The sequence below is a fragment of the Scyliorhinus torazame genome, chromosome 1 (assembly GCF_047496885.1).
Source record: "Scyliorhinus torazame isolate Kashiwa2021f chromosome 1, sScyTor2.1, whole genome shotgun sequence".
Classification (NCBI taxonomy): Eukaryota; Metazoa; Chordata; class Chondrichthyes; order Carcharhiniformes; family Scyliorhinidae; genus Scyliorhinus; species Scyliorhinus torazame.
This window is the reverse complement of record NC_092707.1, coordinates 424,180,063-424,247,929: the sequence shown is the minus strand read 5'-3', so window position 1 is coordinate 424,247,929 and position 67,867 is coordinate 424,180,063. Positions and strand designations below refer to the sequence as shown.

Sequence of the window (67,867 nt, the reverse complement as noted above, 5' to 3'; positions counted from 1 at the left end):
GTCTCCTCCCCGCGTCTCCTCCCCGCGTCTCCTCCCCCGCGTCTCCTCCCCGCGTCTCCTCCCCCGCGTCTCCTCCCCGCGTCACCTCCCGGCGTCTCCTCCCCCCGTCTCCTCCCCGCGTCTTCACCACCCCCGCGTCTCCTCCCCGCGTCTCCTCCCCGCGTCTCCTCCCCCGCGTCTCCTCCCCGCGTCTCCTCCCCCGCGTCTCCTCCCCGCGTCACCTCCCGGCGTCTCCTCCCCCCGTCTCCTCCCCGCGTCTTCACCACCCCCGCGTCTCCTCCCCGCGTCTCCTCCCCGCGTCTCCTCCCCCGCGTCTCCTCCCCGCGTCTCCTCCCCGCGTCTCCTCCCCGCGTCTCCTCCCCGCGTCTCCTCCCCGCGCCTCCTCCCCGCGTCTCCTCCCCGCGTCTCCTCCCCCGCGTCTCCCCCCGCGTCTCCTCCACGCGTCTCCTCCTCGCGTCTCCTCCCCGCGTCTCCTCCCCGCGTCTCCTCCCCGCGTCTCCTCCCCCGCGTCTCCTCCCCCGCGTCTCCTCCCCCGCGTCTCCTCCCCGCGTCTCCTCCCCGCGTCTCCTCCCCGCGTCTCCTCCCCGCGCCTCCTCCCCTCCCCGCGTCTCCTGCCCGCGTCTCCTCCCCGCGTCTCCTCCCCGCGTCTCCTCCCCGCGTCTCCTCCCCGCGTCTCCTCCCCGCGTCTCCTCCCCCGCGTCTCCTCCCCGCGTCTCCTCCTCGCGTCTCCTCCCCGCGTCTCCTCCCCGCGTCTCCTCCCCGCGCCTCCTCCCCTCCCCGCGTCTCCTGCCCGCGTCTCCTCCCCGCGTCTCCTCCCCGCGTCTCCTCCCCGCGTCTCCTCCCCGCGTCTCCTCCCCGCGTCTCCTCCCCCGCGTCTCCTCCCCGCGTCTCCTCCTCGCGTCTCCTCCCCGCGTGTCCTCCCCGCGTGTCCTCCCCGCGTGTCCCCCCCGCGTCTCCTCCCCGCGTCTCCTCCCCGCGTCTCCTCCCCGCGTCTCCTCCCCGCGTCTCCTCCCCCGCGTCTCCTCCCCGCGTCTCCTCCCCGCGTCTCCTCCCCGCGTCTCCTCCCCGCGTCTCCTCCCCGCGTCTCCTCCCCCGCGTCTCCTCCCCGCGTCTCCTCCCCGCGTCTCCTCCCCGCGTCTCCTCCCCGCGTCTCCTCCCCGCGTCTCCTCCCCGCGTCTCCTCCCCGCGTCTCCTCCCCGCGTCTCCCCCCCGCGTCTCCCCCCCGCGTCTCCTCCCCGCGTCTCCTCCCCGCGTCTCCTCCCCGCGTCTCCTCCCCGCGTCTCCTCCCCCGCGTCTCCTCCCCCGCGTCCCCTCCCCGCGTCCCCTCCCCGCGTCTCCTCCCCGCGTCTCCTCCCCGCGTCTCCTCCCCGCGTCTCCTCCCCGCGTCTCCTCCCCGCGTCCCCTCTCCGCGTCCCCTCCCCTGCGTCTCCTCCCCGCGTCCCCTCCCCTCCCCGCGTCTCCTCCCCGCGTCTCCTCCCCGCGTCTCCTCCCCTCCCCGCGTCCCCTCCCCGCGTCCCCTCCCCGCGTCTCCTCCCCGCGTCTCCTCCCCGCGTCACCTCCCCGCGTCTCCTCCCCGCGTCTCCTCCCCGCGTCTCCTCCCCGCGTCTCCTCCCCGCGTCTCCTCCCCCGCGTCTCCTCCCCGCGTCACCTCCCCGCGTCTCCCCCCCGCGTCTCCTCCGCGCGTCTCCTCCCCACGTCTCCTCCCCGCGTCTCCTCCCCGCGCCTCCTCCCCGCGTCTCCTCCCGCGCGTCTCCCCCCGCGCGTCTCCCCCCGCGTCTCCTCCCCGCGTCTCCTCCCCGCGTCTCCTCCCCGCGTCTCCTCCCCCGCGTCTCCTCCCCGCGTCTCCTCCCCCGCGTCTCCTCCCCGCGTCACCTCCCGGCGTCTCCTCCCCCCGTCTCCTCCCCGCGTCTTCACCACCCCCGCGTCTCCTCCCCGCGTCTCCTCCCCGCGTCTCCTCCCCCGCGTCTCCTCCCCGCGTCTCCTCCCCCGCGTCTCCTCCCCGCGTCACCTCCCGGCGTCTCCTCCCCCCGTCTCCTCCCCGCGTCTTCACCACCCCCGCGTCTCCTCCCCGCGTCTCCTCCCCGCGTCTCCTCCCCCGCGTCTCCTCCCCGCGTCTCCTCCCCGCGTCTCCTCCCCGCGTCTCCTCCCCGCGTCTCCTCCCCGCGTCTCCTCCCCGCGCCTCCTCCCCGCGTCTCCTCCCCCGCGTCTCCTCCCCGCGTCTCCTCCCCGCGTCTCCTCCCCCGCGTCTCCTCCCCGCGTCCCCTCCCCGCGTCTCCTCCCCGCGTCTCCTCCCCGCGTGTCCTCCCCGCGTGTCCTCCCCGCGTGTCCTCCCCGCGTGTCCCCCCCGCGTCTCCTCCCCGCGTCTCCTCCCCGCGTCTCCTCCCCGCGTCTCCTCCCCGCGTCTCCTCCCCCGCGTCTCCTCCCCGCGTCTCCTCCCCGCGTCTCCTCCCCGCGTCTCCTCCCCGCGTCTCCTCCCCGCGTCTCCTCCCCCGCGTCTCCTCCCCGCGTCTCCTCCCCGCGTCTCCTCCCCGCGTCTCCTCCCCGCGTCTCCTCCCCGCGTCTCCTCCCCGCGTCTCCTCCCCGCGTCTCCTCCCCGCGTCTCCCCCCCGCGTCTCCCCCCCGCGTCTCCTCCCCGCGTCTCCTCCCCGCGTCTCCTCCCCGCGTCTCCTCCCCGCGTCTCCTCCCCCGCGTCTCCTCCCCCGCGTCCCCTCCCCGCGTCCCCTCCCCGCGTCTCCTCCCCGCGTCTCCTCCCCGCGTCTCCTCCCCGCGTCTCCTCCCCGCGTCTCCTCCCCGCGTCCCCTCTCCGCGTCCCCTCCCCTGCGTCTCCTCCCCGCGTCCCCTCCCCTCCCCGCGTCTCCTCCCCGCGTCTCCTCCCCGCGTCTCCTCCCCTCCCCGCGTCCCCTCCCCGCGTCCCCTCCCCGCGTCTCCTCCCCGCGTCTCCTCCCCGCGTCACCTCCCCGCGTCTCCTCCCCGCGTCTCCTCCCCGCGTCTCCTCCCCGCGTCTCCTCCCCGCGTCTCCTCCCCCGCGTCTCCTCCCCGCGTCACCTCCCCGCGTCTCCCCCCCGCGTCTCCTCCGCGCGTCTCCTCCCCACGTCTCCTCCCCGCGTCTCCTCCCCGCGCCTCCTCCCCGCGTCTCCTCCCGCGCGTCTCCCCCCGCGCGTCTCCCCCCGCGTCTCCTCCCCGCGTCTCCTCCCCGCGTCTCCTCCCCGCGTCTCCTCCCCCGCGTCTCCTCCCCGCGTCTCCTCCCCCGCGTCTCCTCCCCGCGTCACCTCCCGGCGTCTCCTCCCCCCGTCTCCTCCCCGCGTCTTCACCACCCCCGCGTCTCCTCCCCGCGTCTCCTCCCCGCGTCTCCTCCCCCGCGTCTCCTCCCCGCGTCTCCTCCCCCGCGTCTCCTCCCCGCGTCACCTCCCGGCGTCTCCTCCCCCCGTCTCCTCCCCGCGTCTTCACCACCCCCGCGTCTCCTCCCCGCGTCTCCTCCCCGCGTCTCCTCCCCGCGTCTCCTCCCCCGCGTCTCCCCCCGCGTCTCCTCCACGCGTCTCCTCCTCGCGTCTCCTCCCCGCGTCTCCTCCCCGCGTCTCCTCCCCGCGTCTCCTCCCCGCGTCTCCTCCCCCGCGTCTCCTCCCCGCGTCTCCTCCCCGCGCCTCCTCCCCGCGTCTCCTCCCCGCGCCTCCTCCCCTCCCCGCGTCTCCTGCCCGCGTCTCCTCCCCGCGTCTCCTCCCCGCGTCTCCTCCCCGCGTCTCCTCCCCGCGTCTCCTCCCCGCGTCTCCTCCCCCGCGTCTCCTCCCCGCGTCTCCTCCTCGCGTCTCCTCCCCGCGTCTCCTCCCCGCGTGTCCTCCCCGCGTCTCCTCCCCGCGTCTCCTCCCCCGCGTCTCCTCCCCTCCCCGCGTCACGTCCCCTCCCCGCGTCTCCTCCCCGCGTCTCCTCCCCGCGTGTCCTCCCCGCGTGTCCTCCCCGCGTGTCCTCCCCGCGTGTCCCCCCCGCGTCTCCTCCCCGCGTCTCCTCCCCGCGTCTCCTCCCCGCGTCTCCTCCCCGCGTCTCCTCCCCCGCGTCTCCTCCCCGCGTCTCCTCCCCGCGTCTCCTCCCCGCGTCTCCTCCCCGCGTCTCCTCCCCCGCGTCTCCTCCCCGCGTCTCCTCCCCGCGTCTCCTCCCCGCGTCTCCTCCCCGCGTCTCCTCCCCGCGTCTCCTCCCCGCGTCTCCTCCCCGCGTCTCCTCCCCGCGTCTCCCCCCCGCGTCTCCCCCCCGCGTCTCCTCCCCGCGTCTCCTCCCCGCGTCTCCTCCCCGCGTCTCCTCCCCGCGTCTCCTCCCCCGCGTCTCCTCCCCCGCGTCCCCTCCCCGCGTCCCCTCCCCGCGTCTCCTCCCCGCGTCTCCTCCCCGCGTCTCCTCCCCGCGTCTCCTCCCCGCGTCTCCTCCCCGCGTCCCCTCTCCGCGTCCCCTCCCCTGCGTCTCCTCCCCGCGTCCCCTCCCCTCCCCGCGTCTCCTCCCCGCGTCTCCTCCCCGCGTCTCCTCCCCTCCCCGCGTCTCCTCCCCGCGTCTCCCCCCCGCGTCTCCCCCCGCGTCACCTCCCCCGCGTCACCTCCCCCGCGTCCCCTCCCCCGCGTCTCCTCCCCGCGTCTCCTCCCCGCGTCTCCTCCCCCGCGTCCCCTCCCCGCGTCTCCTCCCCCGCGTCTCTTCCCCGCGTCTCCTCCCCCGCGTCTCCTCCCCCGCGTCCCCTCCCCGCGTCTCCTCTCCGCGTCTCCTCCCCGCGTCTCCTCCCCGCGTCTCCTCCCCGCGTCTCCTCCCCGCGTCTCCCCCCCGCGTCTCCACCCCGCGTCTCCCCCCCGCGTCTCCTCCCCCGCGTCTCCTCCCCTCCCCGCGTCTCCTCCCCGCGTCTCCTCCCCCGCGTCTCCTCCCCTCCCCGCGTCTCCTCCCCGCGTGTCCTCCCCGCGTCTCCTCCCGCGTCTCCTCCCCGCGTGTCCTCCCCGCGTCTCCTCCCCGCGTCTCCTCCCCGCGTCTCCTACCCGCGTCTCCTCCCCGCGTCACCTCCCCGCGTCTCCTCCCCGCGTCTCCTCCCCGCGTCACCTCCCCGCGTCTCCTCCCCGCGTCTCCTCCCCGCGTCTCCTCCCCGCGTCTCCTCCCCGCGTCTCCTCCCCAGCGTCTCCTCCCCGCGTCACCTCCCCGCGTCTCCCCCCCGCGTCTCCTCCGCGCGTCTCCTCCCCACGTCTCCTCCCCGCGTCTCCTCCCCGCGCCTCCTCCCCGCGTCTCCTCCCGCGCGTCTCCCCCCGCGCGTCTCCCCCCCGCGTCTCCACCCCGCGTCTCCCCCACGCGTCTCCTCCCCCGCGTCTCCTCCCCTCCCCGCGTCTCCTCCCCGCGTCTCCTCCCCCGCGTCTCCTCCCCTCCCCGCGTCTCCTCCCCGCGTGTCCTCCCCGCGTCTCCTCCCGCGTCTCCTCCCCGCGTGTCCTCCCCGCGTCTCCTCCCCGCGTCTCCTCCCCGCGTCTCCTCCCCGCGTCTCCTCCCCGCGTCTCCTCCCCGCGTCTCCTCCCCCGCGTCTCCTCCCCGCGTCACCTCCCCGCGTCTCCTCCGCGCGTCTCCTCCCCACGTCTCCTCCCCGCGTCTCCTCCCCGCGCCTCCTCCCCGCGTCTCCTCCCGCGCGTCTCCCCCCGCGCGTCTCCCCCCGCGTCTCCTCCCCGCGTCTCCTCCCCGCGTCTCCTCCCCGCGTCTCCTCCCCCGCGTCTCCTCCCCGCGTCACCTCCCGGCGTCTCCTCCCCCCGTCTCCTCCCCGCGTCTTCACCACCCCCGCGTCTCCTCCCCGCGTCTCCTCCCCGCGTCTTCTCCCCCGCGTCTCCTCCCCGCGTCTCCTCCCCCGCGTCTCCTCCCCGCGTCACCTCCCCGCGTCTCCTCCCCCCCGTCTCCTCCCCCCCGTCTTCACCACCCCCGCGTCACCTCCCCGCGTCTCCCCCCCGCGTCTCCTCCCCGCGTCTCCTCCCCGCGCCTCCTCCCCGCGTCTCCTCCCCGCGTCTCCTCCCCCGCGTCTCCCCCCGCGTCTCCTCCCCGCGTCTCCTCCCCGCGTCTCCTCCCCCCCGTCTCCTCCCCGCGTCTCCTCCCCGCGTCTCCTCCCCCGCGTCTCCTCCCCGCGTCACCTCCCCGCGTCTCCCCCCCGCGTCTCCTCCGCGCGTCTCCTCCCCACGTCTCCTCCCCGCGTCTCCTCCCCGCGCCTCCTCCCCGCGTCTCCTCCCGCGCGTCTCCCCCCGCGCGTCTCCCCCCGCGTCTCCTCCCCGCGTCTCCTCCCCGCGTCTCCTCCCCGCGTCTCCTCCCCGCGTCTCCTCGCCCGCGTCTCCTCCCCGCGTCACCTCCCCGCGTCTCCCCCCCGCGTCTCCTCCGCGCGTCTCCTCCCCACGTCTCCTCCCCGCGTCTCCTCCCCGCGCCTCCTCCCCGCGTCTCCTCCCGCGCGTCTCCCCCCGCGCGTCTCCCCCCGCGTCTCCTCCCCGCGTCTCCTCCCCCGCGTCTCCTCCCCGCGTCTCCTCCCCCGCGTCTCCTCCCCGCGTCACCTCCCGGCGTCTCCTCCCCCCGTCTCCTCCCCGCGTCTTCACCACCCCCGCGTCTCCTCCCCGCGTCTCCTCCCCGCGTCTTCTCCCCCGCGTCTCCTCCCCGCGTCTCCTCCCCCGCGTCTCCTCCCCGCGTCACCTCCCCGCGTCTCCTCCCCCCCGTCTCCTCCCCCCCGTCTTCACCACCCCCGCGTCACCTCCCCGCGTCTCCCCCCCGCGTCTCCTCACCGCGTCTCCTCCCCGCGCCTCCTCCCCGCGTCTCCCCCCCGCGTCTCCTCCCCGCGTCTCCTCCCCGCGCCTCCTCCCCGCGTCTCCTCCCCGCGTCTCCTCCCCCGCGTCTCCCCCCGCGTCTCCTCCCCGCGTCTCCTCCCCGCGTCTCCTCCCCGCGTCTCCTCCCCCGCGTCTCCTCCCCGCGTCTCCTCCCCCGCGTCTCCTCCCCGCGTCACCTCCCCGCGTCTCCTCCCCCCCGTCTCCTCCCTGCGTCTCCTCCCCTCCCCGCGTCTCCTCCCCGCGGCTCCTCCCCGCGTGTCCTCCCCGCGTGTCCTCCCCGCGTGTCCCCCCCGCGTCTCCTCCCCGCGTCTCCTCCCCGCGTCTCCTCCCCGCGTCTCCTCCCCCGCGTCTCCTCCCCGCGTCTCCTCCCCGCGTCTCCTCCCCGCGTCTCCTCCCCGCGTCTCCTCCCCCGCGTCTCCTCCCCGCGTCTCCTCCCCGCGTCTCCTCCCCGCGTCTCCTCCCCGCGTCTCCTCCCCGCGTCCCCTCCCCGCGTCCCCTCCCCGCGTCTCCTCCCCGCGTCTCCTCCCCGCGTCTCCTCCCCGCGTCTCCTCCCCGCGTCTCCTCCCCGCGTCTCCTCCTCGCGTCCCCTCTCCGCGTCCCCTCCCCTGCGTCTCCTCCCCGCGTCCCCTCCCCTCCCCGCGTCTCCTCCCCGCGTCTCCTCCCCGCGTCTCCTCCCCTCCCCGCGTCTCCTCCCCGCGTCTCCCCCCCGCGTCTCCCCCCCGCGTCACCTCCCCCGCGTCCCCTCCCCCGCGTCTCCTCCCCGCGTCTCCTCCCCGCGTCTCCTCCCCCGCGTCCCCTCCCCGCGTCTCCTCCCCCGCGTCTCTTCCCTGCGTCTCCTCCCCGCGTCTCCTCCCCCGCGTCTCCTCCCCCGCGTCCCCTCCCCGCGTCTCCTCTCCGCGTCTCCTCCCCGCGTCTCCTCCCCGCGTCTCCTCCCCGCGTCTCCTCCCCGCGTCTCCCCCCCGCGTCTCCACCCCGCGTCTCCCCCACGCGTCTCCTCCCCCGCGTCTCCTCCCCTCCCCGCGTCTCCTCCCCGCGTCTCCTCCCCCGCGTCTCCTCCCCTCCCCGCGTCTCCTCCCCGCGTGTCCTCCCCGCGTCTCCTCCCGCGTCTCCTCCCCGCGTCTCCTCCCCGCGTCACCTCCCCGCGTCTCCTCCCCGCGTCTCCTCCCCGCGTCTCCTCCCCGCGTCTCCTCCCCGCGCCTCCTCCCGCGCGTCTCCTCCCCGCGTCACCTCCCCGCGTCTCCTCCTCCCCGCGCCTCCTCCCGCGCGTCTCCCCCCGCGCGTCTCCCCCCGCGTCTCCTCCCCGCGTCTCCTCCCCGCGTGTCCTCCCCGCGTGTCCCCCCCGCGTCTCCTCCCCGCGTCTCCTCCCCGCGTCTCCTCCCCGCGTCTCCTCCCCCGCGTCTCCTCCCCGCGTCTCCTCCCCGCGTCTCCTCCCCGCGTCTCCTCCCCGCGTCTCCTCCCCGCGTCTCCTCCCCCGCGTCTCCTCTCCGCGTCTCCTCCCCGCGTCTCCTCCCCGCGTCTCCTCCCCCGCGTCTCCTCCCCGCGTCACCTCCCCGCGTCTCCTCCCCCCCGTCTCCTCCCCGCGTCTTCTCCCCTCCCCGCGTCTCCTCCCCGCGTCTCCTCCCCGCGTGTCCTCCCCGCGTGTCCTCCCCGCGTGTCCTCCCCGCGTGTCCCCCCCGCGTCTCCTCCCCCCCGTCTCCTCCCCCCCGTCTTCACCACCCCCGCGTCACCTCCCCGCGTCTCCCCCCCGCGTCTCCTCCCCGCGTCTCCTCCCCGCGCCTCCTCCCCGCGTCTCCTCCCCGCGTCTCCTCCCCCGCGTCTCCCCCCGCGTCTCCTCCCCGCGTCTCCTCCCCGCGTCTCCTCCCCGCGTCTCCTCCCCCGCGTCTCCTCCCCTCCCCGCGTCTCCTCCCCGCGTGTCCTCCCCGCGTCTCCTCCCGCGTCTCCTCCCCGCGTGTCCTCCCCGCGTCTCCTCCCCGCGTCTCCTCCCCGCGTCTCCTACCCGCGTCTCCTCCCCGCGTCACCTCACCGCATCTCCTCCCCGCGTCACCTCCCCGCGTCTCCTCCCCGCGTCTCCTCCCCGCGTCACCTCCCCGCGTCTCCTCCCCGCGTCTCCTCCCCGCGTCTCCTCCCCGCGTCTCCTCCCCGCGTCTCCTCCCCCGCGTCTCCTCCCCGCGTCACCTCCCCGCGTCTCCCCCCCGCGTCTCCTCCGCGTGTCTCCTCCCCACGTCTCCTCCCCGCGTCTCCTCCCCCGCGTCTCCTCCCCCGCGTCTCCTCCCGCGCGTCTCCCCCCGCGCGTCTCCCCCCGCGTCTCCTCCCTGCGTCTCCTCCCCGCGTCTGCTCCCCGCGTCTCCTCCCCCGCGTCTCCTCCCCGCGTCTCCTCCCCCGCGTCTCCTCCCCCCGTCTCCTCCCCGCGTCTTCACCACCCCCGCGTCTCCTCCCCGCGTCTCCTCCCCGCGCCTTTCCCCCGCGTCTCCTCCCCGCGTCTCCTCCCCCGCGTCTCCTCCCCGCGTCACCTCCCCGCGTCTCCTCCCCCCCGTCTCCTCCCCCCCCGTCTTCACCACCCCCGCGTCACCTCCCCGCGTCTCCCCCCCGCGTCTCCTCCCCTCGTCTCCTCCCCGCGCCTCCTCCCCGCGTCTCCTCCCCGCGTCTCCTCCCCCGCGTCTCCCCCCGCGTCTCCTCCCCGCGTCTCCTCCCCGCGTCTCCTCCCCGCGTCTCCTCCCCCGCGTCTCCTCCCCGCGTCTCCTCCCCCGCGTCTCCTCCCCGCGTCACCTCCCCGCGTCTCCTCCCCCCCCGTCTCCTCCCCGCGTCTCCTCCCCTCCCCACGTCTCCTCCCCGCGTCTCCTCCCCGCGTGTCCTCCCCGCGTGTACTCCCCGCGTGTCCCCCCCGCGTCTCCTCCCCGCGTCTCCTCCCCGCGTCTCCTCCCCGCGTCTCCTCCCCCGCGTCTCCTCCCCCGCGTCTCCTCCCCGCGTCTCCTCCCCGCGTCTCCTCCCCGCGTCTCCTCCCCGCGTCTCCTCCCCCGCGTCTCCTCTCCGCGTCTCCTCCCCGCGTCTCCTCCCCGCGTCTCCTCCCCGCGTCTCCTCCCCGCGTCCCCTCCCCGCGTCCCCTCCCCGCGTCTCCTCCCCGCGTCTCCTCCCCGCGTCTCCTCCCCGCGTCTCCTCCCCGCGTCTCCTCCCCGCGTCTCCTCCCCGCGTCCCCTCTCCGCGTCCCCTCCCCTGCGTCTCCTCCCCGCGTCCCCTCCCCTCCCCGCGTCTCCTCCCCGCGTCTCCTCCCCGCGTCTCCTCCCCTCCCCGCGTCTCCTCCCCGCGTCTCCCCCCCGCGTCTCCCCCCCGCGTCACCTCCCCCGCGTCCCCTCCCCCGCGTCTCCTCCCCGCGTCTCCTCCCCGCGTCTCCTCCCCCGCGTCCCCTCCCCGCGTCTCCTCCCCCGCGTCTCTTCCCTGCGTCTCCTCCCCGCGTCTCCTCCCCCGCGTCTCCTCCCCCGCGTCCCCTCCCCGCGTCTCCTCTCCGCGTCTCCTCCCCGCGTCTCCTCCCCGCGTCTCCTCCCCGCGTCTCCTCCCCGCGTCTCCTCCCCGCGTCTCCTCCCCGCGTCTCCCCCCCGCGTCTCCACCCCGCGTCTCCCCCACGCGTCTCCTCCCCCGCGTCTCCTCCCCTCCCCGCGTCTCCTCCCCGCGTCTCCTCCCCTCCCCGCGTCTCCTCCCCGCGTGTCCTCCCCGCGTCTCCTCCCGCGTCTCCTCCCCGCGTGTCCTCCCCGCGTCTCCTCCCCGCGTCTCCTCCCCGCGTCTCCTACCCGCGTCTCCTCCCCGCGTCACCTCCCCGCGTCTCCTCCCCGCGTCTCCTCCCCGCGTCTCCTCCCCGCGTCTCCTCCCCGCGTCTCCTCCCCGCGTCTCCTCCCCGCGCCTCCTCCCCGCGTCTCCTCCCGCGCGTCTCCCCCCGCGCGTCTCCCCCCGCGTCTCCTCCCCGCGTCTCCTCCCCGCGTCTCCTCCCCGCGTCTCCTCCCCCGCGTCTCCTCCCCGCGTCTCCTCCCCCGCGTCTCCTCCCCGCGTCACCTCCCGGCGTCTCCTCCCCCCGTCTCCTCCCCGCGTCTTCACCACCCCCGCGTCTCCTCCCCGCGTCTCCTCCCCGCGTCTCCTCCCCCGCGTCTCCTCCCCGCGTCTCCTCCCCCGCGTCTCCTCCCCGCGTCACCTCCCCGCGTCTCCTCCCCCCCGTCTCCTCCCCCCCGTCTTCACCACCCCCGCGTCACCTCCCCGCGTCTCCCCCCCGCGTCTCCTCCCCGCGTCTCCTCCCCGCGCCTCCTCCCCGCGTCTCCTCCCCGCGTCTCCTCCCCCGCGTCTCCACCCGCGTCTCCTCCCCGCGTCTCCTCCCCCGCGTCTCCTCCCCGCGTCTCCTCCCCCGCGTCTCCTCCCCGCGTCACCTCCCCGCGTCTCCTCCCCCCCGTCTCCTCCCCGCGTCTTCTCCCCTCCCCGCGTCTCCTCCCCGCGTCTCCTCCCCGCGTGTCCTCCCCGCGTGTCCTCCCCGCGTGTCCTCCCCGCGTGTCCCCCCCGCGTCTCCTCCCCGCGTCTCCTCCCCGCGTCTCCTCCCCGCGTCTCCTCCCAGCGTCTCCTCCCCCGCGTCTCCTCCCCGCGTCTCCTCCCCGCGTCTCCTCCCCGCGTCTCCTCCCCGCGTCTCCTCCCCCGCGTCTCCTCCCCGCGTCTCCTCCCCGCGTCTCCTCCCCGCGTCTCCTCCCCGCGTCTCCTCCCCGCGTCTCCTCCCCGCGTCTCCTCCCCGCGTCTCCCCCCCGCGTCTCCCCCCGCGTCTCCTCCCCGCGTCTCCTCCCCGCGTCTCCTCCCCGCGTCTCCTCCCCGCGTCTCCTCCCCCGCGTCTCCTCCCCCGCGTCTCCTCCCCCGCGTCCCCTCCCCGCGTCCCCTCCCCGCGTCTCCTCCCCGCGTCTCCTCCCCGCGTCTCCTCCCCGCGTCCCCTCCCCCGCGTCTCCTCCCCGCGTCTCCTCCCCGCGTCTCCTCCCCCGCGTCCCCTCCCCGCGTCTCCTCCCCCGCGTCTCTTCCCTGCGTCTCCTCCCCGCGTCTCCTCCCCCGCGTCTCCTCCCCCGCGTCCCCTCCCCGCGTCTCCTCTCCGCGTCTCCTCCCCGCGTCTCCTCCCCGCGTCTCCTCCCCGCGTCTCCTCCCCGCGTCTCCTCCCCGCGTCTCCCCCCCGCGTCTCCACCCCGCGTCTCCCCCACGCGTCTCCTCCCCCGCGTCTCCTCCCCTCCCCGCGTCTCCTCCCCGCGTCTCCTCCCCCGCGTCTCCTCCCCTCCCCGCGTCTCCTCCCCGCGTGTCCTCCCCGCGTCTCCTCCCGCGTCTCCTCCCCGCGTGTCCTCGCCGCGTCTCCTCCCCGCGTCTCCTCCCCGCGTCTCCTACCCGCGTCTCCTCCCCGCGTCACCTCCCCGCGTCTCCTCCCCGCGTCTCCTCCCCGCGTCTCCTCCCCGCGTCTCCTCCCCGCGTCTCCTCCCCGCGTCTCCTCCCCCGCGTCTCCTCCCCGCGTCACCTCCCCGCGTCTCCCCCCCGCGTCTCCTCCGCGCGTCTCCTCCCCACGTCTCCTCCCCGCGTCTCCTCCCCGCGCCTCCTCCCCGCGTCTCCTCCCGCGCGTCTCCCCCCGCGCGTCTCCCCCCGCGTCTCCTCCCCGCGTCTCCTCCCGGCGTCTCCTCCCCGCGTCTCCTCCCCCGCGTCTCCTCCCCGCGTCTCCTCCCCCGCGTCTCCTCCCCGCGTCACCTCCCGGCGTCTCCTCCCCCGTCTCCTCCCCGCGTCTTCACCACCCCCGCGTCTCCTCCCCGCGTCTCCTCCCCGCGTCTCCTCCCCCGCGTCTCCTCCCCGCGTCTCCTCCCCCGCGTCTCCTCCCCGCGTCACCTCCCCGCGTCTCCTCCCCCCCGTCTCCTCCCCCCCGTCTTCACCACCCCCGCGTCACCTCCCCGCGTCTCCCCCCCGCGTCTCCTCCCCGCGTCTCCTCCCCGCGCCTCCTCCCCGCGTCTCCTCCCCGCGTCTCCTCCCCCGCGTCTCCCCCCGCGTCTCCTCCCCGCGTCTCCTCCCCCGCGTCTCCTCCCCGCGTCTCCTCCCCCGCGTCTCCTCCCCGCGTCACCTCCCCGCGTCTCCTCCCCCCCCGTCTCCTCCCCGCGTCTTCTCCCCTCCCCGCGTCTCCTCCCCGCGTCTCCTCCCCGCGTGTCCTCCCCGCGTGTCCTCCCCGCGTGTCCTCCCCGCGTGTCCCCCCCGCGTCTCCTCCCCGCGTCTCCTCCCCGCGTCTCCTCCCCGCGTCTCCTCCCAGCGTCTCCTCCCCCGCGTCTCCTCCCCGCGTCTCCTCCCCGCGTCTCCTCCCCGCGTCTCCTCCCCGCGTCTCCTCCCCGCGTCTCCTCCCCCGCGTCTCCTCCCCGCGTCTCCTCCCCGCGTCTCCTCCCCGCGTCTCCTCCCCGCGTCTCCTCCCCGCGTCTTCTCCCCGCGTCTCCTCCCCGCGTCTCCCCCCCGCGTCTCCCCCCGCGTCTCCCCCCCGCGTCTCCTCCCCGCGTCTCCTCCCCGCGTCTCCTCCCCGCGTCTCCTCCCCCGCGTCTCCTCCCCCGCGTCTCCTCCCCCGCGTCCCCTCCCCGCGTCCCCTCCCCGCGTCTCCTCCCCGCGTCTCCTCCCCGCGTCTCCTCCCCGCGTCTCCTCCCCGCGTCTCCTCCCCGCGTCCCCTCTCCGCGTCCCCTTCCCTGCGTCTCCTCCCCGCGTCCCCTCCCCTCCCCGCGTCTCCTCCCCGCGTCTCCTCCCCGCGTCTCCTCCCCTCCCCGCGTCTCCTCCCCGCATCTCCCCCCCGCGTCTCCCCCCCGCGTCACCTCCCCCGCGTCCCCTCCCCCGCGTCTCCTCCCCGCGTCTCCTCCCCGCGTCTCCTCCCCCGCGTCCCCTCCCCGCGTCTCCTCCCCCGCGTCTCTTCCCTGCGTCTCCTCCCCGCGTCTCCTCCCCCGCGTCTCCTCCCCCGCGTCCCCTCCCCGCGTCTCCTCTCCGCGCCTCCTCCCCGCGTCTCCTCCCCGCGTCTCCTCCCCGCGTCTCCTCCCCTCGTCTCCTCCCCGCGTCTCCTCCCCGCGTCTCCCCCCCGCGTCTCCACCCCGCGTCTCCCCCCCGCGTCTCCTCCCCCGCGTCTCCTCCCCTCCCCGCGTCTCCTCCCCGCGTCTCCTCCCCCGCGTCTCCTCCCCTCCCCGCGTCTCCTCCCCGCGTGTCCTCCCCGCGTCTCCTCCCGCGTCTCCTCCCCGCGTGTCCTCCCCGCGTCTCCTCCCCACGTCTCCTCCCCGCGTCTTCTACCCGCGTCTCCTCCCCGCGTCACCTCCCCGCGTCTCCTCCCCGCGTCTCCTCCCCGCGTCACCTCCCCGCGTCTCCTCCCCGCGTCTCCTCCCCGCGTCTCCTCCCCGCGTCTCCTCCCCGCGTCTCCTCCCCCGCGTCTCCTCCCCGCGTCACCTCCCCGCGTCTCCCCCCCGCGTCTCCTCCGCGCGTCTCCTCCCCGCGTCTCCTCCCCGCGCCTCCTCCCCGCGTCTCCTCCCGCGCGTCTCCCCCCGCGCGTCTCCCCCCGCGCGTCTCCCCCCGCGTCTCCTCCCCGCGTCTCCTCCCCGTGTCTCCTCCCCGCGTCTCCTCCCCCGCGTCTCCTCCCCGCGTCTCCTCCCCGCGTCACCTCCCGGCGTCTCCTCCCCCCGTCTCCTCCCCGCGTCTTCACCACCCCCGCGTCTCCTCCCCGCGTCTCCTCCCCGCGTCTCCTCCCCCGCGTCTCCTCCCCGCGTCTCCTCCCCCGCGTCTCCTCCCCGCGTCTTCTCCACCCCCGCGTCTCCTCCCCGCGTCTCCTCCCCGCGTCTCCTCCCCCGCGTCTCCTCCCCGCGTCTCCTCCCCCGCGTCTCCTCCCCGCGTCACCTCCCCGCGTCTCCTCCCCCCCGTCTCCTCCCCCCCGTCTTCACCACCCCCGCGTCACCTCCCCGCGTCTCCCCCCCGCGTCTCCTCCCCGCGTCTCCTCCCCGCGCCTCCTCCCCGCGTCTCCTCCCCGCGTCTCCTCCCCCGCGTCTCCCCCCGCGTCTCCTCCCCGCGTCTCCTCCCCGCGTCTCCTCCCCGCGTCTCCTCCCCCGCGTCTCCTCCCCGCGTCTCCTCCCCCGCGTCTCCTCCCCGCGTCACCTCCCCGCGTCTCCTCCCCCCCGTCTCCTCCCCCCCGTCTTCACCACCCCCGCGTCACCTCCCCGCGTCTCCTCCCCCCGTCTCCTCCCCCCCGTCTTCACCACCCCCGCGTCACCTCCCCGCGTCTCCCCCCCGCGTCTCCTCCCCGCGTCTCCTCCCCGCGCCTCCTCCCCGCGTCTCCTCCCCGCGTCTCCTCCCCCGCGTCTCCCCCCGCGTCTCCTCCCCGCGTCTTCACCACCCCCGCGTCTCCTCCCCGCGTCTCCTCCCCGCGTCTCCTCCCCCGCGTCTCCTCCCCGCGTCTCCTCCCCCGCGTCTCCTCCCCGCGTCACCTCCCCGCGTCTCCTCCCCCCCGTCTCCTCCCCCCCGTCTTCACCACCCCCGCGTCACCTCCCCGCGTCTCCCCCCCGCGTCTCCTCCCCGCGTCTCCTCCCCGCGCCTCCTCCCCGCGTCTCCTCCCCGCGTCTCCTCCCCCGCGTCTCCCCCCGCGTCTCCTCCCCGCGTCTCCTCCCCGCGTCTCCTCCCCGCGTCTCCTCCCCCGTGTCTCCTCCCCGCGTCTCCTCCCCGCGTCTCCTCCCCGCGTCTCCTCCCCGCGTCTCCTCCCCCGCGTCTCCTCCCCGCGTCACCTCCCCGCGTCTCCCCCCCGCGTCTCCTCCGCGCGTCTCCTCCCCGCGTCTCCTCCCCGCGCCTCCTCCCCGCGTCTCCTCCCGCGCGTCTCCCCCCGCGTCTCCTCCCCGCGTCTCCTCCCCGCGTCTCCTCCCCGTGTCTCCTCCCCGCGTCTCCTCCCCCGCGTCTCCTCCCCGCGTCTCCTCCCCCGCGTCTCCTCCCCGCGTCACCTCCCGGCGTCTCCTCCCCCCGTCTCCTCCCCGCGTCTTCACCACCCCCGCGTCTCCTCCCCGCGTCTCCTCCCCGCGTCTCCTCCCCCGCGTCTCCTCCCCGCGTCTCCTCCCCCGCGTCTCCTCCCCGCGTCTTCACCACCCCCGCGTCTCCTCCCCGCGTCTCCTCCCCGCGTCTCCTCCCCCGCGTCTCCTCCCCGCGTCTCCTCCCCCGCGTCTCCTCCCCGCGTCACCTCCCCGCGTCTCCTCCCCCCCGTCTCCTCCCCCCCGTCTTCACCACCCCCGCGTCACCTCCCCGCGTCTCCCCCCCGCGTCTCCTCCCCGCGTCTCCTCCCCGCGCCTCCTCCCCGCGTCTCCTCCCCGCGTCTCCTCCCCGCGTCTCCCCCCGCGTCTCCTCCCCGCGTCTCCTCCCCGCGTCTCCTCCCCGCGTCTCCTCCCCCGTGTCTCCTCCCCGCGTCTCCTCCCCCCCCGTCTCCTCCCCGCGTCTTCACCACCCCCGCGTCTGCTCCCCGCGTCTCCTCCCCGCGTCACCTCCCCGCGTCTCCTCCCCGCGTCACCTCCCCGCGTCTCCTCCCCGCGTCTCCTCCCCCGCGTCTCCTCCCCGCGTCTCCCCCTCGCGTCTCCTCCCCGCGTCTCCTCCCCGCGTCTCCTCCCCTCCCCGCGTCTCCTCCCCGCGTCTCCTCCCCTCCCCGCGTCTCCTCCCCGCGTCTCCTCCCCGCGTCTCCTCCCCGCGTCTCCTCCCCGCGTCTCCTCCCCGCGTCTCCCCCCGCGTCTCCTCCCCGCGTCTCCCCCCCGCGTCTCCTCCCCCCGTCTCCTCCCCGCGTCTCCTCCCCCGCGTCTCCTCCCCGCGTCTCCCCCTCGCGTCTCCTCCCCGCGTCTCCTCCCCGCGTCTCCTCCCCTCCCCGCGTCTCCTCCCCGCGTCTCCTCCCCTCCCCGCGTCTCCACCCCGCGTCTCCTCCCGCGCGTCTCCCCCCGCGTCTCCTCCCCGCGTCTCCTCAACCGCGTCTCCTCCCCGTGTCTCCTCCCCGCGTCTCCTCCCCCGCGTCTCCTCCCCGCGTCTCCTCCCCCGCGTCTCCTCCCCGCGTCACCTCCCGGCGTCTCCTCCCCCCGTCTCCTCCCCGCGTCTTCACCACCCCCGCGTCTCCTCCCCGCGTCTCCTCCCCGCGTCTCCTCCCCCGCGTCTCCTCCCCGCGTCTCCTCCCCCGCGTCTCCTCCCCGCGTCTTCACCACCCCCGCGTCTCCTCCCCGCGTCTCCTCCCCGCGTCTCCTCCCCCGCGTCTCCTCCCCGCGTCTCCTCCCCCGCGTCTCCTCCCCGCGCCACCTCCCCGCGTCTCCTCCCCCCCGTCTCCTCCCCCCCGTCTTCACCACCCCCGCGTCACCTCCCCGCGTCTCCCCCCCGCGTCTCCTCCCCGCGTCTCCTCCCCGCGCCTCCTCCCCGCGTCTCCTCCCCGCGTCTCCTCCCCGCGTCTCCCCCCGCGTCTCCTCCCCGCGTCTCCTCCCCGCGTCTCCTCCCCGCGTCTCCTCCCCCGTGTCTCCTCCCCGCGTCTCCTCCCCCCCCGTCTCCTCCCCGCGTCTTCACCACCCCCGCGTCTCCTCCCCGCGTCTCCTCCCCGCGTCACCTCCCCGCGTCTCCTCCCCGCGTCACCTCCCCGCGTCTCCTCCCCGCGTCTCCTCCCCCGCGTCTCCTCCCCGCGTCTCCCCCTCGCGTCTCCTCCCCGCGTCTCCTCCCCGCGTCTCCTCCCCTCCCCGCGTCTCCTCCCCGCGTCTCCTCCCCTCCCCGCGTCTCCTCCCCGCGTCTCCTCCCCGCGTCTCCTCCCCGCGTCTCCTCCCCGCGTCTCCTCCCCGCGTCTCCCCCCGCGTCTCCTCCCCGCGTCTCCCCCCCGCGTCTCCTCCCCCCGTCTCCTCCCCGCGTCTCCTCCCCGCGTCTCCTCCCCGCGTCTCCTCCCCGCGTCTCCCCCCGCGTCTCCTCCCCGCGTCTCCTCCCCGCGTCTCCTCCCCGCGTCTCCTCCCCCGCGTCTCCTCCCCCGCGTCTCCTCCCCGCGTCTCCTCCCCGCGTCTCCTCCCCGCGTCTCCTCCCCCGCGTCTCCTCCCCGCGTCTCCCCCCGCGTCTCCTCCCCGCGTCTCCTCCCCGCGTCTCCTCCCCGCGTCTCCTCCCCCGCGTCTCCTCCCCCGCGTCTCCTCCCCCGCGTCTCCTCCCCCGCGTCTCCTCCCCGCGTCTCCCCCCGCGTCTCCTCCCCGCGTCTCCTCCCCGCGTCTCCTCCCCCGCGTCTCCTCCCCCGCGTCTCCTCCCCGCGTTTCCTCCCCGCGTCTCCTCCCCCGCGTCACCTCCCCCGCGTCTCCTCCCCCACGTCTCCTCCCCGCGTCTCCTCCCCGCGTCTCCTCCCCGCGTCTCCTCCCCGCGTCTCCTCCCCGCGTCTCCTCCCCGGGTCTCCTCCCCGCGCCTCCTCCCCGCGTCTCCTCCCCCGCGTCTCCTCCCCGCGTCTCCTCCCCGCGTCTCCTCCCCGCGTCTCCTCCCCGCGTCTCCTCCCCCGCGTCTCCTCCCCGCGTCTCCTCCCCCGCGTCTCCTCCCCGCGTCACCTCCCGGCGTCTCCTCCCCCCGTCTCCTCCCCGCGTCTTCACCACCCCCGCGTCTCCTCCCCGCGTCTCCTCCCCGCGTCTTCTCCCCCGCGTCTCCTCCCCGCGTCTCCTCCCCCGCGTCTCCTCCCCGCGTCACCTCCCCGCGTCTCCTCCCCCCCGTCTCCTCCCCCCCGTCTTCACCACCCCCGCGTCACCTCCCCGCGTCTCCCCCCCGCGTCTCCTCCCCGCGTCTCCTCCCCGCGCCTCCTCCCCGCGTCTCCTCCCCGCGTCTCCTCCCCCGCGTCTCCCCCCGCGTCTCCTCCCCGCGTCTCCTCCCCGCGTCTCCTCCCCCGCGTCTCCTCCCCGCGTCACCTCCCCGCGTCTCCTCCCCCCCGTCTCCTCCCCGCGTCTCCTCCCCGCGTCTCCTCCCCCGCGTCTCCTCCCCGCGTCACCTCCCCGCGTCTCCCCCCCGCGTCTCCTCCGCGCGTCTCCTCCCCACGTCTCCTCCCCGCGTCTCCTCCCCGCGCCTCCTCCCCGCGTCTCCTCCCGCGCGTCTCCCCCCGCGCGTCTCCCCCCGCGTCTCCTCCCCGCGTCTCCTCCCCGCGTCTCCTCCCCGCGTCTCCTCCCCGCGTCTCCTCCCCCGCGTCTCCTCCCCGCGTCACCTCCCCGCGTCTCCCCCCCGCGTCTCCTCCGCGCGTCTCCTCCCCACGTCTCCTCCCCGCGTCTCCTCCCCGCGCCTCCTCCCCGCGTCTCCTCCCGCGCGTCTCCCCCCGCGCGTCTCCCCCCGCGTCTCCTCCCCGCGTCTCCTCCCCCGCGTCTCCTCCCCGCGTCTCCTCCCCCGCGTCTCCTCCCCGCGTCACCTCCCGGCGTCTCCTCCCCCCGTCTCCTCCCCGCGTCTTCACCACCCCCGCGTCTCCTCCCCGCGTCTCCTCCCCGCGTCTTCTCCCCGCGTCTCCTCCCCGCGTCTCCTCCCCCGCGTCTCCTCCCCGCGTCACCTCCCCGCGTCTCCTCCCCCCCGTCTCCTCCCCCCCGTCTTCACCACCCCCGCGTCACCTCCCCGCGTCTCCCCCCCGCGTCTCCTCCCCGCGTCTCCTCCCCGCGCCTCCTCCCCGCGTCTCCTCCCCGCGTCTCCTCCCCCGCGTCTCCCCCCGCGTCTCCTCCCCGCGTCTCCTCCCCGCGTCTCCTCCCCCGCGTCTCCTCCCCGCGTCACCTCCCCGCGTCTCCTCCCCCCCGTCTCCTCCCCCCCCGTCTTCACCACCCCCGCGTCACCTCCCCGCGTCTCCCCCCTGCGTCTCCTCCCCGCGTCTCCTCCCCGCGCCTCCTCCCCGCGTCTCCTCCCCGCGTCTCCTCCCCCGCGTCTCCCCCCGCGTCTCCTCCCCGCGTCTCCTCCCCGCGTCTCCTCCCCGCGTCTCCTCCCCGCGTCTCCTCCCCCGCGTCTCCTCCCCGCGTCTCCTCCCCCGCGTCTCCTCCCCGCGTCACCTCCCCGCGTCTCCTCCCCCCCCGTCTCCTCCCCGCGTCTCCTCCCCTCCCCGCGTCTCCTCCCCGCGTCTCCTCCCCGCGTGTCCTCCCCGCGTGTCCTCCCCGCGTGTCCCCCCCGCGTCTCCTCCCCGCGTCTCCTCCCCGCGTCACCTCCCGGCGTCTCCTCCCCCCGTCTCCTCCCCGCGTCTTCACCACCCCCGCGTCTCCTCCCCGCGTCTCCTCCCCGCGTCTTCTCCCCCGCGTCTCCTCCCCGCGTCTCCTCCCCCGCGTCCCCTCCCCGCGTCACCTCCCCGCGTCTCCTCCCCCCCGTCTCCTCCCCCCCGTCTTCACCACCCCCGCGTCACCTCCCCGCGTCTCCCCCCCGCGTCTCCTCCCCGCGTCTCCTCCCCGCGCCTCCTCCCCGCGTCTCCTCCCCGCGTCTCCTCCCCCGCGTCTCCCCCCGCGTCTCCTCCCCGCGTCTCCTCCCCGCGTCTCCTCCCCCGCGTCTCCTCCCCGCGTCACCTCCCCGCGTCTCCTCCCCCCCGTCTCCTCCCCCCCGTCTTCACCACCCCCGCGTCACCTCCCCGCGTCTCCCCCCCGCGTCTCCTCCCCGCGTCTCCTCCCCGCGCCTCCTCCCCGCGTCTCCTCCCCGCGTCTCCTCCCCCGCGTCTCCCCCCGCGTCTCCTCCCCGCGTCTCCTCCCCGCGTCTCCTCCCCGCGTCTCCTCCCCCGCGTCTCCTCCCCGCGTCTCCTCCCCCGCGTCTCCTCCCCGCGTCACCTCCCCGCGTCTCCTCCCCCCCCGTCTCCTCCCCGCGTCTCCTCCCCTCCCCGCGTCTCCTCCCCGCGTCTCCTCCCCGCGTGTCCTCCCCGCGTGTCCTCCCCGCGTGTCCCCCCGCGTCTCCTCCCCGCGTCTCCTCCCCGCGTCTCCTCCCCGCGTCTCCTCCCCCGCGTCTCCTCCCCGCGTCTCCTCCCCGCGTCTCCTCCCCGCGTCTCCTCCCCGCGTCTCCTCCCCGCGTCTCCTCCCCCGCGTCTCCTCCCCGCGTCTCCTCCCCGCGTCTCCTCCCCGCGTCTCCTCCCCGCGTCTCCTCCCCGCGTCCCCTCCCCGCGTCCCCTCCCCGCGTCTCCTCCCCGCGTCTCCTCCCCGCGTCTCCTCCCCGCGTCTCCTCCCCGCGTCTCCTCCTCGCGTCCCCTCTCCGCGTCCCCTCCCCTGCGTCTCCTCCCCGCGTCCCCTCCCCTCCCCGCGTCTCCTCCCCGCGTCTCCTCCCCGCGTCTCCTCCCCTCCCCGCGTCTCCTCCCCGCGTCTCCCCCCCGCGTCTCCCCCCCCGCGTCACCTCCCCCGCGTCCCCTCCCCCGCGTCTCCTCCCCGCGTCTCCTCCCCGCGTCTCCTCCCCCGCGTCCCCTCCCCGCGTCTCCTCCCCCGCGTCCCCTCCCCGCGTCTCCTCCCCCGCGTCTCTTCCCTGCGTCTCCTCCCCGCGTCTCCTCCCCCGCGTCTCCTCCCCGCGTCTCCTCCCCCGCGTCTCCTCCCCCGCGTCCCCTCCCCGCGTCTCCTCTCCGCGTCTCCTCCCCGCGTCTCCTCCCCGCGTCTCCTCCCCGCGTCTCCTCCCCGCGTCTCCCCCCCGCGTCTCCACCCCGCGTCTCCCCCACGCGTCTCCTCCCCCGCGTCTCCTCCCCTCCCCGCGTCTCCTCCCCGCGTCTCCTCCCCCGCGTCTCCTCCCCTCCCCGCGTCTCCTCCCCGCGTGTCCTCCCCGCGTCTCCTCCCGCGTCTCCTCCCCGCGTGTCCTCCCCGCGTCTCCTCCCCGCGTCTCCTCCCCGCGTCTCCTACCCGCGTCTCCTCCCCGCGTCACCTCCCCGCGTCTCCTCCCCGCGTCTCCTCCCCGCGTCACCTCCCCGCGTCTCCTCCCCGCGTCTCCTCCCCGCGTCTCCTCCCCGCGTCTCCTCCCCCGCGTCTCCTCCCCGCGTCACCTCCCCGCGTCTCCCCCCCGCGTCTCCTCCGCGCGTCTCCTCCCCACGTCTCCTCCCCGCGTCTCCTCCCCGCGCCTCCTCCCGCGCGTCTCCCCCCGCGCGTCTCCCCCCGCGTCTCCTCCCCGCGTCTCCTCCCCGCGTCTCCTCCCCGCGTCTCCTCCCCCGCGTCTCCTCCCCGCGTCTCCTCCCCCGCGTCTCCTCCCCGCGTCACCTCCCGGCGTCTCCTCCCCCCGTCTCCTCCCCGCGTCTTCACCACCCCCGCGTCTCCTCCCCGCGTCTCCTCCCCGCGTCTCCTCCCCCGCGTCTCCTCCCCGCGTCTCCTCCCCCGCGTCTCCTCCCCGCGTCACCTCCCCGCGTCTCCTCCCCCCCGTCTCCTCCCCCCCGTCTTCACCACCCCCGCGTCACCTCCCCGCGTCTCCCCCCCGCGTCTCCTCCCCGCGTCTCCTCCCCGCGCCTCCTCCCCGCGTCTCCTCCCCGCGTCTCCTCCCCCGCGTCTCCCCCCGCGTCTCCTCCCCGCGTCTCCTCCCCGCGTCTCCTCCCCGCGTCTCCTCCCCCGCGTCTCCTCCCCCGCGTCTCCTCCCCGCGTCACCTCCCCGCGTCTCCTCCCCCCCCGTCTCCTCCCCGCGTCTTCTCCCCTCCCCGCGTCTCCTCCCCGCGTCTCCTCCCCGCGTGTCCTCCCCGCGTGTCCTCCCCGCGTGTCCTCCCCGCGTGTCCCCCCCCGCGTCTCCTCCCCGCGTCTCCTCCCCGCGTCTCCTCCCCGCGTCTCCTCCCCCGCGTCTCCTCCCCGCGTCTCCTCCCCGCGTCTCCTCCCCGCGTCTCCTCCCCGTGTCTCCTCCCCGCGCCTCCTCCCCCGCGTCTCCTCCCCCGCGTCTCCTCCCCTCCCCGCGTCTCCTCCCCGCGTCTCCTCCCCCGCGTCTCCTCCCCTCCCCGCGTCTCCTCCCCGCGTGTCCTCCCCGCGTCTCCTCCCGCGTCTCCTCCCCGCGTGTCCTCCCCGCGTCTCCTCCCCGCGTCTCCTCCCCGCGTCTCCTACCCGCGTCTCCTCCCCGCGTCACCTCACCGCGTCTCCTCCCCGCGTCACCTCCCCGCGTCTCCTCCCCGCGTCTCCTCCCCGCGTCACCTCCCCGCGTCTCCTCCCCGCGTCTCCTCCCCGCGTCTCCTCCCCGCGTCTCCTCCCCGCGTCTCCTCCCCCGCGTCTCCTCCCCGCGTCACCTCCCCGCGTCTCCCCCCCGCGTCTCCTCCGCGTGTCTCCTCCCCACGTCTCCTCCCCGCGTCTCCTCCCCGCGCCTCCTCCCCGCGTCTCCTCCCGCGCGTCTCCCCCCGCGCGTCTCCCCCCGCGTCTCCTCCCTGCGTCTCCTCTCCGCGTCTGCTCCCCGCGTCTCCTCCCCCGCGTCTCCTCCCCGCGTCTCCTCCCCCGCGTCTCCTCCCCCCGTCTCCTCCCCGCGTCTTCACCACCCCCGCGTCTCCTCCCCGCGTCTCCTCCCCGCGCCTTTCCCCCGCGTCTCCTCCCCGCGTCTCCTCCCCCGCGTCTCCTCCCCGCGTCACCTCCCCGCGTCTCCTCCCCCCCGTCTCCTCCCCCCCCGTCTTCACCACCCCCGCGTCACCTCCCCGCGTCTCCCCCCCGCGTCTCCTCCCCGCGTCTCCTCCCCGCGCCTCCTCCCCGCGTCTCCTCCCCGCGTCTCCTCCCCCGCGTCTCCCCCCGCGTCTCCTCCCCGCGTCTCCTCCCCGCGTCTCCTCCCCGCGTCTCCTCCCCCGCGTCTCCTCCCCGCGTCTCCTCCCCCGCGTCTCCTCCCCGCGTCACCTCCCCGCGTCTCCTCCCCCCCCGTCTCCTCCCCGCGTCTCCTCCCCTCCCCACGTCTCCTCCCCGCGTCTCCTCCCCGCGTGTCCTCCCCGCGTGTCCTCCCCGCGTGTCCCCCCCGCGTCTCCTCCCCGCGTCTCCTCCCCGCGTCTCCTCCCCGCGTCTCCTCCCCCGCGTCTCCTCCCCCGCGTCTCCTCCCCGCGTCTCCTCCCCGCGTCTCCTCCCCGCGTCTCCTCCCTGCGTCTCCTCCCCGCGTCTCCTCCCCGCGTCTCCTCCCCGCGTCTCCTCCCCCGCGTCTCCTCTCCGCGTCTCCTCCCCGCGTCTCCTCCCCGCGTCTCCTCCCCGCGTCTCCTCCCCGCGTCCCCTCCCCGCGTCCCCTCCCCGCGTCTCCTCCCCGCGTCTCCTCCCCGCGTCTCCTCCCCGCCTCTCCTCCCCGCGTCTCCTCCCCGCGTCTCCTCCCCGCGTCCCCTCTCCGCGTCCCCTCCCCTGCGTCTCCTCCCCGCGTCCCCTCCCCTCCCCGCGTCTCCTCCCCGCGTCTCCTCCCCGCGTCTCCTCCCCGCGTCTCCTCCCCTCCCCGCGTCTCCTCCCCGCGTCTCCCCCCCGCGTCTCCCCCCCGCGTCACCTCCCCCGCGTCCCCTCCCCCGCGTCTCCTCCCCGCGTCTCCTCCCCGCGTCTCCTCCCCGCGTCTCCTCCCCCGCGTCCCCTCCCCGCGTCTCCTCCCCCGCGTCTCTTCCCTGCGTCTCCTCCCCGCGTCTCCTCCCCCGCGTCTCCTCCCCCGCGTCCCCTCCCCGCGTCTCCTCTCCGCGTCTCCTCCCCGCGTCTCCTCCCCGCGTCTCCTCCCCGCGTCTCCTCCCCGCGTCTCCTCCCCGCGTCTCCTCCCCGCGTCTCCCCCCCGCGTCTCCACCCCGCGTCTCCCCCACGCGTCTCCTCCCCCGCGTCTCCTCCCCTCCCCGCGTCTCCTCCCCGCGTCTCCTCCCCCGCGTCTCCTCCCCTCCCCGCGTCTCCTCCCCGCGTGTCCTCCCCGCGTCTCCTCCCGCGTCTCCTCCCCGCGTGTCCTCCCCGCGTCTCCTCCCCGCGTCTCCTCCCCGCGTCTCCTACCCGCGTCTCCTCCCCGCGTCACCTCCCCGCGTCTCCTCCCCGCGTCTCCTCCCCGCGTCTCCTCCCCGCGTCTCCTCCCCGCGTCTCCTCCCCGCGTCTCCTCCCCGCGTCTCCTCCCCCGCGTCTCCTCCCCGCGTCACCTCCCCGCGTCTCCCCCCCGCGTCTCCTCCGCGCGTCTCCTCCCCACGTCTCCTCCCCGCGTCTCCTCCCCGCGCCTCCTCCCCGCGTCTCCTCCCGCGCGTCTCCCCCCGCGCGTCTCCCCCCGCGTCTCCTCCCCGCGTCTCCTCCCCGCGTCTCCTCCCCGCGTCTCCTCCCCCGCGTCTCCTCCCCGCGTCTCCTCCCCCGCGTCTCCTCCCCGCGTCACCTCCCGCCGTCTCCTCCCCCCGTCTCCTCCCCGCGTCTTCACCACCCCCGCGTCTCCTCCCCGCGTCTCCTCCCCGCGTCTCCTCCCCCGCGTCTCCTCCCCGCGTCTCCTCCCCCGCGTCTCCTCCCCGCGTCACCTCCCCGCGTCTCCTCCCCCCCGTCTCCTCCCCCCCGTCTTCACCACCCCCGCGTCACCTCCCCGCGTCTCCCCCCCGCGTCTCCTCCCCGCGTCTCCTCCCCGCGCCTCCTCCCCGCGTCTCCTCCCCGCGTCTCCTCCCCCGCGTCTCCCCCCGCGTCTCCTCCCCGCGTCTCCTCCCCCGCGTCTCCTCCCCGCGTCTCCTCCCCCGCGTCTCCTCCCCGCGTCACCTCCCCGCGTCTCCTCCCCCCCCGTCTCCTCCCCGCGTCTTCTCCCCTCCCCGCGTCTCCTCCCCGCGTCTCCTCCCCGCGTGTCCTCCCCGCGTGTCCTCCCCGCGTGTCCTCCCCGCGTGTCCCCCCCGCGTCTCCCCCCCGCGTCTCCTCCCCGCGTCTCCTCCCCGCGTCTCCTCCCAGCGTCTCCTCCCCGCGTCTCCTCCCCGCGTCTCCTCCCCGCGTCTCCTCCCCGCGTCTCCTCCCCGCGTCTCCTCCCCCGCGTCTCCTCCCCGCGTCTCCTCCCCGCGTCTCCTCCCCGCGTCTCCTCCCCGCGTCTCCTCCCCGCGTCTCCTCCCCGCGTCTCCTCCCCGCGTCTCCCCCCCGCGTCTCCCCCCCGCGTCTCCCCCCCGCGTCTCCTCCCCGCGTCTCCTCCCCGCGTCTCCTCCCTGCGTCTCCTCCCCCGCGTCTCCTCCCCCGCGTCTCCTCCCCCGCGTCCCCTCCCCGCGTCCCCTCCCCGCGTCTCCTCCCCGCGTCTCCTCCCCGCGTCTCCTCCCCGCGTCTCCTCCCCGCGTCTCCTCCCCGCGTCCCCTCTCCGCGTCCCCTCCCCTGCGTCTCCTCCCCGCGTCCCCTCCCCTCCCCGCGTCTCCTCCCCGCGTCTCCTCCCCGCGTCTCCTCCCCTCCCCGCGTCTCCTCCCCGCATCTCCCCCCCGCGTCTCCCCCCCGCGTCACCTCCCCCGCGTCCCCTCCCCCGCGTCTCCTCCCCGCGTCTCCTCCCCGCGTCTCCTCCCCCGCGTCCCCTCCCCGCGTCTCCTCCCCCGCGTCTCTTCCCTGCGTCTCCTCCCCGCGTCTCCTCCCCCGCGTCTCCTCCCCCGCGTCCCCTCCCCGCGTCTCCTCTCCGCGCCTCCTCCCCGCGTCTCCTCCCCGCGTCTCCTCCCCGCGTCTCCTCCCCTCGTCTCCTCCCCGCGTCTCCTCCCCGCGTCTCCCCCCCGCGTCTCCACCCCGCGTCTCCCCCCCGCGTCTCCTCCCCCGCGTCTCCTCCCCTCCCCGCGTCTCCTCCCCGCGTCTCCTCCCCCGCGTCTCCTCCCCTCCCCGCGTCTCCTCCCCGCGTGTCCTCCCCGCGTCTCCTCCCGCGTCTCCTCCCCGCGTGTCCTCCCCGCGTCTCCTCCCCACGTCTCCTCCCCGCGTCTCCTCCCCGCGTCTCCTCCCCGCGTCACCTCCCCGCGTCTCCTCCCCGCGTCTCCTCCCCGCGTCACCTCCCCGCGTCTCCTCCCCGCGTCTCCTCCCCGCGTCTCCTCCCCGCGTCTCCTCCCCGCGTCTCCTCCCCCGCGTCTCCTCCCCGCGTCACCTCCCCGCGTCTCCCCCCCGCGTCTCCTCCGCGCGTCTCCTCCCCGCGTCTCCTCCCCGCGCCTCCTCCCCGCGTCTCCTCCCGCGCGTCTCCCCCCGCGCGTCTCCCCCCGCGTCTCCTCCCCGCGTCTCCTCCCCGTGTCTCCTCCCCGCGTCTCCTCCCCCGCGTCTCCTCCCCGCGTCTCCTCCCCCGCGTCTCCTCCCCGCGTCACCTCCCGGCGTCTCCTCCCCCCGTCTCCTCCCCGCGTCTTCACCACCCCCGCGTCTCCTCCCCGCGTCTCCTCCCCGCGTCTCCTCCCCCGCGTCTCCTCCCCGCGTCTCCTCCCCTGCGTCTCCTCCCCGCGTCTTCACCACCCCCGCGTCTCCTCCCCGCGTCTCCTCCCCGCGTCTCCTCCCCCGCGTCTCCTCCCCGCGTCTCCTCCCCCGCGTCTCCTCCCCGTGTCACCTCCCCGCGTCTCCTCCCCCCCGTCTCCTCCCCCCCGTCTTCACCACCCCCGCGTCACCTCCCCGCGTCTCCCCCCCGCGTCTCCTCCCCGCGTCTCCTCCCCGCGCCTCCTCCCCGCGTCTCCTCCCCGCGTCTCCTCCCCCGCGTCTCCCCCCGCGTCTCCTCCCCGCGTCTCCTCCCCGCGTCTCCTCCCCGCGTCTCCTCCCCCGTGTCTCCTCCCCGCGTCTCCTCCCCCCCCGTCTCCTCCCCGCGTCTTCACCACCCCCGCGTCTCCTCCCCGCGTCTCCTCCCCGCGTCACCTCCCCGCGTCTCCTCCCCGCGTCACCTCCCCGCGTCTCCTCCCCGCGTCTCCTCCCCCGCGTCTCCTCCCCGCGTCTCCCCCTCGCGTCTCCTCCCCGCGTCTCCTCCCCGCGTCTCCTCCCCTCCCCGCGTCTCCTCCCCGCGTCTCCTCCCCTCCCCGCGTCTCCTCCCCGCGTCTCCTCCCCGCGTCTCCTCCCCGCGTCTCCTCCCCGCGTCTCCTCCCCGCGTCTCCCCCCGCGTCTCCTCCCCGCGTCTCCCCCCCGCGTCTCCTCCCCCCGTCTCCTCCCCGCGTCTCCTCCCCGCGTCTCCTCCCCGCGTCTCCTCCCCGCGTCTCCCCCCGCGTCTCCTCCCCGCGTCTCCTCCCCGCGTCTCCTCCCCGCGTCTCCTCCCCGCGTCTCCTCCCCCGCGTCTCCTCCCCCGCGTCTCCTCCCCGCGTCTCCTCCCCGCGTCTCCTCCCCGCGTCTCCTCCCCCGCGTCTCCTCCCCCGCGTCTCCCCCCGCGTCTCCTCCCCGCGTCTCCTCCCCGCGTCTCCTCCCTCGCGTCTCCTCCCCCGCGTCTCCTCCCCCGCGTCTCCTCCCCCGCGTCTCCTCCCCGCGTCTCCCCCCGCGTCTCCTCCCCGCGTCTCCTCCCCGCGTCTCCTCCCCCGCGTCTCCTCCCCCGCGTCTCCTCCCCGCGTTTCCTCCCCGCGTCTCCTCCCCCGCGTCTCCTCCCCGCGTCTCCTCCCCGCGTCTCCTCCCCGCGTCTCCTCCCCGCGTCTCCTCCCCGCGTCTCCTCCCCGCGTCTCCTCCCCGCGTCTCCCACCCGCGTCTCCTCCCCGCGTCTCCTCCCCGCGTCACCTCCCCCGCGTCTCCTCCCCCACGTCTCCTCCCCGCGTCTCCTCCCCGCGTCTCCTCCCCGCGTCTCCTCCCCGCGTCTCCTCCCCGCGTCTCCTCCCCGGGTCTCCTCCCCGCGCCTCCTCCCCGCGTCTCCTCCCCCGCGTCTCCTCCCCGCGTCTCCTCCCCGCGTCTCCTCCCCGCGTCTCCTCCGGCGTGGGTCGCGAGGGTCGGCGGGTGTGGGTCGCGAGGGTCGGCTGGTGTGGGTCGCGAGGGTCGGCCGGTGTGGGTCGCGAAGGTCGGCGGGTGTGGGTCGCGAGGGTCGGCTGGTGTGGGTCGCGAAGGTCGGCTGGTGTGGGTCGTGAGGGTCGGCAGGTGTGGGTCACGAGGGTCGGCTGGTCAGGGTCGCGAGGGTCGGCTGGTGTTGGTCGCGAGGGTCGGCGGGTGTGGGTCGCGAAAGTCGGCGGGTGTTGGTCGCGAGGGTCGGCTGGTCAGGGTCGCGAGGGTCGGCTGGTGTGCGTCGCATAGGTCGGCGGGTGTGGGTCGCGAGGGTCGGCTGGTGTGGGTCGCGAAGGTCGGCGGGTGTGGGTCGCGAGGGTCGGCTGGTGTGGGTCGCGAGGGTCGGCTGGTGTGGGTCGCGAGGGTCGGCTGGTGTGGGTCGCGAGGGTCGGCGGGTGTGGGTCGCGAGGGTCGGCGGGTGTGGGTCGCGAAGGTCGGCAGGTGTGGGTCGCGAAGGTCGGCCGGCGTGGGTCGCGAAGGTCGGCTGGTGTGGGTCGCGAGGGTCGGCTGGCGTGGGTCGCGAAGGTCGGCAGGTGTGGGTCGCGAAGGTCGGCTGGTGTGGGTCGCGAGGGTCGGCTGGTCAGGGTCGCGAGGGTCGGCTGGCGTGGGTCGCGAGGGTCGGCTGGCGTGGGTCGCGAGGGTCGGCTGGTGTGGGTCGCGAGGGTCGGCTGGTGTGGGTCGCGAGGGTCGACGGGTGTGGGTCGCGAGGGTCGGCGGGTGTGGGTCGCGAGGGTCGGCTGGTGTGGGTCGCGAGGGTTGGCGGGCGTGGGTCGCGAGGGTCGGCGGGTGTGGGTCGCGAGGGTCGGCGGGTGTGGGTCGCGAGGGTCGGCGGGTGTGGGTCGCGAGGGTCGGCGGGTGTGGGTCACGAGGGTCGGCTGGCGTGGGTCGCGAGGGTCGGCGGGTGTGGGTCGCGAGGGTCGGCGGGTGTGGGTCGCGAGGGTCGGCCGGTTGTTCAGAATGGGTCCCCTGAAAAGAAGTTTGAGAAACACGGCACTCGACCCGATTGGCTGGAGTTTGCCCCACCCCTGGGCCAATTGGAAATATGTCTTTCAGGTGTGGATCAATAATTTGAATGTTGCCTTGTTGAGTCTGGGAGAGACACAGAGACAGACACAGTGGACTCCTTACCAAAGCCAGTTCAGAAGCCGGGGGAGGGAGGGAGCGAGTGAGGGAGGGAGTGAGGGAGGGAGGGAATTAGAGAGATGCCGGAGGGGCCCTCGGTGAGAGTGTTTCACTCTGTGGTTTGCCTGTTTGTTGGGGGAGTTGTGCAGAGAGCTACAGGTGGCACCAGGAAAGTGGGTCTGGAACAGCTGCTGGGCCTCAAACTGCAGCACTGTCAAGTACGTTTGAGAGGAGCGATGATTGAAGGCAGCAATGATTTGTTCTTTTCCCTTCTGACCTGTCCTGACCTCTGCTCCCTTGTTTTGTTCTTTTCTACACTCCTGCGTGTCTCTGTCTCTCTCACTTGTTGTCTCTGCCTCGCACACACTCTCTTTCTTCTGTCTGGCTCAGCTTCACTTGCTCACTCTGCTCTCTCTCATATCCTCCCCACATTGATTAGCACAAACTCTCTGGTTAATGACTCTCTCTCTCTAGGTCTATGGTAAAAACCTGTACCTGGAATTCACTTCTGCTGACAGACTGGAATGCAAGGATCCGAAAGGGGTTATTGCACCAACCCAGACACTGCCTGAAGCAGCCTCGGTGCCCGTGCTGGATGCCATACCGCTGGGGGGAGAGCAGGAGGAGGCTCAGGAAATCAGCTCTCTGACACTCGGGCAAGACCTACCGACCCCCCAGCGAGAGAGGCAGTGGCTGCGATTTCACTTTGGGATGTTCGGAAGTGTCCGGGCCAATGAGTTCACGCGTGCAAACCGTGCCAATAAGAGGGGCAACTGGCAGGATCCATCACCCAGGTGTGTTCAAAGGAACTGGTAAGAGAAAGGGATAAAGATCCAGGCTGCCCCAGCCTCAGGAGTGTTGATGCAGATACCATTCCACTGCTCTGTGTGTGCAGCATTGTGGTTAGCACAATTGCTTCACAGCTCCAGGGTCCCAGGTTCGATTCCCGCTCGGGTCACTGTCTGTGCGGAGTCTGCACGTCCTCCCCGTGTCTGCGTGGGTTTCCCCCGGGTGCTCCCACAGTCCAAAGGTGTGCGGGTTAAGTGGATTGGGCATGTTAAATTGCCCATAGTGTCCAAAATTGTACTTAGTGTTGGGTGGGGTTACTGGGTTATGGGGATAGGGTGGAGGTGTTGACCTTGGGTAGGTGCTCTTTCCAGGAGCCGGTGCAGACTCGATGGGCCGAATGGCCTCCTTCTGCACTGTAAATTCTATGTAACTAATTCTATGAAACTAATTCCATTGCAAGAGGGTTTGGCAGTTGGGTTTACCGGGGCGGGGGGGGGGTCACAGAAGATCCGTTTAAGGTGCAGGGTGGGGACGGTGGAAGTAGGAGGGTCGAATATGCCGGCCAGATTGGGGCTTGGTTCCTGTGTGGTGGGGCCCCACTGTGAAAACAGACTCTCAATATTTGTTCATTCATGGTCTCTACCATTTACTTATTCACCATACATAGCAGGAGGCCATTCGGCCCCTCGAGCCTGCTCCGCCACTCATTATGATCATGGATGATCATCAAGTTCAATCCCCTGATCCGCCCCCCCCCCCCCCCCCATATCCCTCGATCCCTTTAGCCCCAAGAGCTATATCGAATGCCTACTTTCTGTGGGAGTGAATTCCACAGATTCACCGCTCTCTGGGTGAAGAAATTTCTCACCTCAGTCCTAAAAGGTTTACCCCTTATCCTCAAACTGTGACCCCTAGTTCTGGACTCCCCACCATCGGGAACATTCTTTCTGAATCTACCCTGTCGAATCCTGTTAGAATTTTACAAGTTTCTATGGGATTCCCTCTCACTCTTCTAAACTCCAATGAATATAATCCTAACCCACTTAGTCTCTCCTCGTACGACAGTCCTGCCATCCCTGGAATCAGTCTGGTAAACCTTCGCTGCTCTCCCTCGAGAGCAAGAACATCCTTCCTCAGATACGGACACCAAAACTGCCCACAATACTCCAGGTGTGACCTCGCCAATGCCGATACAATTGCAGTAAAACATCTCTATTCCTCTACTCAAATCCTCTCGCTATGAAGGCCAACATACCATTTGTCTTCTTTCCTGCCGGCTGTACCTGCGCGCTTTCAGCGACTGATGCACGAGGACACCAGGGTCTCGCTGAGTATCCGCCTCTCTCAATTTACACCCATTCAGATAATAACCTGCCGGCCTATTGTTGCTACTGAAGCGGATAACCTCACATTTATCACCATTATACTGCATCTGCCATGCCTGTGCCCACTCACTCAGCCTGTCCAAATCCCGCTGAAGCATCTCTGCATCCTCCTCACAGCTCACCCTCCCATCCAACTTTGTATCATCTGCAAATTTGGAGATAATACATTTTAGTTCCCTCGTCCACATCATTAATCTATAATGTGAACAGTTGGAGTCCTCGCACAGATCCCTGCCGTACCCCACTAGTCACTGCCTGCCAATCCGAAAAAGACCCTTTTATTCCAACTCTGTGCTTCCTGTCTGCTAACCAGCTTTCTATTCATCTCCAGACACTACCCACAATCCCATGCACTTTAACTTTACACATTAATCTGCTATGTGGGACTTTGTTGAAAGCTTCTGAAAGTCTAAATAAACCACATCCACCGGTTCTCCCTGGTCAACTCTACCACTTACATCTTTTAAAATAAATTTAAAGTACCCAATTCCTCGGACTTTGGGGGGGAGGGATGTTATAACCTGCCTGATTACTATTGGCTGGGGACTAATGACAATCCCACAATGATGTGAGTATGAGCTTCCCCATTGAGGGGGTGGAGAAATCGTTAGCAGAGTCGCATAAACAGAGCTGGCCAGTGTGGAACCAGCCAGAGAGGAGAGAGCGCGGCTGTCGTTGTATATATGTAATTGTAAATAAAGTTATTTCTTTTGATTCTACAAACTTGTGCTGGATTCTTTGTGGCCTAGCAAAAGGGCCCAAAGCTTCTACAGCGCCCCCTTCTCTCCGGATCCGCCCGGCGAGGATGCCCCCTTCTCTCCGGATCCGCCCGGCGAGGATGCCCCCTTCTCTCCGGATCCGCCCGGCGAGGATGCCCTCATCTCTCCGGATCCGCCCGGCGAGGATGCCCCCTTCTCTCCGGATCCGCCCGGCGAGGATCCCCTCGGCTCTCCGGATCCGCCCGGCGAGGATGCCCCCTTCTCTCCGGATCCACCCGGCGAGGATGCCCTCGTCTCTCCGGATCCACCCGGCGAGGATGCCCCCTTCTCTCCGGATCCGCCCGGCGAGGATGCCCCCTTCTCTCCGGATCCACCCGGCGAGGATGTCCTCGTCTCTCCGGATCCGCCCGGCGAGGATCCCCTCGTCTCTCTCCGGATCCGCCCGGCGAGGATGCCCCCTTCTCTCCGGATCCGCCCGGCGAGGATGCCCTCGTCTCTCTCCGGATCCGCCCGGCGAGGATCCCCTCGTCTCTCTCCGGATCCGCCCGGCGAGGATGCCCCCTTCTCTCCGGATCCGCCCGGCGAGGATGCCCTCGTCTCTCCGGATCCGCCCGGCGAGGATCCCCTCGTCTCTCTCCGGATCCGCCCGGCGAGGATCCCCTCGTCTCTCTCCGGATCCGCCCGGCGAGGATGCCCCCTTCTCTCCGGATCCGCCCGGCGAGGATGCCCCCTTCTCTCCGGATCCGCCCGGCGAGGATGTCCTCGTCTCTCCGGATCCGCCCGGCGAGGATGTCCTCGTCTCTCCGGATCCACCCGGCGAGGATGTCCTCGTCTCTCCGGATCCACCCGGCGAGGATGTCCTCGTCTCTCCGGATCCGCCCGGCGAGGATGTCCTCGTCTCTCCGGATCCGCCCGGCGAGGATGCCCCCTTCTCTCCGGATCCGCCCGGCGAGGATCCCCTCGTCTCTCCGGATCCGCCCGGCGAGGATGTCCTCGTCTCTCCGGATCCACCCGGCGAGGATCCCCTCGTCTCTCCGGATCCGCCCGGCGAGGATCCCCTCGTCTCTCCGGATCCGCCCGGCGAGGATGCCCTCGTCTCTCTCCGGATCCGCCCGGCGAGGATGCCCCCTTCTCTCCGGATCCACCCGGCGAGGATGCCCCCTTCTCTCCGGATCCACCCGGCGAGGATGCCCCCTTCTCTCCGGATCCGCCCGGCGAGGATGCCCTCGTCTCTCTCCGGATCCACCCGGCGAGGATGCCCCCTTCTCTCCGGATCCACCCGGCGAGGATGCCCCCTTCTCTCCGGATCCACCCGGCGAGGATGCCCTCGTCTCTCCGGATCCACCCGGCGAGGATGCCCCCTTCTCTCCGGATCCGCCCGGCGAGGATGCCCCCTTCTCTCCGGATCCACCCGGCGAGGATGCCCCCTTCTCTCCGGATCCACCCGGCGAGGATGCCCTCGTCTCTCCGGATCCACCCGGCGAGGATGCCCCCTTCTCTCCGGATCCGCCCGGCGAGGATGCCCCCTTCTCTCCGGATCCGCCCGGCGAGGATGCCCCCTTCTCTCCGGATCCACCCGGCGAGGATGCCCCCTTCTCTCCGGATCCACCCGGCGAGGATGCCCCCTTCTCTCCGGATCCACCCGGCGAGGATGCCCCCTTCTCTCCGGATCCACCCGGCGAGGATGCCCCCTTCTCTCCGGATCCGCCCGGCGAGGATGTCCTCGTCTCTCCGGATCCACCCGGCGAGGATGCCCTCGTGTCTCCGGATCCGCCCGGCGAGGATGCCCCCTTCTCTCCGGATCCACCCGGCGAGGATGCCCCCTTCTCTCCGGATCCGCCCGGCGAGGATGCCCTCGTCTCTCCGGATCCGCCCGGCGAGGATGCCCTTGTCTCTCTCCGGATCCGCCCGGCGAGGATGTCCTCGTCTCTCCGGATCCGCCCGGCGAGGATGCCCTCGTCTCTCTCCGGATCCGCCCGGCGAGGATGTCCTCGTCTCTCCGGATCCGCCCGGCGAGGATCCCCTCGTCTCTCTCCGGATCCGCCCGGCGAGGATGCCCCCTTCTCTCCGGATCCGCCCGGCGAGGATGCCCTCGTCTCTCCGGATCCGCCCGGCGAGGATGCCCCCTTCTCTCCGGATCCGCCCGGCGAGGATGCCCTCGTCTCTCCGGATCCGCCCGGCGAGGATGCCCTCGTCTCTCCGGATCCGCCCGGCGAGGATGCCCCCTTCTCTCCGGATCCGCCCGGCGAGGATGCCCTCGTCTCTCCGGATCCACCCGGCGAGGATGCCCTCGTCTCTCCGGATCCGCCCGGCGAGGATGCCCTCGTCTCTCTCCGGATCCACCCGGCGAGGATGTCCTCGTCTCTCCGGATCCACCCGGCGAGGATGCCCTCGTCTCTCCGGATCCGCCCGGCGAGGATGCCCCCTTCTCTCCGGATCCGCCCGGCGAGGATGCCCCCTTCTCTCCGGATCCGCCCGGCGAGGATGTCCTCGTCTCTCCGGATCCACCCGGCGAGGATGTCCTCGTCTCTCCGGATCCACCCGGCGAGGATCCCCTCGTCTCTCTCCGGATCCGCCCGGCGAGGATCCCCTCGTCTCTCTCTGGATCCGCCCGGCGAGGATGTCCTCGTCTCTCCGGATCCGCCCGGCGAGGATCCCCTCGTCTCTCTCCGGATCCGCCCGGCGAGGATGCCCTCGTCTCTCCGGATCCGCCCGGCGAGGATGCCCCCTTCTCTCCGGATCCGCCCGGCGAGGATGCCCTCGTCTCTCCGGATCCGCCCGGCGAGGATCCCCTCGTCTCTCCGGATCCACCCGGCGAGGATGCCCCCTTCTCTCCGGATCCACCCGGCGAGGATCCCCTCGTCTCTCTCCGGATCCGCCCGGCGAGGATCCCCTCGTCTCTCTCTGGATCCGCCCGGCGAGGATGTCCTCGTCTCTCCGGATCCGCCCGGCGAGGATCCCCTCGTCTCTCTCCGGATCCGCCCGGCGAGGATGCCCTCGTCTCTCCGGATCCGCCCGGCGAGGATGCCCCCTTCTCTCCGGATCCGCCCGGCGAGGATCCCCTCGTCTCTCTCCGGATCCGCCCGGCGAGGATGCCCTCGTCTCTCCGGATCCGCCCGGCGAGGATGCCCTCGTCTCTCCGGATCCGCCCGGCGAGGATCCCCTCGTCTCTCTCCGGATCCGCCCGGCGAGGATGCCCCCTTCTCTCCGGATCCGCCCGGCGAGGATGCCCTCGTCTCTCCGGATCCACCCGGCGAGGATGCCCCCTTCTCTCCGGATCCGCCCGGCGAGGATGCCCTCGTCTCTCCGGATCCACCCGGCGAGGATGCCCTCGTCTCTCTCTGGATCCGCCCGGCGAGGATGCCCCCTTCTCTCCGGATCCGCCCGGCGAGGATCCCCTCGTCTCTCTCTGGATCCGCCCGGCGAGGATGCCCTCGTCTCTCCGGATCCGCCCGGCGAGGATGCCCTCGTCTCTCCGGATCCACCCGGCGAGGATGCCCCCTTCTCTCCGGATCCGCCCGGCGAGGATGCCCTCGTCTCTCCGGATCCGCCCGGCGAGGATGCCCCCTTCTCTCCGGATCCACCCGGCGAGGATGCCCTCGTCTCTCCGGATCCGCCCGGCGAGGATGCCCTCGTCTCTCTCCGGATCCGCCCGGCGAGGATCCCCTCGTCTCTCCGGATCCACCCGGCGAGGATGCCCTCGTCTCTCCGGATCCACCCGGCGAGGATGCCCTCGTCTCTCCGGATCCGCCCGGCGAGGATGCCCTCGTCTCTCTCCGGATCCGCCCGGCGAGGATGTCCTCGTCTCTCCGGATCCGCCCGGCGAGGATGCCCTCGTCTCTCTCCGGATCCGCCCGGCGAGGATGTCCTCGTCTCTCCGGATCCGCCCGGCGAGGATGTCCTCGTCTTTCCGGATCCGCCCGGCGAGGATGCCCTTGTCTCTCTCCGGATCCACCCGGCGAGGATGCCCTCGTCTCTCTCCGGATCCGCCCGGCGAGGATGCCCTTGTCTCTCTCCGGATCCGCCCGGCGAGGATGCCCCCTTCTCTCCGGATCCGCCCGGCGAGGATGCCCCCTTCTCTCCGGATCCGCCCGGCGAGGATGCCCTTGTCTCTCTCCGGATCCGCCCGGCGAGGATGCCCCCCTCTCTCCGGATCCGCCCGGCGAGGATGCCCCCTTCTCTCCGGATCCGCCCGGCGAGGATGCCCCCTTCTCTCCGGATCCGCCCGGCGAGGATGCCCTTGTCTCTCTCCGGATCCGCCCGGCGAGGATGTCCTCGTCTCTCCGGATCCGCCCGGCGAGGATGCCCCCTTCTCTCCGGATCCGCCCGGCGAGGATCCCCTCGTCTCTCCGGATCCGCCCGGCGAGGATGTCCTCGTCTCTCCGGATCCGCCCGGCGAGGATGCCCCCTTCTCTCCGGATCCGCCCGGCGAGGATGCCCTTGTCTCTCTCCGGATCCGCCCGGCGAGGATGCCCTCGTCTCTCCGGATCCGCCCGGCGAGGATGCCCTTGTCTCTCTCCGGATCCGCCCGGCGAGGATGCCCTCGTCTCTCCGGATCCGCCCGGCGAGGATGCCCTCGTCTCTCCGGATCCGCCCGGCGAGGATGCCCCCTTCTCTCCGGATCCGCCCGGCGAGGATGCCCCCTTCTCTCCGGATCCGCCCGGCGAGGATGCCCTTGTCTCTCTCCGGATCCGCCCGGCGAGGATGCCCCCTTCTCTCCGGATCCGCCCGGCGAGGATGCCCTTGTCTCTCTCCGGATCCGCCCGGCGAGGATGTCCTCGTCTCTCCGGATCCGCCCGGCGAGGATGCCCCCTTCTCTCCGGATCCGCCCGGCGAGGATGCCCTTGTCTCTCTCCGGATCCGCCCGGCGAGGATGTCCTCGTCTCTCCGGATCCGCCCGGCGAGGATGTCCTCGTCTCTCCGGATCCTCCCGGCGAGGATGCCCTCGTCTCTCCGGATCCGCCCGGCGAGGATGCCCCCTTCTCTCCGGATCCGCCCGGCGAGGATGCCCTTGTCTCTCTCCGGATCCGCCCGGCGAGGATGTCCTCGTCTCTCCGGATCCGCCCGGCGAGGATGTCCTCGTCTCTCCGGATCCTCCCGGCGAGGATGCCCCCTTCTCTCCGGATCCGCCCGGCGAGGATGCCCCCTTCTCTCCGGATCCGCCCGGCGAGGATCCCCTCGTCTCTCTCCGGATCCGCCCGGCGAGGATCCCCTCGTCTCTCTCCGGATCCGCCCGGCGAGGATCCCCTCGTCTCTCTCCGGATCCGCCCGGCGAGGATGTCCTCGTCTCTCCGGATCCGCCCGGCGAGGATGCCCTCGTCTCTCCGGATCCGCCCGGCGAGGATGCCCCCTTCTCTCCGGATCCGCCCGGCGAGGATGTCCTCGTCTCTCCGGATCCGCCCGGCGAGGATCCCCTCGTCTCTCTCCGGATCCGCCCGGCGAGGATGTCCTCGTCTCTCCGGATCCGCCCGGCGAGGATCCCCTCGTCTCTCCGGATCCACCCGGCGAGGATGCCCTCGAGGATGCTTTATATCCCTATAAGCCTGGGGGAGCTGACTGTGGAGTTCTTCAGGGCATACTGGGACATCCTGGGGAGCGACCATGCGAAGGTCCTGGGGGAAAGTATCGCGATCGGGGAGATGCCCTCTCGTGGCACAGAGTCACAATCCAGGGCCGCACGATCCACGACAACATCCATCTGGTCCGGGACCTGGTCTATCATTCCCAGAGGGCTGGTATGTCCCTTGATCAGGAGAAGGCGTTCGACAAGGTGGATCACGAATGTTTATTCGGGACTCTGGGAGCATTCGGGTTCGGCACCCAATTTGTCGCCCGGATCCGACTTCTGTACATTGCCGCAGAGTGTCTCGTTAAGGTTAACGGGTGTCTGAAGTGCTCCTCATGTTCACTGACCCTGCTAACATTCCATTTGTTCCCGATCACTTGCTGTGCCTGAACACTAACGTTTTGTGACCAGGACGCCCAGATCCCTCTGTACTGCAGAGTTCTGCAATCTCTCTCCATTTCAATAATGTAGATAATCTTTCAATTAAATATTATCCTTCATCTCTTTTACCATTGAGAATTTATTTCTCAATGAAATGTAGATCCATTGAAAATTATGGAGTATTGATTTACATTTTCACCATTGCACTAATCTAACCGAGTCACTACAGGTCCAGTCCAGAAGGCAGCTGTTTTCCCCATCGTGTCCGCACCAGCTGTGAATGAGCTGCTTGGTGCCATTGTGCGAGGGAGAGAATTCAGCACAATGTCCCTGCCCCGACCCCTGCACATTCTAATCTGGGACAGTACTTAGAAATGAAGTTGGACTTAGACTCACAGAATCTCTACAGTGCAGGAGGATGCCATTCGGTCCATCGAGTCTACACTGACCCTTGAAAAGAACACCCTACCTAGCCTCCACCCCATCCCCACAACCCAGCAACCCCACTTAACCCTTTTGGACACTAAGGGCAATTTATCATGGCCAACCCACCTAACCTGCACATCTTTGGACTGTGAGAGGAAACCGGAGCACCCGGAGGAAACCCACGCACACACGGGGAGGATGTGCAGACTCCGCACAGACAGTGACCCGAGTGACTGAGTTTCCCTGAGTTAGAGAAGTGTCCCAGCTGGGAGAGTGGGAATTCAGGGTCATGGATCAGGTTCGGACTGTATCGCAATCTCAATGATCTCTCACATGGTGAAACTGCATGCTGCCATTCCCTGGGTAAACTGACGGGCAAAATCGCCTCTGCACTTCTCACCTGGAAAGGCAAGTGGCACCTGGCAATTTCCCCCGGGTGAATGTCTGGGATTGGGGGAGAAAACATGGGGCCAGAGGGGATTGTGTGAGTGAGGAGGTTGAAATGTTAGTGGGGCTCTCGACCAATCCCTCTCCTTCTCCCTCCACAGGTTGGTGCTGTATTTCCCAGGAGGGCAGTTCCTCGTATTCTACAATTGCCGGATTTGTCCCTGCAGCAGCCCTTCCGCCGGCCGTACCTCGGACATCCTGTGCCCAGAGTTCGACAGGAATCTGGCAATGCAGGCATTGCAACTACCTCAGCCAATCTGCTACACCCTGCTTAACCAGCATCACTTCTCTGGACTGGGTCAGTAGCAACCTCCAACTTGGAAAGAATGGCAATTGGGAGACAGTTTATGTAGCGGAGAGTGGGTTGTGAATGGAGGGAGGGTGGGAGAGAGGGTGAGAGAGAGAGAGAATGTATGATGTTTATTGATTGGATGTTGTTTTGAATTTAATTCTGAACTGTCAGGGTTTCGAAAGGGCCTCGTAACCCGTGGTAACTCCATTGTAATCTCACACACATCAGCTCCAGTACAGGTAGGCCACAGGTTACAGTTACCCCATTCTCCTCACTCAATGTTTCCCGCCCATGGACCCACCCATTACAGAACTCTCCTTGTCCCAGAACTGCTCCAATACCCTGTTTATGTCACTGCATCATTTAAAGAGGAAAATAAACGAGGTAACAATTGAACATCATTGTGAGCAAGTAACTGGAATTTATAATCAGAGCCAAGAATGAATGAACACTTTATCTGTATAATCGACAGAGAGAGAGGCTACAGGGTCGGAGTGTATTGGGTTAAAGAGACTGTTCTCTGGTGTAGTGCGACATAATGTTCCAGAGGGATCTGTCCTGAAGCCTCAACACTTCACTACATTTAGAATTGACTTGAGTCCTGTCTCTAAGATTGCTGACAACAACTAGTCCAGGTGGCACAGTAAATAACGGAGAAGGAGCAGAAAGCGGCAATGACTTTGATGAAAGAATGCTCGCCAAATTTGCTGATGACACAAAGATAGATAGGAAAGTAATCAATGAAGAGGACGTAAGGAGGCTACAAAGGGACAAATGTTAGATGAGTGGGCAAAACATTTGGCAGATGGGGTATAATGTGGGGAAATGTGAACTTGCCCACTCTGGCAGGACGAATAGAAAAACAGCATATAATTTAAAAGAGAGATTTTGAACTCTGAGGTACAGAGGGTGTTGGCGTTTCCAGATGCAGGGGCTGGTTTAGCACACTGGGCTAAATCGCTGGCTTTGAAAGCAGACCAAGGCAGGCCAGCAGCACGGTTCAATTCCCGTACCAGCCTCCCCGAACAGGCGCCGGAATGTGGCGACTAGGGGCTTTTCACAGTAACTTCATTGAAGCCTACTTGTGACAATAAGCGATTTTCATTTCATTTCATTTGAGTTAGTGTTACAGATACACAGCAGGTGATAAGGAAGGTGAATGGAATGTTGATGTTTATTGTAAGGGGACTGGAATGTAACAGTTAAACATTATGCATACATTAGATATAAAACATGTCTGTAGTGGGTAAAGTCTTGGAGGGGATTATAAGGGACAAGATTTATAATCATCTAGATAGGAATAATATGATCAGGGATAGTCAGCATGGCTTTGTGAAGGGTAGGTCATGCCTCACAAACCTTATTGAGTTCTTTGAGAAGGTGACTGAACAGGTAGACGAGGGTAGAGCAGTTGATGTGGTGTATATGGATTTCAGCAAAGCGTTTGATAAGGTTCCCCACGGTAGGCTATTGCAAAAAATACGGAGGCTGGGGATTGAGGGTGATTTAGAGATGTGGATCAGAAATTGGCTAGCTGAAAGAAGACAGAGGGTGGTGGTTGATGGGAAATGTTCAGAATGGAGTACAGTCACAAGTGGAGTACCACAAGGATCTGTTCTGGGGCCGTTGCTGTTTGTCATTTTTATCAATGACCTAGAGGAAGGCGCAGAAGGGTGGGTGAGTAAATTTGCAGACGATACTAAAGTCGGTGGTGTTGTCGATAGTGTGGAAGGATGTAGCAGGTTACAGAGGGATATAGATAAGCTGCAGAGCTGGGCTGAGAGGTGGCAAATGGAGTTTAATGTAGAGAAGTGTGAGGTGATTCACTTTGGAAGGAATAACAGGAATGCGGAATATTTGGCTAATGGTAAAGTTCTTGAAAGTGTGGCTGAGCAGAGGGATCTAGGTGTCCATGTACATAGATCCCTGAAAGTTGCCACCCAGGTTGATAGGGTTGTGAAGAAGGCCTATGGAGTGTTGGCCTTTATTGGTAGAGGGATTGAGTTCCGGAGTCGGGAGGTCATGTTGCAGCTGTACAGAACTCTGGTACGGCCGCATTTGGAGTATTGCGTACAGTTCTGGTCACCGCATTATAGGAAGGACGTGGAGGCTTTGGAGCGGGTGCAGAGGAGATTTACCAGGATGTTGCCTGGTATGGAGGGAAAATCTTATGAGGAAAGGCTGATGGACTTGAGGTTGTTTTCGTTGGAGAGAAGAAGGTTAAGAGGAGACTTAATAGAGGCATACAAAATGATCAGGGGGTTGGATAGGGTGGACAGTGAGAGCCTTCTCCCGCGGATGGATATGGCTGGCACGAGGGGACATAACTTTAAACTGAGGGGTAATAGATATAGGACAGAGGTCAGAGGTAGGTTCTTTACGCAAAGAGTAGTGAGGCCGTGGAATGCCCTACCTGCTACAGTAGTGAAGTCGCCAACATTGAGGGCATTTAAAAGTTTATTGGATAAACATATGGATGATAATGGCATAGTGTAGGTTGGATGGCTTTTGTTTCGGTGCAACATCGTGGGCCGAAGGGCCTGTACTGCGCTGTATTGTTCTATGTTCTATGTTCTATGTATAGATATAGGTTAAATATACATTACATATACTACGGGCGTGATTCTCTGACCCCCCGCCGGGCCGGAGAATCAGCCACGCCATCCCGGCCCGGAACGCCATTCTCCCGCCCGTGAAAAAACAGGAGGGTGCACATGGCCCCGGGCCGCACAATCGCCGCAAACGGCCGTAGCGGCAATTCTCCGGCGCCGCCGCGATTAGAATCATAGAATCATAGAAGTTTACAGCATGGAAACAGGCCCTTCGGCCCAACCAGTCCATGCCGCCCTGTTTTTACCATTAAGCTAGTCCCAGTTGCCCGCACTTGGCCCATAACCCTCTATACCCATCCTACCCATGTAACTATCTAAATGCTTTTTAAAAGACACAATTGTACCCGCCTCTACTACTACCTCTGGCAGCCCATTCCAGACACTCACTACCCTCTGAGTGAAGAAATTGCCCCTCTGGGCCCTTCTGAATCTCTCCCCTCTCACCTTAAACCTATGCCCTCTAGTTTTAGACTCCCCTACCTTTGGGAAAAGATGTTGACTATCTACCTTATCTATGCCCCTCATTATTTTATAGACCTCTATAAGATCACCCCTAAGCCTCCTACGCTCCAGGGAAAAAAGTCCCAGTCTATCCAGCCTCTCCTTATAACGCAAACCATCAAGGCCCGGTAACATCCTAGTAAATCTTTTCTGCACTCTTTCTAGTTTAATAATATCCTTCCTATAATAGGGTGAACAGAACTGCACACAGTATTCCAAGTGTGGCCGTACCAATGTCTTGTACAACTTCAACAAGACGTCCCAACTCCTGTATTCAATGTTCTGACCAATGAAACCAAGCATGCCGAATGCCTTCTTCACCACCCTGTCCACCTGCGACTCCACCTTCAAGGAGCTATGACCCTGTACTCCTAGATCTCTTTGTTCTATAACTCTCCCCAACGCCATACCATTAACTGAGTAGGTCCTGGCCTGATTCGATCTGCTAAAATGCATCACCTCACATTTACCTAAATTAAACTCCATCTGCCATTCGTCGGCCCACTGGCCTAATTGATCAAGATCCCGTTGCAATCCTAGATAACCTTCTTCACTATCCACTGTGCCACCAATCTTGGTGTCATCTGCAAACTTACTAACCATGCCTCCTAAATTCTCATCCAAATCATTTATATAAATCACAAATAACAGTGGACCCAGCACCGATCCCTGAGGCACACCACTGGTCACAGGCCTCCAGTTTGAAAAACAACCCTCTACAACCACCCTCTGTCTTCTGTCGTCCAGCCAATTTTGAATCCAATTGGCAACCTCACCCTGGATCCCGTGAGCTTTAACCTTCTGCAACAACCTACCATGCGGTACCTTGTCAAAGGCTTTGCTAAAGTCCATGTAGACAACGTCTACTGCACTGCCCTCATCTACCTTCTTGGTCGCCCCCTCAAAAAACTCAATCAAATTTGTGAGACATGATTTTCCACGCACAAAGCCATGCTGACTGCCCCGAATCAGTCCTTGCCTCTCTAAATGCTTGTAGATCCTGTCTCTCAGAATACCTTCTAGCAACTTACCTACTACAGACGTTAGGCTCACCGGTCTGTAGTTCCCAGGCTTTTCCCTGCTGCCCTTCTTAAACAAGGGCACAACATTCGCCACTCTCCAATCTTCAGGCACCTCACCTGTGGCTGCCGATGATTCAAATATCTCTGTTAGGGGACCCGCAATTTCCTCCCTAGCCTCCCTCAACATCCTGGGATACATTTCATCAGGTCCCGGGGATTTATCTACCTTGATGTGCTTTAAGACTTCCAGCACCTCCTCCTCTGTAATATGCACACTTCTCAAGACATCACTATTTATTTCCCTTAGTTTCCTAACATCTATGCCTTTCTCCGCCGTGAATAGCGATGAGAAATATTCATTCAGGATCTCACCCAACTCTTGTGGCTCTGCACATAAATGTCCTTGTTGATCCTTAAGAGGCCCTACTCTGTCCCTAGTTGCTCTTTTTCCCTTTATGTATCTGTAGAAGCTCTTTGGATTCTCCTTTGCATTATTTGCCAAAGCAATTTCATGTCCCCTTTTTGCCCTCCTGATTTCCCTCTTAACTCTATTTCGACAATCTCAAGACTCTTCAAGGGATCCACTTGATCCCAGTTGTTTATGTAAGTCGTATGCCTCCTTTTTTTTGACCAGAGTCTCAATATCTCGAGTCATCCAGGGTTCCCTACTTCTATCAGCCTTGCCCTTCACTCTAAAGGGAATGTGCTTACCCTGCACCCTGGTTAACACATTTTTAAAAGCCTCCCATTTACCAGCCGTCCCTTTGCCTGCCAACAGTCTCCCCCAATCTACCTCTGAAAGTTCCTGTCTGATACCATCAAAATTGGCCTTGCCCCAATTAAGAATTTTAACTCTTGGGCCAGACCTATCATTCTCCATAGCTATCTTAAAACTAATGGAGTTATGGTCACTTGTCCCAAAGTGATCCCTCACTAGCACTTCTGTCACTTGCCCTTCCTTATTTCCCAAGACGAGGTCAAGTTTTGCCCCCTCTCTAGTCGGTCCATCCACATACTGAATGAGAAATTCCTCCTGAATACACTCAACGAATTTCCCTCCATCCAAGCCCCTAATGCTATGGCTGTCCCAGTCAATGTTGGGAAAGTTAAAGTCCCCTACTACTACCACCCTATTATTCTTGCAGCTATCTGTAATCTCCTTACATATTTGCTCCTCAATTTCCCGCTGACTATTTGGGGGCCTGTAGTACAGTCCTACCAAGGTGATCTCTCCCTTCTTATTTTTCAGTTCCACCCATGTAGACTCAGTGGGCGAACCCTCGGATATATCCCCTCTAAGTACTGCCGTGATGTTCTCCCTAATCAAAAACGCCACTCCCCCTCCTCTCTTACCTCCTGTTCTATCCTTTCTATAGCATCTGTACCCCGGAACATTGAGCTGCCAGTCCTGCCCCTCCCTTAGCCATGTTTCAGTCATAGCTATAATATCCCAGTCCCATGTGCCCGTCCATGCCCTGAGTTCATCCGCTTTGCCCGTCAGGTCCCTTGCATTGAAATAAATGCAGTTTAATGTAGACCTTCCTTGCTCTCTGCCCTGCTTTCTCAGGTCATGCTTTACACACTCTCCCTTCCTGCCTTTTGTTTCTGTCCCCACTGACTTCCTACATCGGTTCCCATCCCCCTGCCACATTAGTTTAAACCCTCCCCCACTGCACTAGCAAACACCCCCCCGAGAACATCGGTTCTCCGGCCATCCGAAAAAATCCGAGTGGCGCCGGCGCTGTTCTAACATGCTCTGGGCTGGCGGCACCTCGGGGTTGAAGGGTCCGGGGGCAGCCTGTGGGGGGGGGGGCCTGACCCGCGATCGGGGCCCACTGATCGGCGGGCCGGCCTCTCTGGCTGCGGACCACTTTCCTTCCGCGCTGGCTCCTGGATCGCTGCGCCATTTGGTGTCGGGGCCGGCGCGGGGATGATGGCCAGTGCGCAGGCGTGGACACCGCGACGCCGGGACCGGCAGCTGGCCGTGCTGGCCCACCCCCTCCAGGACCGAGGATCGGGTCTCGGAACCAGCGCCGGTGTAAAGTACTCCCGTTTTGGAGCTGGCACTCTGGCGCCGGAGCAGAGAATCGCGGCCGATATCTCTCTCTCTATTTGTGTGACGGAGGTGGGAAGCGGAACAGCTGGCCAGTAAGTGTAGAGACTGGGGAAAGCGGGAGACTGAGATAAACTTAGCGCAGAGTAAGAGCAGACTGAGGGAGGCTGCAGGGTTCAGCGGGACTGCAGGTCTGGAGCGCGTTTGCTTCAATGCAAGAAATATAACGGGTAAGACGGATGGACTGAGAGCCTGGATTGCTGCATGGAAATAATCATAATCTTTATTGTCACAAGTAGGCTTACATTAACACTGCAATGAAGTTACTGTGAAAAGCCCCTAGTCGCCACATTCCGGCGCCTGTTCAGGTACACAGAAGGAGAATTCAGAATGTCCAATTCACCTAATAGCGCGTCTTTGGACTGTGGGAGGAAACCGGAGCACCCGGAGGAAACCCACGCAGACACGGGGAGGACGTGCAGACTCCGCACAGACTGTGACCCAAGCCGGAATCGAACCTGGGACCCTGACGCTGTGAAGCAATTGTGCTATCCACTGTGTACCGTGCCGAACTATAATGTAATTGCAATTACGGAGACATGGTTAAAGGAGGGACAGGACTGGCAGCTTAACATTCCGGAATATCGTTGTTTTAGACGGGACAGAAGAGGAAGCAAAAGGGGTGGGGGAGTGGCATTGCTGATTAGGGAGCAGATCACAGCTGTGTTGAGGGAGGACACATTGGAGGGATCTTGTAGTGAGGCATTATGGGTCAAGCTGAGGAATAACAAGGGTGAAATACAATGTTGGGAGTGTGCTCTCGACCTCCCTGCAGCCCACAGGAGGCAGAGGAGCAGTTGTGTAGTCAGATACTGAAACAGTGAAAAAGCAGGGTAGCTGTGATGGGCGACTTTAATTCCCCCACATTGATTGGGAATCCCTTACAGCCAGCGGCTCGGTGGAGTTAGATTTGTTAGATGTGTCCAGGAGATCTTTTTGATCCAAAATGTTGACAATCCAGCCAGGGAGGGGGCCAGACTAGATATTGGGGAAGGAGTCAGGCCAGGTGATTGATGTTTCAGTGGGGGAGCATTTTGGGCTTCGGGACCATAATTCTATCCGATTTTGGGGAGTCACAGAGAAGGACAAGAGTGGCCCGCGGGTGAGGGTGCTGAATTGGGCGAGGGCCAATTACATCCAAATTAGACAGGACCTGGGGAATGGGGATTGGGAGCGGCTGTTTGAGGGCAAATCCACGTCTGACATGTGGGAGGCGTTTAAAGTTGATTGAAGTGCAGGACAGGCATGTCCCACAAAGATGAAGGATAGAAATGGCAGCATTCGGGAACCATGGATGACGAGGGAAATTGTAAACTTCGCCAAAAGGGAAAAGAAAGCAGATGATCGATCCCGGCCTCTACAAACTGACAAAGCCCTGGAGAAACACAGTGACAGTAGGAAGGAATTAGGAGGGTTAAAAGAAATGTCTTTAGCAAACATGGTCAAGGAGAATCCCAATGCTTTTTATGCATATATTAGGAGCAAGAGAAAGAGTGGACCCACTCAAGGACAATGGACGGAAGTTATGTGTGGAACCACAGGAAGTAGGTGAAATCCTGAATGAGTACTTTGTATCGGTATTCACCAGGGAGAAGGGCATGGTGGATGTTGAGGTCAGGAATAGGTGTGTGAACGCTCTTGAGAAAATCGATATGTCAAAGGAGGAAGGGTTGAGTATCCTAAATTGCATCAAGGTAGACAAGTCGCCAGGGCCGGATGGAATCTATCCCAGGTTTCTGCGGGAGACAAGGGGAGAAATAGCTGGGGTCTTAACAGATATCTTCACATCCTCTTTGACCACAGGCGAGGTTCCAGAGGACTGGAGAATAACCAATGTTGTTCCCTTCTTGAAGAAAGGGAGCAGGGATAATCCAGCACCACCTTAAACTGTATCAGGCACATCGTTGCACAAGAGGAGGTCCCGTTTACCCTTCGCAGTGCCTCACTTCATACTCCCCAATTGATCTCCATTCCCAACTCCGCTTCCCATTTCTCCTTGATCTTCACCACCCGCTCACCTCCCTGCCCCCCCAACCACTTATATAGATCACCAATTCTTCCCTCCCCTTCCACATCCGGAAGCAGCAGTTGCTCCAGCAGGGTGTATCCCGGCAATCTAGGGAACCCCTTCCAGGCCTTTCGTGCAAAGTCCCTAACCTGTAGATACCTGAATTCACTCCCCCTCGGCAGCTCTACCCTCTCCCTCAGCTCCTCCAGACTGGTGAACCCTTCCTCCAAATACAAATCCCTCACCTTGACCAGCCCCACTTCCCTCCACCTCCTGTATACACTATCCATCCCCCCCCCCGACTCAAACCCATGATTCTCGCACAGCGACGTTAGCACCGACATCCCTTCCACCCTAAAATGCCTCCTCAGCTGATTCCATATCTTCACCGTGGACTGCACCACTGGGCTCCCTGAATACCTACTCGGAGCCATTGGCAATGCTGCCGTCACCATAGCCCTCAAACTGGACCCCTTACAAGATTCCTCCTCCATCCTAACCCACTCTACCCCTTCTCCTTCCCACCACCGCCGCACCTTGTCCACATTCACCGCCCAATAATAATGAAGCAAGTTTGGCAACACCAACCCCCCCTGCTGCCTGTGCCTCTGTAGCAGGGTCCTCCCCACCCTCAGCACATTCCCCGCCCATACAAACTCAGAGATGATTGTGTCCACTTTCCGAAAAAAGGCCTTTGGTATAAAGATCGGGAGAGCCTGAAAGATAAACAAGAACCTCGGCAGAATATTCATTTTCGCCACTTGGACCCTCCCCGTCAACGTTAAGTGCAGTGTGTCCCACCTCTTAAGATCCTCCCTGGCCCCTTAGGGGCTGTTTAGCACAGGGCTAAATCGCTGGCTTTGAAAGAATCCCCAAGTGCCTAAACCTATCCCTCGCTACCGTAAATGGCATCCCCCCTAAATTAGCCCGCTGTGCCAGCTCATTCACCGGGAATACCTCGCTTTTCTCTACATTCAGCTTGTGTCCCGAGAACCCTCCAAACCTCCCCAACAGGCCCATAATCCTTCCCATACTCTCCAACAGATGCGAAACATACAGCAAGAGGTAATAGGCATGGAGCGACACCCGATGCTCCCTCTGTCCCCTCACTATCCCCTGCCACTCTGCCGACCCACTGAGAGCCATTGCCAATGGCTCTATGGCCAGCGCAAACAGCAGCGGCGAGAGCGGGCACCCCTGTCTCCTACCCCTGTGTAAGTCAAAGCTTCGTGAGCTCATATCATTCGTCCTCACCCTCACTCTTGGCGCCACATACAGCAACCGCATCCATGCCACAAATCTCGGCCCAAACCCAAACCTTCCCAAAACTTCGAGCAAGTACCGCCACTCCACCCGATCAAATGCTTTCTCCGCGTCCATGGACACCACCACCTCCGGTACCAGAGCTCCTGACGGATTCATCACCACATTAAACAGCTGTCTTCGATTACTCGCGAGCTGCCTGCCCTTCACGAAGCCTGTTTGATCCTCTGCAACCATCCCGGGACACAATCCTCCATCCTCACCGCCAACAACTTAGCCAATACTTTCACATCCGTGTTCAATAGTGTTATGGGTCCATACGACCCAAAATCCACCGGATCCTTCCTTTTTTTGGGGATTAGTGTGGTTACTGCCTGCTTCATCGTCTCCGGTAACTCCCCCTTCTCCAGCGCTTCATTAAACGCCCCCAACAGATGTGGTGCCAGGTCTGTCGCAAATTCCTTATAAAATTCTGCCAGGTACCCATCCGGCCCAGGGGCCTTCCCCGACTTCATACCCCTGATACTATCCAGCACCTCCCCCAGCCCCAGAGGCTCCTCCAACGCCTGCCTCTTTGCTTCCTCCACCTGGGGAAATTCCAGCTCGTCCAGAAACCGCCCCATGTCCCCCTCCTCTCCTCCTGGGTCTGCCTCATAAAGTCCCTGGTAATACTCTCTAAATGCCTCATTATCTTCTCTGGCTCTGACACCACATCCCCAGCCCCAGTCCGGATCTTCAGTATTTCCCTGGACGCAGCCTGCCTCGGCAGCTGGAGCGCCAGCATGCGGCTTGCCTTCTCCCCATACCCGTATTTCACCCCTCTAGCCCTACACAGTTGCCCTACCGCCCTCCCCATTGTCAGCCTGTCAAATTGCCCCTGCAACTTTTTCCTCCTCGCCAATCCCTCCACGGTGGGCACCCTCGACTATTCCCTGTCCACCTCCGCTATCTCGCTCACTAGACGGTCATGTTCCGCCCTCCTTTCCTTATTTGCACGAACTGTAAATGAGATAATTTCTCCCCGGACCACTGCCTTCAGTGCTTCCCAAAAAATGCCCGCCGACACCTCCCCATTCTGATTGAACTCCACATAATCCCTAATCGCCAACCGCACCTTATCACAAAAACCTCCATCCGCCAACAGCCCCGAGTCAAATCTCCTCTGCTCTCGTCCCGTACTGAACCGAATATCCAGCCAGTGGGGTGCATGGTCCGAGATAACTATCCCCGCATACTCTGCCCCCTCCACCCCAACAAAATCTCCCGACTCACTACAAAGTAATCAATCCTCGAATACACCTTATAGACGTGTGAAAAGAAGGAATACTCCCTTCCCCCTGGGTTCTGAAAGCACCATGGATCCACCATACCCATCCTCTCCATAAACCCCCCCAGCTCCCTTGCCATTCGTACCCTACCCATCGACCTGGGGCTCGATCTATCCACCCTCGGCTCCAGGACACAGTTACAATCTCCTCCCTTGATCAACTGGTGAGTGGCCAAATCCGGGATTGCTGCCAGCAACCCCCTCATAAAACCCACATCATCCCAATTTGGGGCTTTCACATTTAAAAACTCTACCGGTGCCCCTTCCAATACCCCACTCACAGTCACATATCTCCCACCCGGATCCCTCACTTCCTTCGCATGTTAAGTAATGGGTTAAGAGACATTGCAATTAGTTGTCTCATTTAGTTTAAGTATCCATTAATTGACACTGAAATGTAAAGGGGCTTCAGGTGGCCTCTGTCAGGTGGTGTGTTGTTAAGAGTTTTGTGCAGAGGCTGTGGAAGGGAAATAAACGGTGTTTGGTGAAAAGGAACAAGAACTTAAACTCTTCATATCACAGCAACTAAAACAGCTAACACCGCACTCTCAAATCCCATTTGTTTGCTCATTAAAATCGCCACTCCCCTCGATTTCGAATCAAACCCCGAGTGAAAAACCTGCCCAACCCACCCCTTCCTTCACCTAACCTGGTCCTTCACACGGAGGTGTGTCTCCTGCAAAAAGACCACCCCCGCTTTCAAGCTCCTGAGGTGCGCGAACACCCGCGACCTTTTAACCGGCCCATTCAGTCCCCGGACGTTCCACGTTACCAACCTTACCGGAGGCTTGCGTCTCCAATCCTCTCTACCGTCCGTCATCTTCCCCACTTAACTCCTGCCCCTTAAATTCCACTCTGTACCTAGCCCATCCCAGATGGCCCATTTCTTCGCCCTTGACTATGTCATCTCTCACCCCCTGCCGCGTCGCATAACCCCCCCCCCCCCCGCTTTCCCCCTTCCCCTTCTTCCCCCACCCCCACTTCCCCTTTACCCCCTCCCTCCGGCCACCTCTCTTGGCCTTCTCCCCCACCACCTCACTTCCGTTCACCAGCATAACCTGCTAGCGCGGCTGCCCCTGCCCAAAGGCACATCCTAAAGACCTCCCCCTCCCTCTCCCCCCGCACTCCTCAGCTCCAAGAAGGCCTCCTGCTGGCCTTACCCCCCCCACCCAAACAAGGACTTCTCCTGAACTCCAGGTAGCTTCCTCTAAAAGCAAACAAACAGATGTTAAACACAAACAGTCCCATAAAAGAGGAGGGGGGATGGGAACAACTCATTACAATCTCGACATTGAACAGAAATCCCCCCCACTACGAAAAAAGACAAAAATCTCCCAATCCTACACCCACTTCAAACATGCTCCCGCCCATTACATAGTGCCAGCACCCCGGTTCCCCAAGCACCCCGGTTCCCAAGCATTGTCCACTCAGTTCTCCCCCAGTTTATGCTCCTTAATGAAATCTTCGGCCGTTTCTGGGGTCTCGAAATAATACTCCCGGCCTCCGAACGTCACCCATAATTTCCCCGGGTAGAGCCCCCCAAACCTGAGCTGCCGCCGGTACAGCACCGCCTTGGCCTTGCCGAAACCTGCCCGCCGTTTTGCCAACTCGGCTCCGATGTCCTGATAAATCCGAACGTTATTTCCCTCCCAGTCGCAGCTACGCCTCTCCCTGGCCCACCGCAGAATTCTCTCTTTCTCCACAAATTTATGGAGCCTGACGATCACCGCTCGCGGCAGCTCCCCAGCTCTGGGCTTCTGCCTCAGGGACCTATGCGCTCGGTCCACTTCAGGGGCCTTATCCAGCACCCCTTCTGCCACCAGTCCCGCCAGCATCCTCGAGACGTGCCTCGTGGCACTCACACCTTCCACTCCTTCAGGAAGGCCCACTATTCGCAGGTTCTGTCTTCTCGAGGTATTCTCCTGCTCCTCAACCTTTGCTCTCAACGTTTTACACAGGTCCCCTGGGAGCCCCACCTCTGCCTCCAGAGCCACCACACGATCGCTGTGGTCCGAGATCACTCCTTCAATCTCCCGAATCTGTGACCCCTGCACCTCCAAACACCTCTCCATCCGCTCCAAAGTACTCTTCAGGGGACACAGCTTCTGCAATGGCCTTCGAGCGATCCTCACGCATTTCTTTCCTCTGTTTATGGAATTCCTCCTTGATAAAAGGTCATCAGTTCCTGTATCTGGGGCCTTACAGCTTGCGCCTCCCGCCTGCAGGCTGGAAGAGGCTAGTGCGGCATCACCAGACTGTTTCAACTTTCCAGCCAAATCTCTCTGTTTTCTGCCGGGTCCGGTGATCAGGAGACAGACCATTCCCCGGGTAAACTCCTCCTCTAACATTCACCTACGCCTTTTCATCACAATTCCACCCGGGTAAAAAGAGCCCTTTTCTGTGACTTTGCACAGAAACAGCCCTTTCTGTGACTAATCACTCCATGGTCATAAGCGGAAGTCACACTTTTCCACATTGTATTCCATCTGCCACTTCATTGCCCACTCTCCTAGCCTGTCCAAATCCTTCTGCAGCCCCCTTGCTTCCTCAATACTACCTGTCCCTCGACAGATCTTTGTACCAAATGCAAACTTAGCAAACAGTGCCTTCAGTTCCGTCTTCCAGATCATTAATGTATATTGTGAAAAGTTGTGGTCCCAGCACCGACCCCTGAGGCACACCACTAGTCACCGGCTGCCATCCTGAAAAAGACCCCTTTATCCCCACTCTCTGCCTTCTGCCAGTCAGCCAATCCTCTATCCATGTCAGTATCTTACCCTGAACACCATGGGCTCTTAACTTATTTAACAGTCTCCTATGTGGCACCTTGTCAAAGGACTTCTGGAAATCTAAATAAATCACATCCACTGGTTCTCCTTTGTCTAACTTTCTTGTTACCTCCTCAAAGAACTCTAACTGATTTGTCAGACACGACCTCCCCTTGATGAAGCCGTGCTGACTCAGTCCTATTTTACCGTGCACTTCCAAGTACTCCGCAATCTCATCTTTAATAACAGACTCTAAAATCTTACCAATGACCGAAGTCAGGCTAACCAGCCTATAATTTCCCATCTTCTGCCCCCCTCCCTTCTTAAACAGTGGTGTTACATTAGCCACTTTCCAGTCCTCTGGGACCCTTCCTGCCTCCAGTGATTCGTGAAAGATCATCACCAATGCCTCCACAATCTCCTCAGTTATCTCTTTTAGGACCCTGGGGTGTAGTCCATCCGGTCCAGGTGACTTATCCACTTTCAGACCTTTCAGTTTCCCCAGAACCTTCTCCTTAGTAATGGTCACTGCACTCACCTCTGCCCCCTGGCTCTCCTGGAACTCTGGCATCCCACTGGTATCTTCCACCGTGAAGACTGATGCAAAGTAACTATTCAGTAGAAAAGAGCTCAAGCAGAGAGTTAGGAGGGCAAAAAGGGTCACGAAATGTCCTTGGCGGACAGGATTAAGGAGAATCCCAAGGCATTTTATACGTATATTAAAAACGAGAGGATGGCGAGAGAAAGAGTTGGCCCACTCGAGGACAAAGGAGGGAAATTATGTGTGAGAACCTGAGGAAATAGGTGAGATCCTTAATGAGTATTTTGCATCGGTATTCACAAAGGAGAGGGACACGTTGATTGGTGGTGTCTCAGAGGGATGTGTGAACACTTTAGAACAGGTCGATATTACGAGGGAGGAAGTGTTAGGTGTGTTAAAAAGCATTAAGGTAGACAAATCCCCAGGGCCAGATGGCATCTATCCCAGATTACTGAGGGAGGCAAGAGATGAAATCGCTGGTCCCTTGTTATGGGCGAGGTGTTTTCAGAACCCCAAAATGTATCATGGAGTTCAACCAACCTCCCCCTTTAATGGATTGTTAGCTTTTGAAGCACACGACTTGTTCCCCAGGGGTGGGATTACAATTATGGACTCGTGGTTTTTAACGCAAAACAATGTTTATTCCATGAACTCAACTTAACCTTTTAAATAAACATTGGATCACTTAACACCCCTTACTTCAAAGATAACCCTGAAAATAATACAACACTAAATAATCCCTCAGATTATTACTTTAAACATCCAAAAGACTTCACCTTTAACAACAGACATGAGGTTACATTCAATATATTTATAGTCTTTGGATTTGCAGACATCCACAGACCAGCTCTGTTTCTTCCTGCAGCTCTTTGCAAAACACAAAGACACCCCCAGCTTTCTCCTTGAACTGGCTTTCTCCTTTCCAGCATCTCTCAGTAAACCAGCCAGGCACCTTTTAGCTGCTCTCTCCCAAAACTGAAACTAAAAACTGCAAAATGGCTGAGCTGAAGCCCAGCTCCACCCACACTCTGACATCACTGCATTTCTTAAAGGTACATTGCACAAACATTCAATTCTTAAAGGCACTCTCACATGACACCCTGACAGAAATCTTTGTGTCCTCATTGGCCACAGGTGAGATCCCAGAGATTTGGTCCCCGATCTGGGAGCATATCCCACCTTTTAAACTCCTCCTCCATCTGCTCCACCAGCCTCGTCAAGTTGAGCTTGTATAGAGCCCCCCAGCTCCTGGCCACCTGGATCCCTAGGTACCGAAAACTCCTTTCCGCCCTGCAATGACCTCCAATTGGCATTATTGGTTGGCCAATTGGAGTATGAGCTCCCTCAATGATAGCTCATTGAGGGGGCCCATATAAGCACCTGTGTAGGCTTTGTGACTGGAATGCTAGCAGCCCTGTTTGGAGCTGCTCTTGTATATAAGTTATTGCAAATAAACACTGGTGTGGTGACGGAACCCCTGCCTCCTGTGGACTATTACAGTGGCGACGAGGTAAACAAAGAACCTTGCGGAGACCAGCTGCCGCACTCGGAGGGTAAGCCTTGCTCTTTCAAAAATGCCTCTTTTTGGGAAGTTGGATGCATTCGACCCGACTATTGAGGACTGGTCCCAGTGTGTGGAGAGAATGTGTTACTTTTTCCAGGCCAATGAGATAACGGAGGACGGAAGGAAACGGGTTATACTGCTGTCGGCGTGCGGAGACCCTCAGCCTTCGCCATTATACGTAGTCTAACTTATCCCGATACGCCAGACACGATACCATTCCAAGAATTAACAAAATTGGTGGAAGAGCACTATGACCCAAAACCACCCCTCATTTTGCGTAGATACAGATTCTACACAACGAAGCGGGAAGACAGAGAGTCAGTCAGGAATTTCTTGACCCGCCTGAGAAGGCTGGCGGAAAAATGTGAGTTTGGCTCGACGCTAAATGAAATGCTTCGGGACCGGTTAGTGTGGGGCATAAACAATCTCACAATACAGAAGCGCCTGTTGGCGGAAACGCAGCCAGACTGCAGGCGGGCGTTCCAGCTCGCACTGTCCCTCGAAAAGGCAGCAAGTGGGGCGCAGGAACTACAGGGCACGCCAATGGAGGTAGATACCTGGGAGAGAGACTACCACAATGGGTCCAGCTACCAGATAGCCACCCTCAGGAAAAGCCTGAGGAATAGAGGGCCAAAGGAAAACCCCAGAACTGCCCCCAAGTCTGCTAGGACTAACTGGAGACAGAGGGAACCACCGGCTGAGGCTCCCCCAACAGAGAAGGACCGTTTCAGACAGAGTGGGGTAACAGCGACAGAAACCCTAGAAGGAGGTGGCAAAAGAGGAATAGCAGGTGGGGATGCAGGGAAGTACACAACCTAGATGCCCCATCCTCCTCCGAAGGGGGACAGTTATATAATATTACGATGAAGAAAGCAGAACCTATTAAGATTACCCCACGGGTGAACGGTCGGCCGACAATAATGGAAATAGACACGGGTGCGGCCGTATCAGTAATGGGAGTGGCAGCATTTTAAAAACTCAAAGATGGACTCCAGCCACTAACCCCAACAAAAACATCGACAAAACTTAAAACCTACACGGGGGAACCCCTGGAAGTTCTGGGCACGACTCATGTACCCGTGGAATATGACAAACAATTGCTCAGATTACCATTGACGATAGTCGAGGGCTCCGGACCGAACTTAATAGGATGGAACTGGCTGAAAGACCTAAACTTAGATTGGATGAAAATTTTCCAGAGTGGAAGCAGGCAGTTGAGTGGAGTACTCCAAAAATACCCGGAGGTCTTCCAAGAAGGTTTGGGGGAAATTATAGGCGCCAAAGCGACTTTGCATGTGGACCCAGAAGCCCTTCCGAAATGTTGTAAGGCCATGTCGGTACCTTTTGCAGTGAGGAAGAAAGTAGATGTGGAAATAGAAAGGTTACGGCGCGACGGCATTATCAGACCAGTACAGTTCTCGGAATGGGCAGCACCAGTGGTACCAATTTTGAAGCCAGACGGCTCGATACGTCTCTGTGGAGATTTCAAACAGACGGTAAACAAATACGCACTGCTGGACAAATACCCGATCCCGAAAATAGACGACCTATATGCCAAATTGGCAGATGGGCTTTTGTTCACGAAACTGGACATGAGCCACGCCTACCTGCAGTTAAAACTGGACAAGGACTCCCAGAAGTTCGCTACGAACAACACCCTGAAGGGACTTTTTCGTTATACTAGGCTACCCGCCTGCGCGATATTCCAGCATACGATGGAAAATATTTTGCAGGGACTACCGCAGGGGGTGATTTATTTGGATGATGTCTTAATCACGGGTAGGACAAACAGGGAACACTTAAGGAACCTGGAGGAAGTGCTCAGGCGTTTCGCAAAGGCAGGCGTACGGCTGAAAAGAGAAAAATGTGTTTTTCTGGCCCCACAAGTGACGTACCTGGGATATAAAGGAGACGAGTCGGGTTTACACCCATTGGAAGACCGAGTAAGGGCAATAAAAGAAGCCCCAGCTCCCACCACGGTCCAGGAGCTATGATCATTTCTAGGATTGGTAACATATTATGGCAAATTTGTTGAAAATAGGGCGTACATCCTAGAACCCCTCCACCAGCTACTAAAAAAGGGACAAGAATGGAAATGGTCCGCCCGCCAAAACCCAGCATTTCGGGACATTAAGGAACAGCTGTCATCAGAAAATGTCCTCGAGCATTATGACCCAAGGAAGGAGCTGGTGGTCACGTGTGACGCATCACCTTACGGGGTAGGAGCCGTCTTAGCCCATAGAGGAAGGAATGGGGAACGGCCAATAGCCTATGCTTCCAGGACCTTGGCGATGGCTGAGAGAAAGTACGCCCAAATCGAGAAGGACGGACTGGCGGTGATATTTGCCGTAACAAAATGTCACCAGTATCTGTACGGGCGGAAATTCACCACAGTGACGGACCATAAGCCGTTATTCGGGTTATTAAAAGAAGACCAGTCAATACCCCCGATTGCATCAACTAGAATCCAACGCTGGGCGTTGCTACTGGCGGCGCAGAGATACGTTCTGGAGCACAGACCGGGAACGCGAGTAGCAAATGCAGATGCTTTGGGCAGACTTCCCCTCCCAGACACCCCGCCGCTAATACCGAAAGTACAGGAGACAGTAATGACTCTAAATTTTTTGGACACCCTACCAGTGGACGCACAGCATATTCGGAGGGGGAGGGAGTGCGGGGTGAGGAGGGGGAGGGAGTGCGGGGTAAGGAGGGGGAGGGTGTGCGGGGTGAGGAGGGGGAGGGAGTGCGGGGTAAGGAGGGGGAGGGAGTGCGAGGTGAGGAGGGGGAGGGAATGCGGAGAAGTGACCTTTAAGGGGCATCTTGACAAATACATGAATAGGATGGGAATAGAGGGATACGGACCCAGGAAGTGTAGAAGATTGTAGTTTAGTCGGGCAGCATGGTCGGCACGGGCTTGGAGGGCCGAAGGGCCTGTTCCTGTGCTGTACATTTCTTTGTTCTTTGTTCTATTATAGCCGTACTGCGGGAGGACACCTCGGAGGGTTCACACAATGAGGCAATCTGGATAGAGCTCAGGAACAGGAAGGGGGCAATCACAATGTTGGGGGTTTATTACAGGCCCCCCACCTGCCAGCGAGAGATAGACGAGCTGATAGGCAGAGAGATTTTGGAAAGGTGCGAAAGTAACAGGGTTGTTGTGGTCGGGGAATTTAATTTCCCCGATATTGACTGGGACTCACTTAGTGCTCGGGGTGTGGGTGGGGCGGAGTTTGTAAGGTGTCTCCAGGAAGGCGTCTTGATGCAATATGTAGATCGTCCAACTCGGGAAGGGGCAGTACTGGACCTGGCAATGGGGAATGAGCCTGGGCAGGTGGGTGAGGTTTCAGTCGGGGAACATTTTGGGTGAAGTGACCACAATTCTGTAAGTTTTGGGGTATTTTGGACAGGGATGAGAGTAACCCTCGCGTTAAGGTGCGAAACTGGGGAAAGGAAAATGACAATAACATTAGAGCCCCATCTGCCTTTTTCACCCCCTATTAACCTGCCCTTCTGCCTTCAGAGATCTATTTACAAACACGCCAAGGTCCCTTTGTTCCTCGGAACCTCCCAGTGTCAGGCCGTTCATTGAATATTTCCTTGTCACATTACTCCTTCCAAAGTGTGACACCTCACACTTTTCAGGGTTAAATTCCATCTGCCCCTTTTCTGTCCATTTGACCATCCCGTCTGTATCTCCCTGTAACCCGGGACACTCAGCCTCGCTGTTAACCACCCGGCCAATCTTTGTGTCAGCCGCAAACTTACTGATCGGAACCCCCACATAGTCATCTGTCATTTATATAAATGACAAACAATACGGGGTCCCAGCACAGATCCCTGTGGTACGCCACTGGCTTCCAGACACCAAAGCAGCCGTCTGTCATCACCCTCAGTCTCGTACAGCTAAACCAGCTTGGAATCCAGCTAATCCGTTCCCCTGTATCCCAGTGCATTAGCTTTCTTTATCAGTCTCCCATGTGGGACCTTGTCAAATGCTTTGCTGAAATCCATGTAAACTACATCAATGACACTACCCACATCGAAACACCGCGACAGATGCTCAACAAATTCAATCAAATGTGTTGGGAGAAAGTGTGCAGAATACTCCAGCTGTGGTTTTAGCAAAACCCTGGACAATTGGAGCAAGACTTTCTTATTCCCGAGACTCCATCCTGCCTTCAATAAAAGCAAACATGCCGTTTGCCTTCCCGCTGCTGGCTGTTTTTTGGTTCCATGCCCAAGAATACCCAGCTTTCTCTTAACATCTGCTTTTCGGTGTTTCATATATTTTAATAAACCTTTTCAGATATAAAGTAACTATTGTGACTTTGCATTTACCTGCACTCGTTGTCCTCTCCTTCCCACTGCCTGCCTCCAAGGCGGGAATATTCCACTGGAAAAGGCTATTTGCCAGACCCTCCCTGACCTTTCGCTCTCTGTTCTGCACTTCGACATTTCATTCTGCTGTTCATTTTCGGTTGGGTTCAATTATTTTTTTTTTTGTTAATCCCTCTCTGTAATCTCTGTTTCCAGGTAATATCATTAAGAATGAGGTGCTGTACCTGTCTGCGATTCACCCCATGTGCCTGGGCTGCCTGCTTAGTGCTGACAAACGGCAGACTCTCCTCGACCAGGTGATCCAGTTCAGTGACCAGTGGCTGGACAACAAGATGAAAGGAAAAGGCTTAAAGTACCACATTTATCAGCGGGCGCGGTGCCCTAGAGGGCACGCTGTGGAGAGGGCAGAGCTGGGACCAGCTCAGGGTCTCCAGAGAGCCACATGGTGGTGTCCTGTGTGCCAGCCTGCTGTACAGTGAGCGGTTTGTTCACCTAGTTTAACTGGTAGGCTCTCTTATGGCATCATTTGTTTCTGCGTCTTATCAGCATGTTTTTGTTCTTTATGTATAATTAAAAATATCTTTTCTGCAATTGGCCTCTTTCTCCGTCTGTGGGAGCTGACACACTGGGGGCCATTTTCCAGGTCCGTTTGCCATGGGCGCAAACCCCGTCATAGCCACTAAATCCCGCGAGGGGGTCGTGACGGGATTTGGGGTGGTGAGATTTCCCGCCAGCAACATGATCAGGTTCAATAAGGAACCTGATTTCCATAAATTTACATTGATTTAACTATCATTAACAAAAATGAAAACTAGTGGGGGATCCCGAGATGGACATTGCCAGGAGGGGCTGGGGGCAGTGTCAAGGATTCCCCTTCTCCATTGGGGGAGGGAGGGGGGAGAGGGTTGGTAAACGCGTGGGGAGAAGAAGGGGGATAGAGTACTCTCGATCCTTCTGTGTGGAAAGTGGAGCTGAGTCCACAAAGATCAGCCATGATCTCATTGAATGGCGGAGCAGGCTCGAGGGGCCAGATGGCCTACTCCTGCTCCAAGTTCTTATGTTCTTATGTTCTCTGGTGTTGGGGTCACCCAAAAGATTGTTTGGGGGGGGGGGGGGAGGAGTCCTCCATGGCTGTGGGGGAGGAGTCCACAGCAGTTGTGGTAAAGCCATTTAATAGACAACAATATTATCTACACCAGACCCAGTTACATCTCCTCTCTGGTCCACGCCACATTGGCTGACCTTTGATCCCAGTGCTCATAGCGGGAGAGCTCACAGTCCCAATGAGCACGGGGAAACCCTGCAGATTATTACACGGGGGTTGGGAGGGAGTTCAATAAAGGGCAGCACGGTAGCATTGTGGATAGCACAATTGCTTCACAGCTCCAGGGTCCCAGGTTCGATTCCGGCTTGGGTCACTGTCTGTGCGGAGTCTGCACGTCCTCCCCGTGTGTGCGTGGGTTTCCTCCGGGTGCTCCGGTTTCCTCCCACAGTCCAAAGATGTGCGGGTTAGGTGAATTGGCCAGGATAAATTGCCCTTAGTGTCCAAATTGCCCTTAGTGTCGGGTGGGGTTACTGGGTTATGGGGATAGGGTGGAGGTGTTGACCTTGGGTAGGGTGCTCTTTCCAAGAGCCGGTGCAGACTCGATGGGCCAAATGGCCTCCTTCTGCACTGCAAATTCTATGAAACAAAATTCTCACTGATTGGGGGGGGGGGGGGCACGGTGGCACAGTGGTTGGCACTGCTGCGTCATGGCGCCGAGGATCCGGGTTCGATCCCGGCTCTGGGTCACTGTGGAGTTTGCACGTTCTCCCCGTGTCTGCATGGGTCTCACCCCCACAACCCAAAGAGGTGCAGGGTAGGTGGATTGGCCGCGCTAAATCGCCCCTTAATTGGAAATATTGAATTGGGTACTGTAAAATTTACAGGTGTCGCCCAACCTGTGTGTAACCTGGCTTGCTGATTCGATCAGGCCCCCCCCACCTCACCAAGTGTTGGCATAAACCTCACTCCCAAGTGTCAGCACCTGGCCCGGTTTCTGGGACAAACACTCCTGTTTTCAGTCCAGACCTGATACTTTTTCCATTTTCTGGAAAGTTCCGCTCACTGTGTGTGGAACAGGGAACCTGAATGTGTTTGACAAGGGTGGGGGGGGGGGGGGGGTCTTTGTGTCACATTCTCAGGTGTAGTTGATGGCTTAAATATTGCATCATGTCCATTACAGACTTTGAAGCAATAATTTGACTGAATGGTTCACAGGCCAGCATTGGGAGACACTGATCGAGGCTCTTTGAAAGAACAGTTGAATTAGTCAATCCATCCTACCCATGCAGATTGTAAGCTTTCCTGTGAGCATTTATCCAATAACTTTTTAAAAGTTACCATTGAATCTATTTTCACATTCTCAACTTGCTGTATTGACTGGGATGTAAAGAGTTAACAAGTTGATGTGTCATGCGAAAGTGCCTTTAAGAAGTGGATGTTTAAGCAATATACCTTTAAGAAAACAGTGATGTCATAGAGTGGGTGGAGCTCAGCTCAGTTCAGCCACTTTGCAGGTTTTTAGTTTCAGTTTAAAAGCAGTGTTTGTGTGTCTGTGTGTTTCCAGAGAGCTGCACGTTTTGCAGCTTAAAAAGTGCCTGGCTGTTTTGCTGGAGCTGAAGGCAACCAAGCTAATATATCTCTGCCATTCTACAGAAAATATATATATTGCTCGCACAGGGCTAAATCGCTGGCTTTGAAAGCAGACCAAAGCAGGCCAGCAGCACGGTTCAATTCCCGTAACAGCCTCCCCGAACAGGCGCCGGAATGTGGCGACTAGGGGCTTTTCACAGTAACTTCATTTGAAGCCTACTTGTGACAATAAGCGATTTTCATTTCATTTCATTTTCATTTCATTTCATTTCATTTTCATTTTCATATCCTTTAACCTGATGTGATTCTGTTTAAAGGTGTTAATTCTCTTGGAAGTTTGAAGGAACATTTTAAGGAATTATTTGCTGTTGCAATATTTTCTGAGTTATCTTTGGAGTAAGGGGTGTTAAGAGATCCAATGTTTCTTTCAGATGTTAAGTTGAGTTCATGGAATAAACAGTGTTTTGTGTTTAAAAACCCACGTGTCCATAATTGTAATCCCACACCTAGGGAACAAGCCGTGTGCTCGGAAAAGCAACAAATCCATTAAAGGGAGAGGTTGGTTGAACCCCATGATACATTTTGGGGTTCTGAAACGCCTCGCCCATAACAACTGGGGGCTCGAGGGGGATAAAAGTCTATCTATTGGATTGGCTTTTGTGAACTTAAAGACAGTGAAGGATTGTTGCTTTTCCAGTGTGGTATTTTAGTTTAAGTGGGGAGAGTGTTGTGAACAATGGCTCTTTCAGAGGTTCAGAAGTTTTTGGGGGTGGAGAATGTCACACATAGTACTTTACGGACAGAAACGAAAAGCAGACTGTTAGATTTGGCAAGAACATTGCAGTTAACATTACCTGATAAAATGCAAAAAGATGAGGTAATCATGGCGGTGGTTAAGCATTTAAAGTTGCCTGAGATAGAGTTTGACTCATTGGAAATGTCAAAAATTCAGTTGCAAATTAAACAAATGGAACATGAGAAAGAATTAAAGCGGCTGGAATACGAGAGTGAGAGAGAGGAAAGAGAAAGAGAGAGAGAGGAAAAAGAAAAGGAGAGAGAAGAAAGGAGAAAAGAAAGAATAGCCCTAGCAGAACAAAAGAAAAAGGGAGATACAGATCAGGGAAAAAGATAAAGAGAGGGAGTTTGAACTTCAGAAAATGGCCATGAAACATGACAATCAGTTAAAATTGGCAGACGTAAAGGGAAACGTACAGTTGGACGATAGTGTTGAGGATAGTGAGAAAGAGCGTCATAGTCGAAGGCTTGGTGGGAATCTATTTAAACATGTCCAAGCATTGACAAGGTTTGACGAGAAGGAAGTGGAAGCCTTTTTCATTTCATTTGAGAAGGTAGCTAAACAAATGAAATGGCCACAGGACATGTGGGTGTTACTGATTCAAACAAAGCTGGTAGGTAGAGCTAGTGAAGTGTTTGCATCGCTACCGGAGGAGGTATCTGGAACGTGTGAGGAGGTGAAAAAATCCATCTTAAGTGCATATGAGCTAGTGCCTGAAGCTTACAGACAAAGGTTTAGAAATTTAAGATAAGAATTTGGTCAAACATACATGGAGTTTGAAAGGCTCAAACAGAGTAATTTTGATAGGTGGATAAGGGCTTTGAAAATAGACCAAATGTATGAAGCTCTCAGAGAAATTATACTTTTGGAGGAGTTTAAAAATTCAATCCCTGATGTAGTGAGAACTCATGTGTAAGAACAGAGGGTTAAAACTGCGAGATTAGCAGCAGAAATGGCAGATGATTATGAATTAGTTCACAAATCAAAGATTGGTTTCCGACATCAGTTTCAGCTGGTGAGGGATAGAAACTGGGACATGAGAAATACTCAAGTGGCAAAGATGATCTGATGGGAGACAATAAAGAGAGTGTCCCTCAGATTTAAAAAGAAATCCAGGAGGGTGGAAAAGAAATGAAAAGTTTCAGATGTTTTCACTGTAATAAACTAGGCCATGTAAAGTCACAGTGTTGGTGGTTGAAGAAAAGCACTGGGAAGGCTGATGTGGTGAAACAGGATAAGACAGTGGGGTTTGTTAGAGTGGTAAAGGAAAGCCCAAGGGAAGCGAAGGAGGTGCAAACGATTGTACAGCCTGTTCAAGAAGTAATTGTTAAGAAGGTGCCAGATGTCTTTAAAGAATTTACTTGTGTGGTGTTGCTGATTTTAATTTCATTTTCAATTGGCTCTGTTTTATTACCTTTGTTCTCGAGTCACCAGGTATCTTTATGATACCGCCACGAGGTTCAAGTCCGAGTAATGATCAATAATCCAATACACCGATTAGTAAGATTTAAATCAAAGCACATTTATTATACACAGTAATCGCTACTCATGCACAAATTCTACGTCTAAGCTACTTCTACAACTAACAGGCCTATACTTAACTTCGGACTGGCCCACCAGGTCAGGGGAACAAATGGCCTTTCGTTCGGGTTCTGAGTCTGCGGGATTCGAAGTTGGTACAGATTGGTAGCTAGGAGCGCCTATCTCGTAGCGACCGTTGAATTAAGACTTACTTCTGTCGGTCGGCACTGGTCACCTGGTCATGGTCAATGTTGGTCCGTGTTGCTAGGTGACCCGGGCAGGACGCAGAGGTGAAGAAGAGAGTGATTTGAACTTGGGGCTCAACTCTTATAGTCCCCAGGGGCTTCCCGCCTTTCGGGGCGGACCCTGTACCTGGTCCCAAGTGATTGGACTTTGTCCCAATCGCTTGGTTCGATTTTCTCCAATGCTGGAGCGGTTCCCTCCAGATGGGCGGTCTTGAGGTGCTCGTTCACCTCCTTTTGTGTTGGCTCCTGCTGGCGCCGTGGAGTCTGGCTTTGCTTTGTGTGTCCAAAATGTGTGTCCAAAATGTTACTTATTGTTACTTTATGCTGATGGCCGCTGGTATCGATGTTGTCTGGCTTTTGCAGGGGTAAATACACAGCAAACCTGCAGCTGCTGGGTTCTGTCTTGTTGGCTGACTTTCCCATCAGCCTTTGCAGTTCGCCATTTTAAATCGGGAGTTGGCCAATTTAGGTGGCTACAGCGGGTAAAGTTTACTCGTGTATCAGGAGGAGCAGGTAAAGAAGTCACAATTTTAAGAGATACAGGGGTTAGTCAATCTTTAATGGTAAGAGATGAGGAATTATGTAGTTTGGGAAGAATGTTGCCAGAAAAGGTGGTGATATGTGGAATTCAGAGTGAGAGGAGTAGTGTTCCATTATATAAGGTAAGGTTGGAAAGTCCAGTGAAGAGTGGTGAAGTGGTAGTAGGAGTAATAGAGAAACTATCTTGTCCAGGAATACAGTTTATCTTGGGTATTGATCTCGCTGGATCGCAGGTGGGAGTGATGCCTACTGTGGTTGATAAGCCAGTGGAAAATCAGTCAACTGAAGTGTTGAAGGACGAATATCCTGGGATTTTTCCAGATTGTGTAGTAACAAGGTCGCAAAGTCACAGGTTTAGAGAAGAGGAGAAATCAAAGAGTGAAGATGAAGTTGAAGTGCAATTATCAGAATCGATTTTTGATCAGATGGTGGAAAAAGAACAAAAACAGGTGGAGGATGAGGCGGATATTTTTAGTTCAGGAACATTGGCGGAGTTACAACAGAGATGCAGAAATAAAACGGATGTATCAGAAAGCATATACGGAAGAGGAATCTGAGAGTATACCAGAGTGTTATTACCGTAAAAATGATGTCTGGATGAGAAAATGGAGACCTGTACATATGCAGGTGGATGAAAAGTGGGAAGAAGTTCATCAAGTTGTATAGCCGGTAGGGTGTAGAAAGGAGGTGTTGCGAGTTGCACATGAGGTACCATGGAAGGTCATTTGAGAATGAGGAAAACTCAAGCTAAAATTCAGAAACATTTTTATTGGCCATAAGGATAAGGATGTAGTTAAATTTTGTCAATCATGTCACACATGTCAAGTGATAGGGAAACCTCAAGCAGTGATAAAACCAGCGCCCTTAATACCCATTCCAGCATTTGAGGAACCTTTTACAAGAGGCCTAATCGATTGTATAGGACCGCTTCCTAAAACAAAAAGTGGGAATCAATATTTTTTGACTATAATGGATGTGTCTACTAGGTTTCCAGAGGCCATTCCAGTACGTAATATTACAGCTAAAAGGATTGTGGAGGAGTTACTAAAATTCTTTACTAGATATGGACTACCCATAGAAATTCAATCGGATCAAGGAACAAATTTTACTTCAAAGTTATTCAAAGAAGTTATGGATAGCTTAGGAATAAAACAATTTAAATCAACTGCAAACCATCCAGAATCGCAGGGAGCGTTAGAAAGGTGGCATCAGACATTTTTTAAAAATATATATATTTATTAACGTTTTTTAACACAATTTTTCTCCCTTACAAACAATAACCCCCCCCCCCCCACTAATAACAAAAAAACAAAACGAGAAATCGCGCAGAGCAAGATATATACCTGGCAAAATGATATATTTACACAGCTTTGTACACTGGCCCTCACCCGTACGTGCCAGTTTCCCCAACCCTTCATGTTATCTCTTGCTCATCCACCCTCCCAGGCAGTCCCCCCTCCTAGGAGGTCCCCTCCACACCCCCCACCCCCCCCAAGGATGCTGCTGCTACTGACCGACCTTCCTCTAACGCTCCGCGAGATAGTCTAGGAACGGTTGCCACCGCCTGTCGAACCCCTGCGCAGACCGTCTCAAGGCGAACTTAATCCTCTTCAACTTTATGAACCCAGTCATATCATTTATCCAGGCCTCCAGGCTGGGGGGCTTCGCCTCCTTCCACATTAGCACGATCCTTCGCCGGGCTACTAGGGACGCAAAGGCCAGAATGCCGGCCTCTTTCGCCTCCTGCACTCCCGGTTCGTCCACTACTCCGAATATTGCGAGCCCCCAGCTTGGCTTGACCCGGACTTTCACCACCTGAGATATTGCTCCCGCCACTCCTCTCCAGAACCCCTCCAGTGCCGGGCATGACCAAAACATATGGACATGGTTCGTCAGACTCTCTGAACACCTTCCACATCTGTCCTCTACCCCAAAGAACCTACTCAACCTCGCCCCCGTCAAGTGCGCTCTGTGGACCACCTTAAATTGTATCAGGCTGAGCCTGGCACACAAGGAGGAGGAATTAACCCTACCTAGGGCATCAGCCCACAGACCTTCCTCGATCTCCTCCCCCAGCTCCTCCTCCCATTTACCCTTCAACTCTTCTGCTAGCGCTTCCCCCTCTTCTTTCAACTCCTGGTGTATTTCCGACACCTTGCCCTCCCCGACCCATACACCCGAGATCACCCTATCTTGAACTTCTTGTGCCGGGAGCAACGGGAATTCCCTCACCTGTCGCCTCACAAAAGCCCTCACCTGCATATATCTAAAGGCATATCCCGGGGGTAACCCTAACTTCTCCTCCAGTGCCCCTAGGCTCGCAAACGTCCCGTCGATGAACAGGTCCCCCATTCTTCCAATCCCCTCCCGATGCCAGCTCTGGAACCCCCCGTCCATCTTCCCCGGGACAAACCGCTGGTTACC

General features: G+C 63.1%; 1 protein-coding gene across 1 annotated transcript; it reads left to right on the top strand.

The window, feature by feature from the left end:
- Nucleotides 1-29,724: 29,724 nt before the first annotated feature.
- LOC140412603 (endonuclease 8-like 2) lies at nt 29,725-60,297 on the top strand. Its single transcript, XM_072500840.1, has 4 exons — nt 29,725-29,862; nt 30,119-30,438; nt 39,459-39,655; nt 59,902-60,297. Exons 1-4 carry the CDS (start codon nt 29,725-29,727, stop codon nt 60,183-60,185), a joined length of 939 nt encoding a protein of 312 aa, XP_072356941.1. The 3' UTR covers nt 60,186-60,297.
- Nucleotides 60,298-67,867: the final 7,570 nt, after the last annotated feature.

What these genes read in the sequence shown, in the direction of transcription:
- LOC140412603 (XM_072500840.1), top strand. Translation starts at nt 29,725, where the DNA reads ATGCCGGAGGGGCCCTCGGTGAGAGTGTTTCACTCTGTGGTTTGCCTG. An exon ending in TGGCAGGATCCATCACCCAG is followed by an intron (nt 30,439 to 39,458) that starts GTGTGTTCAAAG and finishes CTCCCTCCACAG; the next exon opens with GTTGGTGCTGTATTTCCCAG. An exon ending in GCATCACTTCTCTGGACTGG is followed by an intron (nt 39,656 to 59,901) that starts GTCAGTAGCAAC and finishes CTCTGTTTCCAG; the next exon opens with GTAATATCATTAAGAATGAG.